The 72089-nt window shown below is 39.7% G+C and overlaps 2 protein-coding genes across 3 annotated transcripts in view; both read right to left on the reverse strand.

Moving 5' to 3' along the window:
* Nucleotides 1–19221: 19221 nt before the first annotated feature.
* Nucleotides 19222–42235, reverse strand: tollip (toll interacting protein). Of its 2 annotated transcripts, XM_061893143.1 has the most exons (6): nucleotides 42078–42235; nucleotides 31668–31817; nucleotides 22707–22889; nucleotides 22481–22633; nucleotides 19922–20006; nucleotides 19222–19857 (listed from the first exon to the last, which is right to left on the reverse strand). In XM_061893143.1, the coding sequence occupies exons 1-6, from the start codon at nucleotides 42108–42110 to the stop codon at nucleotides 19631–19633; spliced, it is 831 nt and encodes a 276-aa protein (XP_061749127.1). In that variant the 5' UTR covers nucleotides 42111–42235; the 3' UTR covers nucleotides 19222–19630. The 2 variants fall into 2 exon arrangements, with proteins under 2 accessions (XP_061749127.1, XP_061749133.1); XM_061893149.1 differs by lacking the exon at nucleotides 31668–31817 and having other exon boundaries at nucleotides 42078–42234.
* Nucleotides 42236–50473: 8238 nt separating this feature from the next.
* The window catches only part of LOC133547473 (zinc finger protein ZFP2-like), a 34852-nt gene continuing 13236 nt past the window's right edge, over nucleotides 50474–72089 (reverse strand). The window contains exons 2-3 of the mRNA XM_061893160.1: nucleotides 70256–71002; nucleotides 50474–61775 (exon numbers count right to left, since the gene is read on the reverse strand). Coding sequence (XP_061749144.1) covers nucleotides 60802–61775; nucleotides 70256–71002 — 1721 coding nt within the window. The 3' untranslated portion in view covers nucleotides 50474–60801. The remainder of the gene's footprint in view (nucleotides 61776–70255; nucleotides 71003–72089) is intronic.

The following is a 72089-nucleotide window of genomic DNA, read 5'->3' on the forward strand; positions in this document are numbered from 1 at the left end:
ACCGCCTTCCGCCCGACTAGCTGATAGGCACCAGCGACCCCAAAGGGAATAAGCGGTAGAAAAATGGATGGATGGATGGATATCTCACCCTCTGAGAAGCCTGCGTTTTAATAATATTCTCCAATGTTGTAAAAATGTGTAGAATAAATTTTACATTTCGACATTTCTGTCAACAAAGATATGTGTCAGCTTCCACGTGGTCATTTTGATAGAAATGTCTAATTATAGACACTTATATCATGTGTTGACTTCATTATATCACTTTTCATTTCTTTGCAGCTCCAGACAATTTTTTTTGTGTGTATTTTTGGTCCAATATGGCTCTTTTATCCCAGTAAATTTTTTTTTTTTTTAACACATTTACACTCGCGTGAAGTAAAACCTTTATTATGATCCGACAACCAAAACGCTACAATACACTTTATTACCCTATGCTAAATTAAATACAATCTACAGGTTCAATAGTACAATCGTGATGGAATAAAGGGGTTATTGATACAATCCTGCCATAAAAACATCAGCAATAAACACGCAAATTAAGTTTGACTGACGTTCGGTGCTATTGTATTATTTTTTTATTATTTTTTTTTTAATACGTCGTTTTTAGTCAAGCGCTTGTTGACGTTTTATTTTGGCAAAGTAGTCGCAACAAACATTGAAATGAGTTACGCGGGTCTGCTATGCACGCGCATTGACGTCAAACATTGCGGGCGAGAAAAGAAAGACATCCGCACATGTGAAGCTCCGGGAACATTAACTAAATATAGAAATGTCTTTTAAGCACAAATATTGTATAAATATAACCGCCGTAATGTAGACGATGAGCTATAAATTTTCAACAACAATATGTCACCGGAACAGGATATAATAATAAAGCATTGTGGCTGATGAGCAGCTCGCTTTGTGCAATAAATGTTGCAAAAAATAATATGTAACACAATTATTACATTATTATATATTTAACGGTGTCAAAATAAAATGGGATAGAAATTGTCTCATTTGAAGGAAATTTGCTATTATTATTCTGTTTTGTGAAATTTAGAAATACACTTTTAAGTTAATAATATTCAATAACTTTATGATGTTATATAATAACGTCCCAAAAAACATTTACGGCGGCCAGTTGTTTTTTTCTGCAAGTTTTAGATTGGAAAATATATATCTCGCTGATTTTTGAGAAATGTTTTTAGTTTTTAAGCACAACTATCGTATAAATATAACCGCCGTAATGTAGACGATGAGCTATAAATTTTCAACAACAATATGTCACCGGAACAGGATATAATAATAAAGCATTGTGGCTGATGAGCAGCTGGCTTTGTGCAATAAATGTTGCAAAAAATAATATGTAACACAATTATTACATTATTATATATTTAACGGTGTCAAAATAAAATGGGATAAAAATGGTCTCATTTGAAGGAAATTTGCTATTATTATTCTGTTTTGTGAAATTTAGAAATACACTTTTAAGTTAATAATATTCAATAACTTTATGATGTTATATAATAACGTCCCAAAAAACATTTATGGCGGCCAGTTGTTTTTTTCTGCAAGTTTTAGATTGGAAAATATATATCTCGCTGATTTTTGAGAAATGTTTTTAGTTTTTAAGCACAACTATCGTATAAATATAACCGCCGTAATGTAGACGATGAGCTATAAATTTTCAACAACAATATGTCACCGGAACAGGATATAATAATAAAGCATTGTGGCTGATGAGCAGCTCGCTTTGTGCAATAAATGTTGCAAAAAATAATATGTAACACAATTATTACATTATTATACATTTAACGGTGTCAAAATAAAATCAGATAGAAATTGTCTCATTTGAAGGAAATTTGCTATTATTATTCTGTTTTGTGAAATTTTGAAATACACTTTTAAGTTAATAATATTCAATAACTTTATGATGTTATATAATAACGTCCCAAAAAACATTTATGGCGGCTAGTTGTTTTTTTCTGCAAGTTTTAGATTGGAAAATATATATCTCGCTGATTTTTGAGGAATGTTTTTAGTTTTTAAGCACAACTATCGTATAAATATAACCGCCGTAATGTAGACGATGAGCTATAAATTTTCAACAACAATATGTCACCGGAACAGGATTTAATAATAAAGCATTGTGGCTGATGAGCAGCTCGCTTTGTGCAATAAATGTTGCGAAAAAAAATATGTAACACAATTATTACATTATTATATATTTAACGGTGTCAAAATAAAATGGGATAAAAATGGTCTCATTTGAAGGAAATTTGCTATTATTATTCTGTTTTGTGAAATTTAGAAATACACTTTTAAGTGAATAATATTCAATAACTTTATGATGTTATATAATAACGTCCAAAAAAACATTTATGGCGGCTAGTTGTTTTTTTCTGCAAGTTTTAGATTGGAAAATATATATTTCGCTGATTTTTGAGAAATGTTTTTAGTTTTTAAGCACAACTATCGTATAAATATAACCGCCGTAATGTAGACGATGAGCTATAAATTTTCAACAACAATATGTCACCGGAACAGGATATAATAATAAAGCATTGTGGCTGATGAGCAGCTGGCTTTGTGCAATAAATGTTGCGAAAAATAATATGTAACACAATTATTACATTATTATACATTTAACGGTGTCAAAATAAAATCAGATAGAAATTGTCTCATTTGAAGGAATTTCTATTATTATTAGTCTGGACGGATCCTGTTTTGGGAAATTTAGAAATACACTTAAGTTAATAATATTCAATAACTTTATGATGTTATATAATAACGTCCAAAAAAAACATTTATGGCGGCCAGTTGTTTTTTTCTGCAAGTTTTAGATTGGAAACTATATATCTCGCTGATTTTTGAGAAATGTTTTTAGTTTTTAAGCACAACTATCGTATAAATATAACCGCCGTAATGTAGACGATGAGCTATAAATTTTCAACAACAATATGTCACCGGAACAGGATTTAATAATAAAGCATTGTGGCTGATGAGCAGCTCGCTTTGTGCAATAAATGTTGCGAAAAAAAATATGTAACACAATTATTACATTATTATATATTTAACGGTGTCAAAATAAAATGGGATAAAAATGGTCTCATTTGAAGGAAATTTGCTATTATTATTCTGTTTTGTGAAATTTAGAAATACACTTTTAAGTGAATAATATTCAATAACTTTATGATGTTATATAATAACGTCCAAAAAAACATTTATGGCGGCTAGTTGTTTTTTTCTGCAAGTTTTAGATTGGAAAATATATATTTCGCTGATTTTTGAGAAATGTTTTTAGTTTTTAAGCACAACTATCGTATAAATATAACCGCCGTAATGTAGACGATGAGCTATAAATTTTCAACAACAATATGTCACCGGAACAGGATATAATAATAAAGCATTGTGGCTGATGAGCAGCTGGCTTTGTGCAATAAATGTTGCAAAAAATAATATGTAACACAATTATTACATTATTATATATTTAACGGTGTCAAAATAAAATGGGATGAAAATTGTCTCATTTGAAGGAAATTTGCTATTATTATTCTGTTTTGTGAAATTTAGAAATACACTTTTAAGTTAATAATATTCAATAACTTTATGATGTTATATAATAACGTCCAAAAAAACATTTACGGCGGCCAGTTGTTTTTTTCTGCAAGTTTTAGATTGGAAAATATATATCTCGCTGATTTTTGAGAAATGTTTTTAGTTTTTAAGCACAACTATCGTATAAATATAACCGCCGTAATGTAGACGATGAGCTATAAGTTTTCAACAACAATATGTCACCGGAACAGGATATAATAATAAAGCATTGTGGCTGATGAGCAGCTGGCTTTGTGCAATAAATGTTGCGAAAAATAATATGTAACACAATTATTACATTATTATATATTTAACGGTGTCAAAATAAAATGGGATAAAAATTGTCTCATTTGAAGGAAATTTGCTATTATTATTCTGTTTTGTGAAATTTAGAAATACACTTTTAAGTTAATAATATTCAATAACTTTATGATGTTATATAATAACGTCCCAAAAAACATTTACGGCGGCCAGTTGTTTTTTTCTGCAAGTTTTAGATTGGAAAATATATATCTCGCTGTATTTTGAGAAATGTTTTTAGTTTTTAAGCACAACTATCGTATAAATATAACCGCCGTAATGTAGACGATGAGCTATAAGTTTTCAACAACAATATGTCACCGGAACAGGATATAATAATAAAGCATTGTGGCTGATGAGCAGCTCGCTTTGTGCAATAAATGTTGCAAAAAATAATATGTAACACAATTATTACATTATTATATATTTAACGGTGTCAAAATAAAATGGGATAAAAATGGTCTCATTTGAAGGAAATTTGCTATTATTATTCTGTTTTGTGAAATTTAGAAATACACTTTTAAGTTAATAATATTCAATAACTTTATGATGTTATATAATAACGTCCAAAAAAACATTTATGGCGGCCAGTTGTTTTTTTCTGCAAGTTTTAGATTGGAAAATATATATTTAGCTGATTTTTGAGAAATGTTTTTAGTTTTTAAGCACAACTATCGTATAAATATAACCGCCGTAATGTAGACGATGAGCTATAAATTTTCAACAACAATATGTCACCGGAACAGGATATAATAATAAAGCATTGTGGCTGATGAGCTGCTCGCTTTGTGCAATAAATGTTGCGAAAAATAATATGTAACACAATTATTACATTATTATACATTTAACGGTGTCAAAATAAAATGGGATGAAAATGGTCTCATTTGAAGGAAATTTGCTATTATTATTCTGTTTTGTGAAATTTAGAAATACACTTTTAAGTGAATAATATTCAATAACTTTATGATGTTATATAATAACGTCCCAAAAAACATTTACGGCGGCCAGTTGTTTTTTTCTGCAAGTTTTAGATTGGAAAATATATATCTCGCTGATTTTTGAGAAATGTTTTTAGTTTTTAAGCACAACTATCGTATAAATATAACCGCCGTAATGTAGACGATGAGCTATAAATTTTCAACAACAATATGTCACCGGAACAGGATATAATAATAAAGCATTGTGGCTGATGAGCAGCTCGCTTTGTGCAATAAATGTTGCAAAAAATAATATGTAACACAATTATTACATTATTATATATTTAACGGTGTCAAAATAAAATGGGATAAAAATTGTCTCATTTGAAGGAAATTTGCTATTATTATTCTGTTTTGTGAAATTTAGAAATACACTTTTAAGTTAATAATATTCAATAACTTTATGATGTTATATAATAACGTCCAAAAAAACATTTATGGCGGCCAGTTGTTTTTTTCTGCAAGTTTTAGATTGGAAAATATATATCTCGCTGATTTTTGAGAAATGTTTTTAGTTTTTAAGCACAACTATTGTATAAATATAACCGCCGTAATGTAGACGATGAGCTATAAATTTTCAACAACAATATGTCACCGGGACAGGATATAATAATAAAGCATTGTGGCTGATGAGCAGCTGGCTTTGTGCAATAAATGTTGCAAAAAATAATATGTAACACAATTATTACATTATTATATATTTAACGGTGTCAAAATAAAATGGGATAAAAATGGTCTCATTTGAAGGAAATTTGCTATTATTATTCTGTTTTGTGAAATTTAGAAATACACTTTTAAGTTAATAATATTCAATAACTTTATGATGTTATATAATAACGTCCAAAAAAACATTTATGGCGGCCAGTTGTTTTTTTCTGCAAGTTTTAGATTGGAAAATATATATCTCGCTGATTTTTGAGAAATGTTTTTAGTTTTTAAGCACAACTATCGTATAAATATAACCGCCGTAATGTAGACGATGAGCTATACATTTTCAACAACAATATGTCACCGGAACAGGATATAATAATAAAGCATTGTGGCTGATGAGCAGCTCGCTTTGTGCAATAAATGTTGCGAAAAATAATATGTAACACAATTATTACATTATTATATGTTTAACGGTGTCAAAATAAAATGGGATGAAAATGGTCTCATTTGAAGGAAATTTGCTATTATTATTCTGTTTTGTGAAATTTAGAAATACACTTTTAAGTTAATAATATTCAATAACTTTATGATGTTATATAATAACGTCCAAAAAAACATTTATGGCGGCCAGTTGTTTTTTTCTGCAAGTTTTAGATTGGAAAATATATATCTCGCTGATTTTTGAGAAATGTTTTTAGTTTTTAAGCACAACTATCGTATAAATATAACCGCCGTAATGTAGACGATGAGCTATAAATTTTCAACAACAATATGTCACCGGAACAGGATATAATAATAAAGCATTGTGGCTGATGAGCAGCTGGCTTTGTGCAATAAATGTTGCAAAAAATAATATGTAACACAATTATTACATTATTATATATTTAACGGTGTCAAAATAAAATGGGATGAAAATGGTCTCATTTGAAGGAAATTTGCTATTATTATTCTGTTTTGTGAAATTTAGAAATACACTTTTAAGTGAATAATATTCAATAACTTTATGATGTTATATAATAACGTCCAAAAAAACATTTATGGCGGCCAGTTGTTTTTTTCTGCAAGTTTTAGATTGGAAAATATATATCTCGCTGATTTTTGAGAAATGTTTTTAGTTTTTAAGCACAACTATCGTATAAATATAACCGCCGTAATGTAGACGATGAGCTATAAATTTTCAACAACAATATGTCACCGGAACAGGATATAATAATAAAGCATTGTGGCTGATGAGCAGCTGGCTTTGTGCAATAAATGTTGCAAAAAATAATATGTAACACAATTATTACATTATTATATATTTAACGGTGTCAAAATAAAATGGGATGAAAATGGTCTCATTTGAAGGAAATTTGCTATTATTATTCTGTTTTGGGAAATTTAGAAATACACTTTTAAGTGAATAACATTCAATAACTTTATGATGTTATATAATAACGTCCAAAAAAACATTTATGGCGGCCAGTTGTTTTTTTCTGCAAGTTTTAGATTGGAAAATATATATTTAGCTGATTTTTGAGAAATGTTTTTAGTTTTTAAGCACAACTATCGTATAAATATAACCGCCGTAATGTAGACGATGAGCTATAAATTTTCAACAACAATATGTCACCGGAACAGGATTTAATAATAAAGCATTGTGGTTGATGAGCAGCTCGCTTTGTGCAATAAATGTTGCAAAAAATAATATGTAACACAATTATTACATTATTATACATTTAACGGTGTCAAAATAAAATCAGATAGAAATTGTCTCATTTGAAGGAATTTCTATTATTATTAGTCTGGACGGATCCTGTTTTGGGAAATTTAGAAATACACTTAAGTGAATAATATTCAATAACTTTATGATGTTATATAATAACGTCCCAAAAAACATTTACGGCGGCCAGTTGTTTTTTTCTGCAAGTTTTAGATTGGAAAATATATATCTCGCTGATTTTTGAGAAATGTTTTTAGTTTTTAAGCACAACTATCGTATAAATATAACCGCCGTAATGTAGACGATGAGCTATAAATTTTCAACAACAATATGTCACCGGAACAGGATATAATAATAAAGCATTGTGGCTGATGAGCAGCTGGCTTTGTGCAATAAATGTTGCGAAAAATAATATGTAACACAATTATTACATTATTATATATTTAACGGTGTCAAAATAAAATGGGATAAAAATGGTCTCATTTGAAGGAAATTTGCTATTATTATTCTGTTTTGTGAAATTTAGAAATACACTTTTAAGTTAATAATATTCAATAACTTTATGATGTTATATAATAACATCCAAAAAAATATTTATGGCGGCTAGTTGTTTTTTTCTGCAAGTTTTAGATTGGAAAATATATATCTCGCTGATTTTTGAGAAATGTTTTTAGTTTTTAAGCACAACTATCGTATAAATATAACCGCCGTAATGTAGACGATGAGCTATAAATTTTCAACAACAATATGTCACCGGAACAGGATATAATAATAAAGCATTGTGGCTGATGAGCAGCTGGCTTTGTGCAATAAATGTTGCAAAAAATAATATGTAACACAATTATTACATTATTATATATTTAACGGTGTCAAAATAAAATGGGATAAAAATGGTCTCATTTGAAGAAAATTTGCTATTATTATTCTGTTTTGTGAAATTTAGAAATACACTTTTAAGTTAATAATATTCAATAACTTTATGATGTTATATAATAACGTCCGAAAAAACATTTATGGCGGCTAGTTGTTTTTTTCTGCAAGTTTTGGATTGGAAAATATATATTTGGCTGATTTTTGAGAAATGTTTTATTTAAAGTGAAAGACACGTGTTGAGTATACTATAAGACGTATTTGGGGAAAAATATTTGTTATTTTTTAAATTCTCAACAGCTTTTTAGATATACATTACATTATATTTTTTTCGAAATAGACATGGCACATGCATGGTGTGTAGTTGAATACTACAAGTGTATCTTTTCTTTCTCCTATGTCCCCCCCTCCCTTGTGGAGGGGGTCCGGTCCGATGACCATGGATGAAGTACTGACTGTCCAGAGTCGAGACCCAGGATGGACCGCTCGCCTGTATCGGTTGGGGACATCTCTACGCTGCTGATCCGCTTGAGATGGTTTCCTGTGGATGGGACTCTCACTGCTGTCTTGGAGCCACTATGGATTGAACTTTCACAGTATCATGTTAGACCCGCTCGACATCCATTGCTTTCGGTCCCCTAGAGGGGGGGGTTGCCCACATCTGAGGTCCTCTCCAAGGTTTCTCATAGTCAGCATTGTCACTGGCGTCCCACTGGATGTGAATTCTCCCTGCCCACTGGGTGTGAGTTTTCCTTGCCCTTTTGTGGGTTCTTCCGAGGATGTTGTAGTCGTAATGATTTGTGCAGTCCTTTGAGACATTTGTGATTTGGGGCTATATAAATAAACATTGATTGATTGATTGAAGTCTTATTTTGGAAAGAAAATAAGGCTGGCAGTACTGTGTAAAAAAAAAAAAATAAGACTTGTACTACACATTTGTAATATTATGTTGTGGAAAAATAATACCTGTTGTATATATGACTCAACATTTTAAATATTATTTTGACTTGTAGTAATAAGACTTGTAGTATATTCAAGTAGACATTTTTTATCATTATTATTATTACCATTATTATTATTTTGTGGAAAAAATAATTGCAGTATATCCAACTACACATGTTTTATTATTATTGTTGTTTTTATTAATATTATTATTTTGTGGGGGAAAAAATCGTTGTAGTATATTGAACTAGACATTTTTATTATTATCTTGTGAAAAAAATTATAATTAAAAATAATATTTATTATTATTTATTACTATTATTATTATTATTATTATGGTAAAAAATTTGACTTGAAGTATATTCAACTAGACATTTCTAATATTATTTTGGCGGAAAAATAAGACTAAGTAGACATTTTTATTAATATGATTATTTTAATACAGGGTTTTTAGTCTATTCAACGAGACATTTGATCATTATTATCATTTTGGGAAAAAAAGACATGTAGCATGTTCAGTGAGACATTTTTATTATCATTGTTTTGGGAGAAAACAATAACACTTGTAGTATATTCAACTATACATTTTTATTATTATTAATATTTGTGGAAAAAATTATAATTTAAGTATATTTATATACATTTTTTATTATTATTTGGTGAAAAAATTAGTCTTTTATATTCAATGAGACATTACTGATATTATAATTATGGTAAAAAATAGTATTGTACGATGTTCAACTCAATATTTCTAATATTTTGGCGGAAAAATCCGACTAATTAGACATTTTTATTACTATTATTGTTTCAATATACGACTTTTAGTATATTCAAGGAGAATTTTTTATCATTATTATAATTTGGGGGAAAAAGACTTTTAGCTTGTTCATTGAGACATTTTTATTATTATTGTTTTAGGAAAAAATAATAACTTTTGGAGTATATTTAACAATACATTTTTATTATTATTATTAATATTTCTATTATTTGGGAAAGATAACACTTTTAGAATGTTCAACTAGACATTTTTAAATTATTATTATTATCGGGAAAAATAATACTTTTAATATAGTCAACTAGACATTTATTTTATTATTATTTTGGGAAAATAAGACTTGTGATGTATTCAACTATGGACATTTTTATTGTTACATTTATTTTGGGTGTAATAAAACTTGTAATGTGTCGGGTGTTTTCTAAAATGATACAATTATGAAGCTGTATTGGAAACTTAAAACTGAAAACATTTTTGAAAGCTCGGCAAAATATTTTTCTCCCAACATGAGACTTGTATTATATTCAACTACAGAGCGTGTTTTTGAGAATATCTAATTAAGCTATTGAAAAGAAAAAATGTTTTCCTTTAAAAATCTGTAAAATATAATTTGTCCACATCCAATTATATTACACGTTTTGTTTTGGGGGTGAAATAAGACTGTACTCAGTTACACTATGTATTTATTTAAATGTATTTATTTGAAATAAAAAAAACAATCTTGAAAGTCAAACTTATTTTGCGTATTTATGTTTTGATAGCAGATACTAATAACCCGGCCTTTATTCCATCACGATTGTAATATTAAATTGTGTTTTTCAGTTGGGAATGCATATAACACCATGTCCGCATTTAAATGTATTTAAAATAACAACTTTTTTCATGTAGCTCGTCTATTGTTGTCATTTACGTCAGTCAAACTTATTTTGCGTATTTATGTTTTTACTGCAAATACCAATAACCCTTTATTTCATCATGATTGTAATATAAAAGTGTTATTTTTTAAATGGGAATTTATATAAAAAGTATGCATGTACGTATTTAAATGTATTTATTCAAAAAAAAAAAAAAACGTTTCCTGCCACTCGTCTATTGAGATTACGTCAGTCAAACTTATCTTGCGTATTTATCGCTGATGTTTTGATAGCAGATACCAGTTTGCCCCTTTATTACATCGTGATTGTAGTATTAAATTGTGTTTTTCAGTTGGGAATGTATATAAAAAGTAGATGTATGTATTTAAATGTAAAAAATATTTTTTTTTCCTGCAACTGTCCTCAATGGAGATATAATTTACGTCAGTCAAACTTATTTTGCGCATTTCTGTTTTTATAGCAGATACCAATGCCCCTTTATTCTATCATGATTGTAATATTAAATTGTGTTTTTCAGTTGCGTATGTTTTAAAAAAAGTATATAACCATGTACGTATTTAAATGTGTTTAAAATAACAACTTCCGGTAACTCGTCTATTGAGATCATTTACGTCAGTCAAACTTATTTTGCGTATTTATTGCTGATGTTTTTATAGCAGATACCAATGCCCCTTTATTCTATCATGATTGTAATATTAAATTGTGTTTTTCAGTTGCGTATGTTTTAAAAAAAGTATATAACCATGTACGTGTTTAAATGTGTTTAAAATAACAACTTCCGGTAACTCGTCTATTGAGATCATTTACGTCAGTCAAACTTATTTTGCGTATTTATTGCTGATGTTTTTATAGCAGATACCAATGCCCCTTTATTCTATCATGATTGTAATATTAAATTGTGTTTTTCAGTTGGGTATGTTTTAAAAAAAGTATATAACCATGTACGTATTTAAATGTATTTAAAATAACAACTTCCGGTAACTCGTCTATTGAGATCATTTACGTCAGTCAAACTTATTTTGCGTATTTATTGCTGATGTTTTTATAGCAGATACCAATGCCCCTTTATTCTATCATGATTGTAATATTAAATTGTGTTTTTCAGTTGCGTATGTTTTAAAAAAAGTATATAACCATGTACGTATTTAAATGTGTTTAAAATAACAACTTCCGGTAACTCGTCTATTGAGATCATTTACGTCAGTCAAACTTATTTTGCATATTTATTGCTGATGTTTTTATAGCAGATACCAATGCCCCTTTATTCTATCATGATTGTAATATTAAATTGTGTTTTTCAGTTGCGTATGTTTTAAAAAAAGTATATAACCATGTACGTGTTTAAATGTGTTTAAAATAACAACTTCCGGTAACTCGTCTATTGAGATCATTTACGTCAGTCAAACTTATTTTGCGTATTTATTGCTGATGTTTTTATAGCAGATACCAATGCCCCTTTATTCTATCATGATTGTAATATTAAATTGTGTTTTTCAGTTGGGTATGTTTTAAAAAAAGTATATAACCATGTACGTATTTAAATGTATTTAAAATAACAACTTCCGGTAACTCGTCTATTGAGATCATTTACGTCAGTCAAACTTATTTTGCGTATTTATTGCTGATGTTTTTATTGCAGATACCAATGACCCTTTATTCCATCATGGTTGTAATATTAAATTGTGTTGTTTTAGAGGGAATGTATATAAAAAGTATGCATGTACGTCTTCAAATGTATTTATTTATTTAAAATAAAAACTTTTCCTGCAACTGTCGTCTATTGAGATCATTTAAGTCAGTTGAACTTATTTTGCGTAATTATGTTTTTATAACAGATGGCAATGAACCTTTATTTCATCACGATTGTAATATTAAATTGTGTTTTTCAGTTGGGAATGTATATAAAAAAATATATTTGATTGTATTCTAGAAAATAAACTTTTCCTGAAATTGTTTATTAAGGTAATTTACGTCAGTCAAAATTATTTTGCGTATTTATTTCTGTTGTTTTTATAGCAAATACCAATGACCCTTTATTCCATAATGATTGTAATATTAAAATGTGTTTTTCAGTTGAGAATGTATATCAAACGTATGCATGTACGTATTTAAATGTATTTATTTGAAATAAAAACTTTTCTTGTAACTGTCAGTCAAATTTATTTTGTGTATAGCAGATGGCAATTACCTTTTATTTCATCACGATTGTAATATTAATTTGTTTTTCAGTTGAAAATGTATATAAAAATTATATTACCATATATGGATTTAATTATTTGAGATTACATTTTTTTCCTGTAATTGTCGTCTATTGAGATCAGAGAGTCAGTCAAACTTATTTTGTGTATTTATGTTTTTATAGCAGATGCCAATGACCCTTTATTTAATCATGATTGTAATATTAAATTGTGTTTTTCAGTTGGGAATGTATATTAAAAAGTAGATGTATTTAAATGTGTTTATTTAAAATAACTTTTCCTGCAACTGTCGTTTATTGAGATCATTTATGTCAGTCAAACTTATTTTGCGTATATGTTTTGATAGCTGATACCAATAACCCTTTATTCCATCATGATTGTAATATTAAATTACATTTTTTCAGTTGGGAATATACATAAAACAATATATATTTGTATGTATTTAAATGTATATATTGAAAATAAATAATTTTCCTGTAATTGTTTATTGAGATCATTTACGCCAGTAAAACTTATTTTGCGTATTTTTGTTTTTAAAGCAGATACCAATGACCCTTTATTTAATCATGATTGTGATATTAAATCGTGTTTTTCAGTTATTAAATAGTAAACATTTAAATGTGTTTATTTAAAATAACAACTTTTCCTGTATCTGTCGTTTATTGAGATCATTTACGTCAGTCAAACTTATTTTGCGTATTTATTACTGATGTTTTGATAGCAGATACCAATGACCCTTTATTCCATCGTGATTGTAATATTAAATTGTGTTTTTCCAGTTAGGAATGTATATAAAATATTACCATGTGTGTATTTATTAAAAATAAAAACTTTTCCTGTAACTGTCTATATTGAGATCATTTACGTCAAACCTATTTTGCGTATTTATTGCTGATGTTTTGATAGCAGATACCAATGACCCTTTATTCCATCATGATTGTAATATTAAATTGTTTTTTTCAGTTGGGAATGTGCACAAAAAACTATATTTGTATGTATTTAAATGTATATATTAAAAATATTTTTTTTTCCTGTAATTGTTTATTGAGATCATTTACGTCAGTCGAACTTATTTTGCGTATTTATTTCTGATGTTTTTAATGCAGATACCAATGACCCTTTATTCCATCGTGATTGTAATATTAAATTGTGTTTTTCAGTTGGGAATATATATAAAAAGTATATGTATTTAAATGTATATATTGAAAATAAAAACGTTTCCTGTAATTATATTGAGATCATTTACGTCAGTCAAACTTTTTGGCCGTATTTATTGCTGATGTTTTTATAGCAGATACCAATGCCCCTTTATTCCATCATGACTGTAATATTAAATTGTGTTTTTCAGTTGGAAATGCATATAAAAAGTATATTACCATATACGTATCAAAATAACTTTTTTTTTCCGTGTAACTCGATCGTGTATTGAGATCATTTACGTCAGTCAAACTAGTTTTCACGTATTTGCTTTTTTTTCCCGATACCAATAACCCTTTATTTCTTCAAGATTGTAATATAAAAGTTTTTAATGGGAATGTATACACAAAGTATGCATGTGGACGTATTTAAAAGTATTAATTTAAGATAACAACTTTTCCTGCAACTATAGTCTTGAGATAACTTATTACGTCAGTCAAACTGATTTTGCGTTTTTCAGTTGGGAATGAATATAAAAAGCATATTACAAAGCACGTATTTAAATGTATTTATTAAAAATAACAACTTTTTAATGTATGGTAATAAAGTTTTGAATGTTTCACGTTTTTTTTTCTTCTCGTCTGTCAGCTGCTGAAAAAGTGCATAGTCAGCTTTTCATTCGCGGATTGTATTGCTGTTTAAAATGTTTTTTTTTTTGTAATTTATTGACGATATCACCGTCCTCTATAACTTTACTGTAAAAAAAAAAAAACATATATTCATGCGTGTCCGCCATATGCACGAACTTAATTTAACCTCCAAACATTCCGCCATGTGTGAAAGTGACGTCACATTCCATCGCTGGAATTGATATAACTTAACCTTTATAACTTTATGCAAGCAAAAATGATTTTTCCGCTTTTTATGATGTTTTTGTATCCACGTGTTTGTCATGTCCTTTTTTTTCCCTCTGGTATTAATTTAAAAATATATATTATTTTTCTAAATTACGATTTCTGGCTGGTAAAGAATTAATGAAGCTAAACTATTAAATATGCTGAAAATATTGGATGGACTTCATATTCAAAAACCAATGACTCCATATCAGATTGCTATCAGGTACCTCCAGAATATTCTGAAAATATTAGATACCCCCAAATTAAGCATTATAATTATTATAAATTCAACCAAAATATTGTACAACGGAGGAAAAGTATATTAGATGGTCCCAATATGTATAAAATAGTACTCATATGGCAATATTAAGCTTGCCCATTATTTCAGGTACAAAAATGTCTAGCATTAAAAGATTACAGTTGGTACAAAATGCGGCTGCTAGACTTTTGACAAGAACAAGAAAGTTTGATCACATTACGCCTGTACTGTATATGCCTTTATATACATATATACATACATATATACCTATACTGGCTCACCAGCACTGGCGTCCTGTGCACTTAAGATGTGACTTTAAGGTTTTACTACTTACGTATAAAATACTACACGGTCTAGCTCCATCCTATCTTGCCGATTGTATTGTACCATATGTCCCGGCAAGAAATCTGCCTTCAAAAGACTCCGGCTTATTAGTGATTCCTAGAGCCCAAAAAAAGTCTGCGGGCTATAGAGCGTTTTCCGTTCGGGCTCCAGTACTCTGGAATGCCCTCCCGGTAACAGTTCGAGATGCTACCTCAGTAGAAGCATTTAAGTCTCATCTTAAAACTCATTTGTATACTCTAGCCTTTAAATAGACCTCCTTTTTAGACCAGTTGATCTGCCGCTTCTTTTCTTTCTCCTATGTCCCCCCCTCCCTTGTGGAGGGGGTCCGGTCCGATGACCATGGATGAAGTACTGGCTGTCCAGAGTCGAGACCCAGGATGGACCGCTCGCCTGTATCGATTGGGGATCCGCCTCCGCTTGAGATGGTCTCCCGTGGACGGGACTCTCGCTGCTGTCTTGGATTCGCTTTGAACTGAACTCTCGCGGCTGTGTTGGAGCCACTATGGATTGAACTTTCACAGTATCATGTTAGACCCGCTCGACATCCATTGCTTTCGGTCCCCTAGGGGGGGGGGGTTGCCCACATCTGAGGTCCTCTCCAAGGTTTCTCATAGTCAGCATTGTCACTGGCGTCCCACTGGATGGGAATTCTTCCTGCCCACTGGGTGTGAGTTTTCCTTGCCCTTTTGTGGGTTCTTCCGAGGATGTTGTAGTCGTAATGATTTGTGCAGTCCTTTGAGACATTTGTGATTTGGGGCTATATAAATAAACATTGATTGATTGATTGATAACCTTTCTCTTCACCGCAGGCTTTGAAAAAGACATGTTTGGGGAATAATGTTATTTACGCAATGTGTGTCGTTCCGCTTTTCCTCCCTACAGCAAAACGGCGGTCGGCGGATAATAGCCGGGAAAGTACCGGGATGGCGAGCGCAAAAAAAGTGACGAGTTATCCCGCGTCAAATCAGAATATATGTAGTGTTCATTATGTGAGGCGATGCAAATTAAAGCAATAAAAAAATACAAATAACGGTTTGAATTGGTCCAGGTTATCGGGAACAATTATTACTGATGGACAGATGTCTCGGTTTGACAGCAGCCAGGCACGTAAGAAAACTCTCGTCTCCATGGCAACGTTTCTGTCGCTTTCACTCATTTGCCGCTTTTCCACTAACGCAGGGGTAGGCAACTCAGAACGTTGAAAGAGCCATTTTGGACGCTGTCAAGCGACATTCATATAAAACTCGCGGGCCGCACTAACAATAAACTTTCATATTAAGGTGGGGGCCGCAAAATAACTTCTGGCGTGTGTGAGACCCCTGACTTCAATCAATCAATCAATGTTTATTTATATAGCCCCAAATCACAAATGTCTCAAAGGACTGCACAAATTATTACGACTACAACATCCTCGGAAGAACCCACAAAAGGGCAAGGAAAACTCACACCCAGTGGGCAGGGAGAATTCACATCCAGTGGGACGCCAGTGACAATGCTGACTATGAGAAACCTTGGAGAGGACCTCAGATGTGGGCAACCCCCCCCCCCCTCTAGGGGACCGAAAGCAATGGATGTCGCGGTTTGACTGCAGCCAGGCACGTAAGAAAACTCTCGTCTCCATGGCAACGTTTCTGTCGCTTTCACTCATTGGCCGCTTTTCCACTAACGCAGGGGTAGGCAACCCAGAACGTTGAAAGAGCCATTTTGGACGCTGTCAAGCGACATTCATATAAAACTCGCGGGCCGCACTAACAATAAACTTTCATATTAAGGTGGGGGCCGCAAAATAACTTCTGGCGTGTGTGAGACCCCTGACTTCAATCAATCAATGTTTATTTATATAGCCCCAAATCACAAATGTCTCAAAGGACTGCACAAATCATTACGACTACAACATCCTCGGAAGAACCCACAAAAGGGCAAGGAAAACTCACACCCAGTGGGCAGGGAGAATTCACATCCAGTGGGACGCCAGTGACAATGCTGACTATGAGAAACCTTGGAGAGGACCTCTAGGGGACCGAAAGCAATGGATGTCGAGCGGGTCTAACATGATACTGTGGAAGTTTAATCCATAGTGGCTCCAACACAGCCGCGAGAGTTCAGTTCAAAGCGGATCCACATGAATTGATTAACGTGGACCCTGACTTAAACAAGTTGAAAAACGTACTCGGGTGTTACCATTTAGTGGTCAATTGTACCAAATATGTACTGTTCTCTGCAATCTACTAATTAAAGTTTCAATCAATGTATCAAACATTTAGCATAAACATTGGGTGTGTCTAAAATAGACTTGTGGCAAAATTATTAGGACTCTCGCTACTATATTAGATCCACTTTGCACTTGATTCTCACGGTTACGTAAGATCCACTATGGATTGGACTTTCGCAATATCATGTTAGATCCGCTCGACATCCATTGCTTTCGGTCCGGTCCCTTAAGGGGGGAGGGTTGCCCACATATTCGGTCCTCTCCAAGGTTTCTCATAGTCATCATTGTCGACGTCTCACTGGGGTGAGTTTTTCCTTGCCCTAATGTGGGCCTTACCGAGGATGTCGTTGTGGTTTCTGCAGCCCTTTGGAGCACTTGTGATTTAGGGCTATATAAATAAACATTGATTGATTGATTGAAAATATTAGATCCACCTAAAAATGAGATGTAATACGGTTGGAATATAATTACAACACTTTATGTACAAATTTATATAATATTTACATATTTATATAATATGTAACTACAAGCTCCATTCACAGACAGAGTCCCATTGCTTTTATGGGCGGTCGAGCGAGTCAAAAGCCGAAAAAAAATCATTTCAATCATCAATCAATGTTTATTTATATAGCCCCAAATCACAAATGTCTCAAAGGACTGCACAAATCATTACGACTACGACATCCTCGGAAGAACCCACAAAAGGGCAAGGAAAACTCACACCCAGCGGGCAGGGAGAATTCACATCCAGTGGGACGCCAGTGACAATGCTGACTATGAGAAACCTTGGAGAGGACCTCAGATGTGGGCAACCCCCCCCCTCTAGGGGACCGAAAGCAATGGATGTCGAGCGGGTCTAACATGATACTGTGAAAGTTCAATCCATAGTGGCTCCAAGACAGCAGTGAGAGTCCCGTCCACAGGAAACCATCTCAAGCGGATCAGCAGCGTAGAGATGTCCCCAACCGATACAGGCGAGCGGTCCATCCTGGGTCCCGACGAGCGGTCCATCCTGGGTCTCGACTCTGGACAGTCAGTACTTCATCCATGGTCATCGGACCGGACCCCCTCCACAAGGGAGGGGGGGACATAGGAGAAAGAAAAGAAGCGGCAGATCAACTGGTCTAAAAAGGAGGTCTATTTAAAGGCTAGAGTATACAAATCTTTCTTTTATTTATTTGTGGCGGCCGTAATTCTTTCGTGGTGGGCCGCCACAAATAAATATATATATATATTTTTTTCAGCTTTTGACTCGCTCATATAATATGTGACTACAAGCTCCATTCACAGACAGAGTCCCATTGCTTTTATGAGCGGTCGAGCGACTCAAAAGCCGAAAAAAAAAATATTTTATTTATTTATTTGTGGCGGCCATAATTCTTTCGTGGCGGGCCGCCACAAATAAATGAATGCGTGGGAAACCCTGTAATAAACTTTTTTGGGCAGGACATTTACCAGTTAGAACTATTTTGAGTTTGAGTGCAATCATACAACAAATTGCAGTAGACTTCATGTATATATTTTAATTTTTTTTACAAGTACATTTAAAGCTGACACTTTTGAGAATGAGGATGTTTGGTGCGGCCGGGTCCAAAGTGATCAGAAGGAAATATAAACAAGCTCACTTTTGGTCAACAACGATTAGCATCTCTAACGCGAATACGACGAGTGGCCGCTCCTGGCATCTGATTGGCCGGGAGCGAGTCATGTGACCTGGTGGTGCTTTGCATCCGTCTTTTTTTTGTTTGTTGTCTCCTTTCTTACATCATTGGACATCTGTGTCGTGATGGAAACCACCGCACGAAATAGCATCCATGACGACGGGTGGAGAGGGGGCGGGGGATAACGTGACGAAAGACGGGACGCGGCCAGGACAGAGAGCAAGACGAGGGGCGGGGCGACGACCTCGCCGTTAGAGCTCCTCGGCCATCTGCAGCAGGGAGTTGATGGCGGTGTCCTTGTTGCCCTGTTGAGCCTCCAGCACGGTGCGCACCACCTCCGGGTCCAGGTTTGGGAACATGTCCTGCAGAGCCTTGAGGTCCTCCTCGCTGCACGGTTGCACGCCCTGGACCTCGACCGATGGCACGGCACCCGGGACCGCCATGGGCAACACGCCGTGGTTGTAGACCGCCGGCACGCCTGGAGACACGAGGACAACGGTAACTTTTCCAACCCTAATGAGGCACGGGATCGAACATGTGACCTGTGATGGGCACGTAACCGACGCCCTGTTGGTAGACAGACGGCATCAGGACCACGGGCTGAGGCATCATTCCTGCCGGGAAGGACTAGACGAAAAAAAAAAGGAAATAAATCAGGGATCACCAACCTTTTTGAAATCAAGAGCTACTTCTTGGGTACTGATTAACGCAAAGGGCTACCAGTTTGATACACACTTAAATACATTGCCAGAAATAGCCAATTCGCTCAATTAACCTTTAATAAATAAATCTAGTGCGTCTGCCTCACAATACGAAGGTCCTGCAGTCCTGGGTTCAAATCCAGGCTCGGGATCTTTCTGTGTGGAGTTTGCATGTTCTCCCCGTGAATGCGTGGGTTCCCTCCGGGTACTCCGGCTTCCTCCCACCTCCAAAGACATGCACCTGGGGATAGGTTGATTGGCAACACTAAATTGGCCCTAGTGTGTGAATGTGAGTGTGAATGTTGTCTGTCTATCTGTGTTGGCCCTGCGATGAGGTGGCGACTTGTCCAGGGTGTACCCCGCCTTCCTCCCGATTGTAGCTGAGATAGGCGCCAGCGCCCCCCGCGACCCCGAAAGGGAATAAGCGGTAGAAAATGGATGGATGGATGGATCCATCCATCCATCCATCCATCATCTTCCGCTTATCCGAGATCGGGTCGCGGGGGCAGCAGCCTAAGCAGGGAAGCCCAGACTTCCCTCTCTCCAGCCACTTCGTCTAGCTCTTCCCGGGGGATCCCGAGGCGTTCCCAGGCCAGCCGGGAGACATAGTCTTCCCAACGTGTCCTGGGTCTTCCCCGTGGCCTCCTACCGGTTGGACGTGCCCTAAACACCTCCCTAGGGAGGCGTTCGGGTGGCATCCTGACCAGATGCCCAAACCACCTCATCTGGCTCCTCTCGATGTGAAGGAGCAGCGGCTTTACTTTGAGTTCCTCCCGGATGGCAGAGTTTCTCACCCTATCTCTAAGGGAGAGACCCGCCACACGGCGGAGGAAACTCATTTCGGTCACTTGTACCCGTGATCTTATCCTTTCGGTCATGACCCAAAGCTCATGACCATAGGTGAGGATGGGAACGTAGATCGACCGGTAAATTGAGAGCTTTGCCTTCCGGCTCAGCTCCTTCTTCACCACAACGGACCGGTACAACGTCCGCATTACTGAAGACGCCGCACCGATCCGCCTGTCGATCTCACGATCCACTCTTCCCTCACTCGTGAACAAGACTCCTAGGTACTTGAACTCCTCCACTTGGGGCAGGGTCTCCTCCCCAACCCGGAGATGGCACTCCACCCTTTTCCGGGCGAGAACCATGGACTCGGACTTGGAGGTGCTGATTCTCATTCCGGTCGCTTCACACTCGGCTGCGAACCGATCCAGTGAGAGCTGAAGATCCCGGTCAGATGAAGCCATCAGGACTACATCATCTATCTATATATATATATATATATATATAAAAAAATGGGTATTTCTGTCTGTCATTCCGTCATACATTTTTTTTCCTTTTACGGAAGGTTTTTTGTAGAGAATAAATGATGAAAAAAACGCGCAATTGAACGGTTTAAAAGAGGAGAAAACACAAAAAAATGAAAATTACATTTTGAAACTTAGTTTATCTTCAATTTCGACTCTTTAAAATTCAAAATTCAACTGAAAAATATGAAGAGAAAAACTAGCTAATTTGAATCTTTTTGAAAAAATTTAAAAAAGAATTTATGGAATATCATTAGTAATTTTTCCTGATTAAGATTAATTTTAGAATTTTGATGACCTGTTTTAAATAGGTTAAAATCCAATCTGCACTTTGTTAGAATATATAACAAATTGGACCAAGCTATATTTCTAACAAAGATATGTCATTATTTGTTCAAGATTTTCCAGAACAAAAATCTTAAAAGAAATTCAAAAGACTTTGAAATAAGATTTAGATTTGATTCTACAGATTTTCTAGATTTGCCAGACTATATTTTTTTAATTTTAATCATAATAAGTTTGAAGAAATATTTCACAAATATTCTTCGTCAAAAAAACAGAAGCTAAAAAGAATAATTAAATTAAAATGTATTTATTATTCTTTACATTAAAAAAAAAAAAATACTTGAACATTGATTTAAATTGTCAGGAAAGAAGAGGAATGAATTTAAAAGGTAAAAAGGTATGTGTTTAAAAATCCTAAAATCATTTTTAAGGTCGTATTTTTTCTCTAAAATTGTCTTTCTGAAAGTTATAAGAAGCAAAGTAAAAAAATAAATGAATGTATTTAAACAAGTGAAGACCAAGTCTTTAAAATATTTTCTTGGATTTTCAAATTCTATTTGAATTTTGTCTCAGAATTAAAAATGTCGAGCAAAGCGAGACCAGCTTGCTAGTAAATAAATGAAATTTAAAAAAATAGAGGCAGCTCACTGGTAAGTGCTGCTATTTGAGCTATTTTTAGAACAGGCCAGCGGGCGACTCATCTGGTCCTTACGGGCGACCTGGTGCCCGCGGGCACCGCGTTGGTGACCCCTGAAATAAATAGAAAGTGCAGCAAGATAGCTATGAGTTTAACTTGTGTACTGACAGAAAAAGACATGACCAGGTTGATCATGCCCTCCTTGTCGTCGCCCTGCCGGCCGCTGAGCGTGAACCACTCATCCACCACGCTGCCCTCCCTCAGACCCTCGGGGACGGTGACGTGCGTCCACGCGATGCGGTCGTCCATGGAGAAGGCCCTCTGTCCGGCACAACAACAAAACAAGTCAACACGGCGCCTCCTTCCGGTCCGCCCCACCCTCCTGGCCGCCCACCTCGTCAAAGATCTCCAGGTAGAAGGAGTCGACACCAGGGGGCACCGTGCACTGGATCACTTTGTTCCAGCGTGGGTTCTTGGCGCCGTTGTGAGCCGTGGGCGTCTCGTACACGGCGTAGCCCACGCGGATGCGACAATACGGATCCATCCGGGTCATCCCGTAGTTCTTTGCCAGCTTGGCCTGAAAGCAAACACAGGAAAAACTCACAATCTCACCAAGTATATACAGTATTTTCTGGACTATAGGGCGCACCGGATTATAAGGCGCACCGCCGATAAAAGGTCTATTTTTAATATTTTTTCATATAAAAGGCGCAACCCATTATAAGGCCCATTAAAGGAGTCATATTATTATTAATTTTTCTAAATGTAAAACACTTCTTTGTGGTCTACATCACATGTAATGGTGGTTCTTTGGTAAAAATGTTGCACAGATGATGTTTTACAGATCTTCAAGCCGCTTTCTGACAGTCGCCTCCGTACGTTTGCGCCGTTTTGTGGGCGGTCTTATTTACGTGGCTCACCTTCGACAGCGTTTTCTCCCCATCATCTTTGTTGTAGCGGTGTAGCGTGCAAGGACGGGAGTGGAAGAAGTGTCAAAAGATGGAGCTAACTGTTTTAATGACATTTAGACTTTACTTCAATCAATTATAAGGCGCACTGCCGATAAAAGGTCTATTTTTAATATTTTTTCATATAAAAGGCGCAACCCATTATAAGGCCCATTAAAGGAGTCATATTATTTTTTTTTTTTCTAAATGTAAAACACTTCCTTGTGGTCTACATCACATGTAATGGTGGTTCTTTGGTAAAAATGTTGCACAGATGATGTTTTACAGATCTTCAAGCCGCTTTCTGACAGTCGCCTTTGTACGTTTGCGCCGTTTTGTGGGCGGTCTTATTTACGTGGCTCACCTTCGACAGCGTTTTCTCCCCATCATCTTTGTTGTAGCGGTGTAGCGTGCAAGGACGGGAGTGGAAGAAGTGTCAAAAGACGGAGCTAACTGTTTTAATGACATTTAGACTTTACTTCAATCAATAACGGAGCAGCATCTCCTCATCCGGAAACAACAATAACGGAAACGTGTCCCGTGAAAAACCGTCCAACCGGAACTCTCTGATGACTAAAGTTCCTTGGGTGAATAATGTAAAATCACTACACTGGTATGTTTCAACGCTTTCATGGCGAGTTTACTGACAGATATAAGTAATAACTTTACACGCGGTATAGCTCGGTTGGTAGAGTGGCCGTGCCAGCAACTTGAGGGTTGCAGGTTCGATTCCCGCTTCAGCCATCCTAGTCACTGCCGTTGTGTCCTTGGGCAAGACACTTTACCCACCTGCTCCCAGTGCCACCCACACTGGTTTAAATGTAACTTAGATATTGGGTTTCACTATGTAAAGCGCTTTGAGTCACTTGAGAAAAGCGCTATATAAATATAATTCACTTCACTTCACTTCACTACTTTTGTATTAGAAATGGCAACAGCGGAGGATGAATGTCCCATAACAAGAAGAAAGAGAAAAAAAAGAAGCTTATCGACTACGGTGTTCGCACGGACTCCAAAAGCGGACGTGCGCAAATTTACAGGACTTATGCAGACCCCAAATAAGCATCAGCAGGGACCAGAAGGTAAGAAAAGTTGCTTTTGCATAATATTGAGAAAAAAAACGCCAGATAATATTTTTTACCGTATACACACACCATAATTATACTCGTATGTTGAAGCACATCAAGTGGTGCAGCTTCACAGCTTACCAAAGGCGTATTAAAACATTTTGATAGATTTTTGAACGCCATGTGTAATGTTCTATATTTTTAATGGAACATATAAAATGTTGGTGTTGTTTACTTGAGTCATATTGCCATCATAGTGCAGTCTATAAGTATATCTTATGCTTGACTGCCATCTACTGGCCACACTTATCATTACACAATGTACCAAATAAAATTGCTTTGAGCTCGTTAAGCAAAACCAGAATTATTCTGTACATTAGGTGCACTGGGTTTCACTGTCGAGTTTTGAGAAAAAAGGATTTTAAGTGCGCCTTATAGTCCGGAAAATATTTCTAATTTCTAGTCCAAATATCTAAACAAACTTAATACAAGTCACATTTCCCTGGATAGTCATTTTCAGTGAGACATAAGACTTGTTTTTAGGCAATAGGTCTTCTGAAGAAAAAAATACTACTTTGTTACAAAACACAACACTTCACAATACTAGTAAGTATAGCTAATAATAAGTTTTAACTTGCTAATTTCAAGATGTGTGAATTAGTGAATTATATTTATATAGCGCTTTTCTCAAGTGACTCAAAGCGCTTTACATAGTGACACCCAGTATCTAAGTTACATTTAAACCAGTGTGGGTGGCACTGGGAGCAGGTGGGTAAAGTGTCTTGCCCAAGGACACAACGGCAGTAACTAGGATGGCACAAGCGGGAATCGAACCTGCAACTCTCAAGTTGCTGGCACGGCCACTCTACCAACCGAGCAATGCCTAAGTTATTAAAGCTTAAATATAATGTCTTATTTCAAGAAAGACATTTTGACTCGTTCCTTAGGCAGATTTGTTTTGCTCATCACAAGCAAAAATAACCCGTATTAGTCTTTTTTTTATTCTTTTGAAGAGCGGCATTTCTCTCCAGAGTGGACGACTTTACTGACCAATTACAGCAGAGGGGGCGGAGCTTCAAGACAACTGGCAAGCATAAAATGATGACCCCGCACATTGCTCTTGAACATCTAGTTGAGGCGTTTCCAAAAGTGCGGCCCGGGGGGCCATTTGTGCCATAAATGACTTTCTAGGAGAAAAAAATGTTGACACTATTTCTCTAGTAGTGGCTGGAGCAGGGGTCAGCAACCTTTTTCAAACCAAGAGCTACTTCTTGGGTACTGATTAATGCAAAGGGCTACCAGTTTGATACACACTTAAATAAATTGCCAGAAATAGCCAATTTGCTCAATTTACCTTTAAATCTATGTTATTAGGGTCCGCCCTGCAATGGCAAAGGACTCCATGTCCTTTGCCATGCAAGGACCCTATTGAATCTGCTGCGTTTTATTCTTTCTTTATTATTCTTATTATTCCGCCGCCTCTTTGAACCTTAATTTGACCCACTGACCATGCTCCAAAACTCACCAAATTTCACACACTCATCAGAACTGGCGAAAATTGCCATCTAATAAAAAAACCAAACCCCAAAAATGAAAAATGCGCGCTAGCGCCCCCTACGAAAAAAAAAAAACAGACTGCTTGTAACTTCCGTTAGGAATGTCGTAAAGACATGGAACAAAAACCTATATGTAGGTCTGACTTAGACCTAGATTCCCCATTAGAAAGTCCTATATCTAAAATCAACAGAAATTTTGCAAAACCCTTTCAAAGCAAAATTTTCGCAAAAAATGCTAATTTTGCCTCTTTGAGCTGTAATTTGACCCCCTTAAAATGCTTCAAAACTCACCAAACTTGGCAGACACATCAGGACTGGCAGAAATTGTGATCTAATGAAAAAAAAAATTTCTAAAACTCAAAATTGCGCTCTACAAAATTTTTGGAATGAAACACAGAAAAAACTGCTTCTAGGAAGAAAACACAGACAAAACTGCTTGTAACTTCCGGTAGGAATGTCGGAAAGACATGAAACAAAAACTTCTATGTAGGTCTTACTTAGACCTACATTTTAATAATTGACAGCTAGCAGAAAAAATCAACAGGAAGTTGGCAATTACCCCTTCAAAATAAAAGTTTTCGTGAAAACCCGTCACCTTTTTCAAATCGAAACTCCTCCCAGTGCGTTTGTCGTTTCGGCCAACGGCGGACCCGACCAACGCTGCTTGCAGCTTTAATTATTATTATTATTACTTCTATGACATCACCCAACTAGTTAAACTATATGAATTAGTATCAATAAGAGGAATACATTGAATTGTGTGTGTGTGTGTGTGTGTGTGTTCACACAAACAATCCTGTATGGAATTTGAGTAATACTAATTTTCTGCAAATGTAAAAACAAATATGAATTCTGACTAAAAAATTGGTGCCGATGGAAACTAAGAAAAGGGATTTGGGTCCACTATCTGGAGTACAGGGCAGGCGAGTGGGGGATCTTATGTTGGTGGATAACTCCTCTGGCAGGGGGCTCCCCTCGTCTCTTTTAATGCACAGCATAGGACACATTTTGAAGAAACTACAATATAAAACAGGTTTTCAGTTATTTCACCGTTTTTTGTTTTGTACACAACTCCGCATGTTCATTCATTCATAGTTTTGATGCCTTCAGTGACAATCTACAATGTAAATAATCATGAAAATAAAGAAAACACATTGAATGAGAAGGTGTGTCCAAACTTTTTGCCTGTATTGTACATTTAAGTAAAACATTAAAACTGTGTTTGCTCATATGTCATTCTGACAATGTAATTGCATTTGTGCGAAAATAATTTGAATCATGGGGGCAAATAATTTACTGAGATTGAACGGGATTGTTGACGGCGTGGCGCGGTTGGGAGAGTGGCCGTGCCAGCAACCTGAGGGTTCTTGGTTCAATTCCCACCTTCTACCAACCTCGTCACGCCTGTTGTGTCCTTGAGCAAGACACTTCACCCTTGCTCCTGATGGTTCGTGGTTAGGGCCTTGCATGGCAGCTCTCGCCATCAGTGTGTGAATGTGTGTGTGTATGGGTGAATGTGGAAATAGTGTCAAAGCGCTTTGACTACCTTGAAGGTAGAAAAGCGCTATACAAGTACAACCCATTTACATAATAAGGGTGGTCCTCAGGTCCTGTTGATCAGGGGCAGAAGTTCCACAGCCACAGATCCACTATTAACCACTAATATCACAGTCAAAATGAAAGCTTGTTCCCATAGGCACCATAAACTGTTAATAATGTCTAGACAAAAGTGTATATTATATATACTATTATATTTATAGTATTTATATAGGTGTGTGTGTGTGTGTGATGGATATGTGTGTATTTTGGGTATATGCATGTGTGTATGTATGTGATTATGTGTGTATATGTATGTATGTATATATATATATATATAAATTGTATATATGTGTGTGTACATATGTATATATGTAAGTGTGTGTGAATTTAAATGTATTTTATATAGACAATATATAGCAGCAACCACTGAATTGAATTATATTATTGTATTATATATTGTATATATATATATATTGTATATGTATAGGGGTGGGACCTAATAAGTTGACTTCTTCCCACTCCCTTTTGAGCCAATCTTGACATCTACAAAAGATTAGTCGCATGTAATGTTTTCAATGTAGGTGTAAAAATATCCATCCATCCATTTTTCTACCGCTTATTCCCTTTCGAGGTCGCGGGGGGCGCTGGCGCCTATCTCAGCTACAGCCGGGCGGAAGGCGGGGTACACCCTGGACAAGTCGCCACCTCATCGCAGGGTGTAAAAATAATGTATCTATATATTTCTTTTGTATTTTATGTCATTCCATTGTTTTGTTTGCATGGCTCAAAATAAACCATTCATTCATTATTAATAATTAATGATATTTATCTTTGTGGAAACACTGATCATCTTGATGATTTCTCACAATAAATATATATAGAAACAGATATATATCTCGCACCGTACCAGGCGCCAATGTAGTTCTTGTAAAGTGTAAAAGAAGGAGTATGGAAGCTGGAAAACTAAGCACTTCAATGTGGTATTGGACAGAAAGGAGGACTTCCATTTGAAAATGTGGACGTTATCATCACTACTGTCTGATTGCAACCAATGCAAGTCATCACAATCAGGTAATACACACACTTATATTCTTGTCTTCATGAAAGAAAGGAATCTATACATGTTGTGTTATCAGTAAACACCTTTAACTTGTTAACAAAAACGTTTCATAAATAAATAAATATAAATGATTGTAGAGGTTGCCCTCTAGTGGGTTCTTCAGACCACCACACACTGCCAAGACAGCCCGGAATTCTGGGTATTGCACTGTTTTATTTTCCTCTAAATGGTGCAAAGTGTCTTTTCTGCGTCTGTGTCTCTCAGCAACACCTCCACCTCAACAACCACTCGTCTCGTCACAGCTGCTGCTAATAAAGGTGACAGGTTATATTCTTATTTTACTGTTATATTTGTATTCCCATTGTTGCTTTTTAGTTTTTATTCTTATTGTAATATTTCTCTATTTTGTTTCCATTTAAACCCCCATTATTTACTTTTTACTTTTATTTAAATTGATCTCAACTCTGTACACTGCTGCTGGAATTTTAATTTTCCTGAAGGAACTCTCCTGAAGGAATCAATAAAGTACTATCTACCTATCTATCTATCTATCTAGGTGATTAGATGACAAGGCCCACCTGGGCCATCTAAATAATAATAATGGATTAGAATTTATATAGCGCTTTTCTATTATTAGATCCTCGAAGTGCTCACAGTGGCCGTGCGCAACCCGAGGGGCCCTGGTTCAAATCCCACCTAGTACCAACCTCGTCACGTCCGTTGTGTCCTGAGCAAGACACTTCACCCTTGCTCCTGATGGGTACTGTTTGGCGCCTTGCATGGCAGCTCCCTCCATCAGTGTGTGAATGTGTGTGTGAATGGGTAAATGTGGAAGTAGTGTCAAAGCGCTTTGAGTACCTTGAAGGTAGAAAAGCGCTATACAAGTACAACCCATTTATTTTATTTATTTATATATATATATATAAAAAACGGTATTTCTGTCTGTCATTCCGTCGTACATTTTTTTCCTTCTACAGAAGGTTTTTTGTAGAGAATAAATGATGAAAAAAACCACTTAATTTAACGGTTTAAAAGAGGAGAAAACAAGCAAAAAAATGATAATTTAATTTTGAAACAGTTTATCTTCAATATCGACTCTTTAAAATTCAAAATTCAACTGAAAGAAAGATGAGAAAAACTAGCTAATTTGAATCTTTTTGAAAAAATAAAATTTATGGAATATCATTAGTAATCTTTCCTGATTAAGATTATTTTTTAGAATTTTGATGACATGTTTTAAATAGGTTAAAATCCAATCTGAAATTGGACCAAGCTATATTTCTAACAAAAACAAATCATTATTTCTTCTAGATTTTCCAGAACAATTTTTTTGAAAAGAAATTCAAAAGACTTTGAAATAAGATTTAAATTTGATTCTACAGATTTTCTAGATTTGCCAGAATAATTTTTCTGAATTGTAATCCTAATAAATTTGAAGAAATATTTCACAAATATTCTTTGTCGAAAAAACAGAAGCTAAAATGAAGAATTAAATCAAAATGTATTTATTATTCTTTACAATAAAAAAAAAATAATTTACTTGAACATTGATTTAAATTGTCAGGAAAGAAGAGGAATGAATTTAAAAGGTAAAAAGGTATATGTGTTTAAAAATCCTAAAATCATTTTCAAGGTTGTATTTTTTCTCTAAAACTGTCTTTCTGAGAGTTATAAGAAGCAAAGTAAAAAAATAAATGTATTTAAACAAGTGAAGACCAAGACTTTCAAATATTTTCTTGGATTTTCAAATTCTATCTGAGTTTTGTCTCTCTTAGAATTAAAAATGTCGAGTACAGTGAGACCAGCTTGCTAGTAAATAAATACAATTTAAAAAATAGAGGCAGCTCACTGGTAAGTGCTGCTATTTGAGCTGTTTTTAGAACATGCCAGCGGGCGACTCATCTGGTCCTTACGGGCGACCGCGGGCACCACGTTGGTGACCCCCTAGGCTAGAGTGTCCGCCCTGAGATCGGTAGGTTGTGAGTTCAAACCCCGGCGAGTGATACCAAAGACTATAAAAATGGGACCCACTACCTCCCTGCTTGGCACTCAGCATCAAGGGTTGGAATTGGGGTTAAATCACCAAAATAATTCCCGAGCGTGGCCACCATTGCTGCTCACTGCTCCCCTCACCTCCCAGGGGGTGACCAAGGGAATGAGTCAAATGCAGAGGACAGATTTCCCCACACCTAGTGTGTGTGTGACAATCATTGCTACTTTAACTTAACTTAGTTGATTGGTTGGTCAATTAGACAACAACAACTGTCACAGGTGTCACTACATGTCGGTGCAGATCCAGGTAAAGGTGCAAATTAGGGATGTGACCCAGCTGCTTACCACGGGACTGGAGCTAAATATTGGGTTAGTGCAGAGCAGGAGTGCCCACACTTTTTCTGCAGGCGAGCTACTTTTCAATTGACCAAGTCAAAGGGATCTACCTCATTCATATTTATATATAATTTATATTTATTTCTTTATCAAAGAGACATTTTTTGTTAACAAGTTAAATGTGTTTAATAATAATACAAGCATGTTTAACACACATAGATTCCTTTCTTTCATGAAGACAAGAATATAAGTTGGTGTATGACCTGATTCTGATGACTTGCATCGATTGGAATCAGACAGCGGTGCTGATAACGTCGACATTTTTGAATGGAGGAGAAAAAAAGTTGTCCTCTCTGTCCAATACCACATGAAAGTGGTTGCTTTTTAGCATCTTATTTGTCCAGCTTCAATACTCCTTTTCATACACTTTACAAGAAACACATTGGCAGCAAACTCCGTTGCTTGCTAACTAAAGCACGCCAGCTTTCTGAGACTCTTATTTTGTTAGCGCAGACCAGATGAAGCATGGCTTTTATTGTGAAGACAGGAACTGTGCGGTCGGTCTTTAGAGTTTTAACAGCAGGTACGCTGAGAGTCTGTTGTAATAAAAAGTGTTTCTCGCCCTCCTCTCTGTCATTTTTTTCCAGCGTCATCTCACAAGACCTTCAGGTGCCGTGAATGTCAACCAAGTGACGAAAATTATGTCTTGGTAAAGATTAATGAACGCCAATTTTTAGGTCTATTTTTTTAATGCCTGGCTGGAGATCGACTGACACCCTCCACGATCGACAAGTAGCTCGCGATCGACGTAATGTAAACCCCTGGTGCAGAAGTTGGGCTTTGGCCGGGGCGCCGTACCTGCACCACGGTGATGCTGAGGCGGCCCACGGTGCCAATGGTGCCGCCGTACTGCAGCTGGTGGGCAGCCTGCGCGTCCATCTGCACCTGCTGCTGCTGCTGCGTGGGCGCGATGCGCAGGAAGTCCTGCGGGAGCTCCCCCACATACACCTGCAGGAACACACCTTTACTAACAATGTGACGTTTGCTTCATTGATTGAGACTTTTTTTTAGTAGATTGCACAGTTCAGTACATATTCCGTACAATTGACCACTAAATGGTAACACCCCAATAAGTTTTTCGACTTGTTTAAAGGCCTGCTGAAAGCCACTACTACCGACCACGCAGTCTGATAGTTTATCAGACTGCTCGCCAAAAGTGTCGATACGGTTTTACCACCTTTGCTTCAAACTTAGAAAAACATGACAAACATTCAGATCGGCCCAATGAGTTTAAAGAGTGACATTTAATGTAGTTAACATAGATGTTCAAACAGCTGGTTGGCTTGTTGCCAATTATTAGAGCAGTCCAAACCGCCCGCGTAGTGTAAACTAATGCAAAGGAATTGATTGAATTTCGTAACAAATTCTCACTACCGTATTTCCTTGAATTGCCGCCGGGGCGCTAATTAATTTAAAACCTCTTCTCACTCCGGCGTTTACCAAAGGTATGCGGTAAAAGTAAGCATGCGCTAATTATTTTAAAACCTCTTCTCACTCCGGCGTTTACCAAAGGCATGCGGTAAAAGTAAGCATGCGCTAATTATTTTAAAACCTCTTCTCACTCCGGCGTTTACCAAAGGCATGCGGTAAAGGCAAGCATGCGCTAATTATTTTAAAACCTCTTTTCACTCCGGTGCTTACCAAAGGCATGCGGTAAATTTAGGCCTGCGCTAAACGTCCGCATTACTGAAGACGCCGCACCGATCCACCTGTCGATCTCACGATCCACTCTTCCCTCACTCGTGAACAAGACTCCTAGGTACTTGAACTCCTCCACTTGGGGCAGGGTCTCCTCCCCAACCCGGAGATGGCACTCCACCCTTTTCCGGGCGAGAACCATGGACTCGGACTTGGAGGTGCTGATTCTCATTCCGGTCGCTTCACACTCGGCTGCGAACCGAACCAGTGAGAGCTGAAGATCCCGGTCAGATGAAGCCATCAGGACCACATCATCTGCAAAAAGCAGAGACCTAATCCTGCGGTTACCAAACCGGAACCCCTCAACGCCTTGACTGCGCCTAGAAATTCTGTCCATAAAAGTTATGAACAGAATCGGTGACAAAGGACAGCCTTGGCGGAGTCCAACCCTCACTGGAAATGTGTTCGACTTACTGCCGGCAATGCGGACCAAGCTCTGGCACTGATCATACAGGGAGTGGACCGCCACAATAAGACAGTCCGATACCCCATACTCTCTGAGCACTCCCCACAGGACTTCCCGAGGGACACGGTCGAATGCCTTCTCCAAGTCCACAAAGCACATGTAGATTGCCCGCGTAGTGTAAACTAATGCAAAGGAATTGATTGAATTTCGTAACAAATTCTCACTACCGTATTTCCTTGAATTGCCGCCGGGGCGCTAATTAATTTAAAACCTCTTCTCACTCCGGCGTTTACCAAAGGTATGCGGTAAAAGTAAGCATGCGCTAATTATTTTAAAAGCTCTTCTCACTCCGGCGTTTACCAAAGGCATGCGGTAAAGGCAAGCATGCGCTAATTATTTTAAAACCTCTTTTCACTCCGGCGCTTACCAAAGGCATGCGGTAAATTTAGGCCTGCGCTTATAAATTTGAGTGTGATGTAAGGATACCATCATGAAAAGCACATTTAATAAAAAAAAAACATTATCATGGTCTTAACTTTACTTATAAATGAAGTCCATGCGCAGCCCCTTCTGATCAAAAGCATCGATAACTTGTTTATAGAAGTCTTCCTTATCTTTCTTCAGTTTTAAAAGTCTCTCGGTCTTGATGGAGATCTTCTTTTATTACCTCCTGCTTCGATTGAAAGTCCAGTTTAGAAAACGGTTTTATTTTAGATATGTAATCCTCCATGTTAAAAGTGCAAGCGAGAGGAAAAAATCAACGATCGCTGCTCACTCTTGCTGCTTGTTGTCACTTCTTCTGCGGCCCAGTTGTCGCAAGAAGGATCATTAGCGCCCTCTACCACCAGGAGGCAGGAGTCATTTAATGACTCACATTTGACACACGCAGCTACGGTATATTAATAAAACATAGCTGTTATTTTTTGCATATTCGATAGCTTGGACCTTAAATCCTACTGAATAGCTTCAATACGGCCTTTTAAGTTTACTAAATTGCAATTTTTAATTTCCCGCAAAGTTTCTTGTTGAAAACGTCGCAGAACGATGACACTTATGTTGACGCCTGCTTGTGACGTTATTGGTTGGAGCGGACATTTTATCCCAGCACCACTCACGGCTAAAAGTCGTCTGTTTTAATCGCATAATTACACAGTATTTTGGACATCTGTGTTGCTGAATCTTTTGCAGTTTGTCCAATTAATAATGGAGACTATAAAGAAGAATGCTGTTGGTGGAAAGCGATGGATTGCAGCCGGTGTTTCTTTGTTTGTTGTGAAGCTTTACTATGGAACAGAGCGGTCAAGCGAACATGTTTTCTACCACATTTCGACCGGCAGGTTTCGGTGAGAAAATTGTGGTAATAAGTCGGCTCTTACCGGAGACATCAGCGGAGCATGTGTCGTTCTTCCTGCATCTGCTGTCAAATAGGCAGCTGCGACTTTCTTGGCTCCTACATGGCTTCCATCAGAGACACTGGCGGTCACCAAACCCCTCCGACTTTCAGGTATGACTTTATAATCTCACTAAAACACTAGTAACACAATAATCAGATAAGGGATTTTCCAGAATGCCATCCATTTTCTACCGCTTATTCCCTTTTGGGGTCGCGGGGGGCGCTGGCGCCTATCTCAGCTACAATCGAGCGGAAGGCGGGGTACACCCTGGACAAGTCGCCACCTCATCGCAGGGCCAACACAGATAGACAGACAACATTCACACACTAGGGCCAATTTAGTGTTGCCAATCAACCTATCCCCAGGTGCATGTCTTTGGAGGTGGGAGGAAGCCGGAGTACCCGGAGAGAATTATCCTAGTAAATGTGTCTAATGACATCTGAATCGCTACCACCGCCGTCGCCTTTTTTCTTTTTTTTCTAGTGCTTCACTCTAACTTTCATCACCCACGAATCTTTCATCCTCGCTCAAATTAATAGGGAAATAGTCGCTTTCTCGGTCCGTATCGCTCTTGCTGCTGGTGGCTATGATTATAAACAATGTGAGGATGTGAGGAGCCCTACAACCTGTGACGTCACGCACACATCGTCTGCTACTTCCTGTAAAGGCAAGGCTTTTTTATTAGCGACCAAAAGTCGCAAACTTTATCGTAGATGTTCTCTACTAAATCCTTTCAGCAAAAATATGGCAATATCTCGAAATGATCAAGTATGACACATAGAATGGACCTGCTATCCCCGTTTAAATAAGAAAATCTCATTTCAGTAGGCCTTTAAGTCGAGGTCCACGTTAATCAATTCATGGTTACAAGACACATGTATATTGCTGAGAACGTGAATGATTAAAAACTAAGTTACTTGCTCTCAACACAGCCTCATCCTTCAAACACGAACATGACATGGCACCGGGAGTAAACTCGATTTGACGACATGGATTAAAAACCAGCGGAAAGTTTGAAACTAACGGGGAATGTCGACGAGAAATGGCGCATCTACAAACAGCAGTTTCACCTGTACATTGCGGCTATGGGACACTGGACTAAGCCGGAGGCGAGAAAAGTAGTGCTGCCGCTAACGATAGCGGGGCCACAGGCAGAGGTGGGTAGGGTAGCCAGATATTTTACTCAAGTAAGAGTACTGTTACTTTAGGGATGTAATACTCAAGTAAAAATAAGGAGTAGTCACCCAAATATTTCCTAAGTAAAAGTAAAAAGTATGTTGTGAAAAAACTACTCAAGTACTGAGTAACTGATGAGTAACCTGTTTGTTTAATGATGACGGCAACAAGTAATGTACAAAAACATAAAAATAGCAATGAACAAATTCAGAGCCAGGAATATCTCTTAAGCGACTAAAACAATAATATATATTAAATAATATATATTTGGTTTTACACTGTATTGAAAAAAAAAATGAAAATGAATTTTACCTTTGCAACCTTATTATACTATTGGCTAAGTTTTATATTAATAAATGTATGTTTCTCAATACCCGACCTGTCTCTTGTGCCTTTAAAAAAGATTTAAAACTCTACATTAAACACTCACTACCTCTAACAACCAAATAGCTGTGAAAACGATGATGCTGTGTCCCAAATTTAAATTTACTGAAATTGAGTGAGCCTATGGCTTTGCACTTTTTTTTATTATATATATACATATATATATATATATATATATATATATATATATATATTGTATTCTATTTAAGTTACTTTGAATTTACAACCCCCTGGCGCTGTTTTGTACTGTTTTTTGTACTTATTTTGATTGTTTCTCATCTGTTTGTAAATGTTGAAATTTATAAATAAAGGTTTAAAAAAAATACAAATAAAAAACAGTAAAAAGGAGCAAGTGTTTTTTTTATCATGAAGTTTTATTTTTTTACAGGTAAAGAACTATTAGAACATTTAACAATAAGTCAAAACCTGGGTTAACATTTATTCAAAAAAATATAGATACATACGATGTATTCAGAGGTGGGTAGAGTAGCCAGATATTGTACTCAAGTAAGAGTACTGTTACTTTAGAGATGTGTTACTCAGTAAAAGTAAGGAGTAGTCATCCAAATATTTGCTTGAGTAAAAGTAAAAAGTATGTTGTGAAAAAACTACTCAAGTACTGAGTAACTGATGAGTAACCTGTTTGTTTAATGATGACGGCAACAAGTAATGCACAAAAACATAAAAATAGCAATGAACAAACTCACAGCCAGGAATATCTCTTATGAGACAAAAACAATAATACATATTAAATAATATATATTTGGTTTTACACTGTATTGAAAAAAAATTTTTAAAATGAATTTTTACTTTGCAACCTCTTTATACTTTTGGCTAAGTTTTATATTCATAAATGTAAGTTTCTCAATACCCGACCTGTCTCTTGTGCCTTTAAAAAATATTTAGAACTCTAAATTAAAACACTCTACCTCTAAGAACCAAAAAGCTGTGAAAACCATGATGCTGTGTTCCAAATTGTATTTTATATATATTTTGCATTCTATTTTAGTTACTTTGAATTTACAACCCCCTGGCGCTGTTTTGTATGGTTTTTATACTGTTTTGTACCCTTTTTGTACTTACTTTGATTATTATTTTCAATTGTTTTTAAATGTTAAAATTTATAATTAAAGGTTTATTAAAAAAAAAGGTGTGCAGTTAATCATGTGACCGCCTGGCTCTGTTTTATTGGTCAAATGGAGTCAAACGTCACCAGGGACTGCATTCGATTGGTGAAACGGAGTCAACTGTCACCAGTGACTACATTTGATTGGTGAAACGGAGCCAAGCGTCACCAGTGATTGCATTTGATTAGTGAAACGGAGTCAAACGTCACCAGGGACTGCATTCGATTGGTGAAACGGAGTCAACTGTCACCAGTGACTACATTTGATTGGTGAAATGGAGTCAAACGTCACCAGGGACTGCATTCGATTGGTGAAACGGAGTCAACTGTCACCAGTGACTACATTTGATTGGTGAAACGGAGCCAAACGTCACCAGTGATTGCATTTGATTAGTGAAACGGAGTCAAACGTCACCAGGGACTGCATTCGATTGGTGAAACGGAGTCAACTGTCACCAGTGACTACATTTGATTGGTGAAATGGAGTCAAACGTCACCAGGGACTGCATTCGATTGGTGAAACGGAGTCAACTGTCACCAGTGACTACATTTGATTGGTGAAACGGAGCCAAACGTCACCAGTGACTGCATTTGATTGGTGAAACGGAGTCAAACGTCACCAGTGATTGCATTTGATTAGTGAAACGGAGTCAACTGTCACCAATGACTGCATTTGACTGGTGAAACGCAGGCATGTGATATATCCTTCTTTGAAGGTCTGTCTGACAAAACAAAACAAAGCATGCATTAAGAGATCGATAAAGATCAGTAGCGAATAGCGAGCTGAATGTAGATAAATGAAGCGGAGTAAAAGTAGCGTTTCTTCTCTATAAATATACTCAAGTAAAAGTAAAAGTATGTTGCATTAAAACTACTCTTTGAAGTACAATTTATCCCAAAGGGTTCCTCAAGTAGATGTAACGGAGTAAATGTAGCGCGTTACTACCCACCTCTGGCCACAGGTCATAGAAGTATATAACACGTTTGTGTTGGACACTCCTGGCGATCATGGAAAGTCGGATGTAGTGCTTAGCAAATTTGACGCCCACTGTTCTCCGAGAGCTGAGCCAGAAGGCAAAGCTCTCGGTCTACCGAGCTATCTACAGTCCTACTCTCACCTATGGTCGCGAAATGTGGGTTGTGACCGAAAGAGTAGGATCGTGGATTCAAGCGGCCGAAATGAGTTCTCAAAAGGGTGGCTGGCATCTCCCTTAGAGATAGGGTGAGAAGTTCAGTCACCCGAGAGAGACTCGGAGTAGAGCCGCTGCTCCTTCGCTTGGAAAAGAGCCAGCTTAGGTGGTTCGGGCATCTCGTGCGGATGCCTCACGAGCGTCCCCCTAGGGAAGTCCTCGTTGCACGTCCCACTGGGAGGAGACCCCGCGGCAGGCCCTGGACCAGATGCGGGGATTACAAACCCTGTTTCCATATGAGTTGGGATATTGTGTTAGATGTAAATATAAACAGAATACAATGATTTGCAAATCCTTTTCAACCCATATTCAGTTGAATATGCTACAAAGACAACATATTTGATGTTCAAACTGAAACATTTTTTTTGTTGCAAATAATCATTAACTTTAGAATTTGATGCCAGCAACACGTGACAAAGAAGTTGGGAAAGGTGGCAATAAATACTGATAACGTTGAGGAATGCTCATCCAACACTTATTTGGAACATCCCACAGGTGTGCAGGCTAATTGGGAACAGGTGGGTGCCATGATTGGGTATAAAAACAGCTTCCCAAAAAAGGATGGGACGAGGTACAACCCTTTGTCCACAACTGCGTGAGCAAATAGTCAAACAGTTTAAGAACAACGTTTCTCAAAGTGCAATTGCAAGAAATGTAGGGATTTCAACATCTACGCTCCATAATATCATCAAAAGGTTCAGAGAATCTGGAGAAATCACTTCACATAAGCAGCATGGCCGGAAACCAACATTGAATGACCCCTCATACGGTACTGTATCAAAAACCGACATCAATCTCTAAAGGATATCACCACATGGGCTCAGGAACACTTCAGAAAACCACTGTCACTAAATACAGTTTGTTTCTACATCTATAAGTGCAAGTTAAAGCTCTACTATGCAAAGCGAAAGCCATTTATCTGACTCGTTGGTGACGCATTGTGGATGCGCGTTGTCACCCCAGGGATGCACGAGGACCAAGAAAGGCAGGAGTTGCAGGTAAGACTTGATTTAATAAAAAAATAAAATAACACTGGTACAGAACTGACAAAAGAAAAGGCGTGCAGAAAGCAGGAGTAGCTAATGCTAACGAGCATCGAGTTCAAGTGTCCCAAAATAGACGTGCCGAGTGCACACAAAGCTAAGGCGAGACTTAGTAATAGTAGATACAAAGAAGAGGAACCAACGTGTGTGTTGCATGGAGCAAACAAACTATGCAGACAGAACTGAGGTTGAAAGCAGGCTTAAATACACAAGCTATCAATCAAACTCAGGTGCGCGTAAAAACAAGAGCAGGTGGGACAAATGTAAAACCAAGGTAACCAAACAAAACAAGGAAGTGCACAAACCAGGGATCGGAAGAGTCCAAAAATAATCGAGAAACATAAAAAAACTCAAAACCCAAAACCATATATGTTCCGGGTGGCGGAACATAACATTATCAACAACATCCAGAAACGCCACTTGCTTCTCTGGGCCTGAGATCATCTAAGGTGGACTGATGCAAAGTGGAAAAGTGTCCTGTGGTCTGAGGAGTCCACATTTTAAATTGTTTTTGGAAATATTCGACATCGTGTCATCCGGACCAAAGGGGAAGTGAACCATCCAGACCATGGGTGTCAAACTCCGGCCCACGGGTCAAATTTGGCCCGCCGTGTAATTTAACTTGGCCCTTGAGGAAATATCAAATTAACATTAGCGATGGCCCGCCGCTGTAACACCGCATTCACCGCTAATACGCTTACTTGCCAACCCTCACGATTTTCCCAACAGACTCCCGAAGTTCAGTGTCCCTCCCGAATTTCATCCGGGACAACAATATTTGGGGTGGACTTTAAAGGCACTGCCTTTGGCGTTCTCTACAACCTGTCTCCACGTCCGCTTTTCCTCCATACAAACAGCGTGCCGGCCCAGTCACATAATATATGCGGCTTATACACACACACACAAGTGAATGCAAGGCATACTTGGTCAACAGCCATACAGGTCACACTGAGGGTGGCCGTATAAACAACTTTAATACTGTTACAAATATGCGCCACACTGTGAACCCACACCAAACAAGAATGACACCGTAACACAACATAAACACAACAGAACAAATACCCAGAATGCCTTGCAGCACTAACTCTTCCGGGACGCTACAATATACACCCCCCACTATCAACAAACCCCGTCCACTTCAACCCCACTGCCGAAAAGAGGCATTCAATTTGTATTTAAATTGTATTTGATATGCCATTGATATTTTTTTATTTGTATTATTATTTGAAACTCGATTTTGCATGTCACTATAAAGTTATATAAGCCTTGCTTGTTCAATATTCAGTGCAAAACTTGTTTGGGTCCCTATTAAAAGGTTAATTTGTTCAACCTCGGCCCGCGGCTTTGTTCGGTTTTAAATTTTGGCCCACTCTGTATTTGAGTTTGACACCCCTGATCCAGACTGTTATCGACGCAAAGTTCAAAAGCCAGCATGTGTGATGGTATGGGGGTGCATTAGTGCCCAAGGCATGGGTAACTTACACATCTGTGAAGGCACCATTAATGCTGAAAGGTACATTACTTTATCAATCAATCAATCAATGTTTACTTATATAGCCCTAAATCACTAGTGTCTCAAAGGGCTGCACAAACCACTACGACATCCTCGGTAGGCCCACATAAGGGCAAGGAAAACTCACACCCAGTGGGACATCGGTGACAATAATGACTATGAGAACATGATACTGTGATACTGATGATACTGATGACTATGAGAACATATGAGAACATGATACTGAGAAAGATCAATCCATAATGGATCCAACACAGTCGCGAGAGTCCAGTCCAAAGCGGATCCAACACAGCAGCGAGAGTCCCGTTCACAGCGGAGCCAGCAGGAAACCATCCCAAGCGGAGGCTGATCAGCAGCGCAGAGATGTCCCCAGCCGATACACAGGCGAGCAGTACATGGCCACCGGATCGGACCGGACTCCCTCCACAAGGGAGAGTGGGACATAGAAGAAAAAATTACATCCAACACTATTTCCTAACTCATATGAAAACGGGGTTTGTACATCACCTCTCTGGCCTGGGAACGCTTCGGGATCCCTGAGGGAGAAGTTGCTCTGTAGAGGGAAGTCTGGGGGTCTCTGCTGGAGCCGTTGTCCCCGCGACTCGATTCCGGATAAGTGGTTGAAGACTGATTGATGGATGGATATTGAGCAAAAAGGTCCCTTTTTTTATCCACCAAGAAAATTGCACTTGTTATCTGTCAGAATATACTTTTTTAAAAGGTATTTTTGGGTTCATTGAGGTTAGCTAATTTGACCTGTTTTGGAATGTCTTCCATCCATCCATTTTTTACCGCTTTTTCCCTTTTGGGGTCGCGGGGGGCGCTGGCGCTTATCTCAGCTACAATCGGGCGGAAGGCGGTGTACACCCTGGACAAGTCGCCACCTCATCGCAGGGCCAACACAGATAGACAGACAACATTCACACACTAGGGACCATTTCTTGACAAGCAAAATTGTCTTGTTCTATTGGCAGATCATTTTGCTTAGTTCAAATAAAATCCATCCAACCGTCCATTTTCTACCGATTGTCTCTTTTGGGGTCGCTGGAGCCCACCTCCGCTGCATTCGGGCTGGACAAGTCGCCACCTCATCGCAGGGCTTCAAATAAAATACCTCTCATTTTTGTGTTTTTTCTTGTTTTTGAACACTGACTTTTTGCAGTGTAACCTTTGGCGTTAGCAGTTAGCATGTTAGCCACACCCCGCACGATGTAAACATGAACCATATAAAACGGCTTAAAAAGTGGCAAATAGGCGAAAAGACAAGACTCGACTTACCTGTCCCCGCTGGGTGCTGATAGTGGTCGCCATGTCGACGTGTTCACGCTCCAAATGTCTTAAATCTGAAATTTGGCTGACATTCGTGTCAAGTAAATATTGCTTCTCTTCCGGGATTAGAATGTAACCGGAAGTTGACTCAGACCAGAAGTGCGTCTCCGTCTCCTGTCCGTACTCACACAAGTTACAAATCCGGTTTTTTTTTTAAATGTAAAATTAAAGTTATTCTCCGAAATTGCGAGCCCTTAATTAAATACACATATATTATTGTTTATACTCAGAGTTGTGTTTCATTTACGATATAGCAGGTACTATAATTATAGAATAATTATTTCACACGTTGCACCGTGTGGGAAAAAAAAGACGCTTAAAAAGTTTAGTAGTTAAAAGCCTACTGAAATGAGATTTTCTTATTCAAACGGAGATAGCAGGTCCATTCTATGTGTCATATTTGATCATTTCGCGATACTGCCATATTTTTGCTGAAAGGATTTAGTAGAGAACATCGATGATAAAGTAGGCAACTTTCGGTGTTAAGAGAAATGCCTTGCCTCTACCGGAAGTCCCAGGCGATGACGTCGCAAGTGTGGGGGCTCCTCACATATTCACATTATTTTTAATGGGAGTCTCCAACAAAAAGTGCTATTCGGACCGAGAAAACTACAATTTCCTAATTAATTTGAGCGAGGATGAAAGATTTGTGTTTGAGGATATTGATAGCAACGGACTAGAAAAAAAAAAAAGATTAAAAAAAAACGCGATTGCATTGGGACGGATTCCGATGTTTTTAGAGACATTTACTAGGATAATTCTGGGAAATCCCTTATCTTTCTATCGTGTTGCTAGTGTTTTAGTGAGTTAAATCAATCAATCATCCATCCATCCATTTCCTACCGCTTATTCCCTACCGGGGTCGCGGGGGGCGCTGGCGCCTATCTCAGCTACAATCAGGCAGAAGGCGGGGTACACCCTGGACAAATCGCCAGCTCATCACAGGGCCAACACAGATAGACAGACAACATTCACACTCACATTCACACACTAGGGCCAATTTAGTGTTGCCAATCAACCTATCCCCAGGTGCATGTCTTTGGAAGTGGGAGGAAGCCGGAGTACCCGGAGGGAACCCACACATTCAGGGGGAGAACATGCAAACTCCACACAGAAAGAACCCGAGCCTGGATTTAAACCCAGGACTGCAGGACCTTCGTATTGTGAGGCAGACGCACTAACCCCTCTGCCACCGTGAAGCCCTTCAATCAATCGATGTTTATTTATATAGCCCCAAATCACAAATGTCTCAAAGGACTGCACAAATCATTACGACTACAACATCCTCGGAAGAACCCACAAAATAGTACCTGATAGTTGGAAGGGTGTCTCCACGGGTGTGTTGACGCACAGTGTCTCAGGGGAGTCGACGGCAGCTATGGACGGCACGAGCTCAGCTTTTCTCCACAATTTTCTCACCGAAACCTGCTAGTTGACATTTGGTAGGGATCCATGTAGGCTTGACCTGATCCATAGGAAAGTTTCACCTCCAGGAATTTTAAACAAGGAATCACCGTGTGTTTATGTGGCTAAAGGCTAAAGCTTCCCAACTCCATCTTTCTACTGTGACTTCTCCGATATTAATTGAACAAATTGCAAAAGATTCAGCAACACAGATGTCCAAAATACTGTGTAATTATGCCGTTAAAGCAGACGACTTTTAGCTGTGTGTGTGTGCAACGCTCATATTTCCTTAAAACCTGTGACGTTTTGTGTACACGTCATCATTACACGACGTTTTCAAGACGAAACTCCTGGGAAATTTAAAATTGTAACTTAGTCAACTAAAAAGGCCGTATTGGCATGTGTTGCAATGTTAATATTTCATCATTGATATATAAACTATCAGACTGCGTGGTCGGTAGTAGTGGGTTTCAGTAGGCCTTTAAGTCCCAATTAGTATTTTAAAGCTGACTGTTCTCCGTCCTTAGAAGATAAATCAATAACTTAATAGGGTTGTAAAAAATACAATTCGGGAAAACATTCTTAATATTCCCCTCTCTTATTATGTATTGTAATTACAAACACCGTTTCCATATGAGTTGGGAAATTGTGTTAAATGTAAATATAAACGGAATCCAATGATTTGCAAATCCTTTTCAACCCATATTCAATTGAATGCACTACAAAGACAATATGTTTGATGTTCAAACTCACACATTTTTTTTTTTTTTGCAAATAATAATTAACTTAAAATTTCATGGCTGCAACACGTGCCAAAGTAGTTGGGAAAGGGCATGTTCACCACTGTGTTACATCACTTATTGTTTTAACAACACTCAATAAACGTTTGGGAACTGAGGAAACTAATTGTTGAAGCTTTGAAGATGGAATTCTTTCCCATTCTTGTCTTATGTAGAGCTTCAGTCGTTCAAAAGTCCGGGGTCTCCGCTGTTGTATTTTACGCTTCATAATGCGCCACACATTTTCCATGGGAGACAGGTCTGGACTGCAGGCGGGCCAGGAAAGTACCCGCACTCTTTTTTTTTTTACGAAGCCACACTGTTGTAACACGTGCTGAATGTGGCTTGGCATTGTCCTGCTGAAATAAGCAGGGGCGTCCATGAAAAAGACGGCGCTCAGATGGCAGCATATGTTGTTCCAAAACCTGTATGTACCTTTCAGCATTAATGGTGCCTTCACAGATGTGTAAGTTACCCATGCCTTGGGCACTAATACACCCCCATACCATCACAGATGCTGGCTTTTGAACTTGGCGTTGATAACAGTCTGGATGGTTCGCTTCCCCTTTGGTCCGGATGACACGATGTCGAATATTTCCCAAAACAACAGCATAACTCTGTTTTATATATATATATACAGTATATATATATAAATAAAACAGAGTTAGAGCTTTTAAGTAAAAGTACTTCAGATACAATTAAAAGGCAAGACCCAAAATCTTTTCAAATCGTCATAAAGGTAAATAAATACCATTAATATGAATCTGACAAAAACTTTATTAATATGAATACTTTTTCTCTTGTTTTTATCTTAACCAACCACTTGTGCATTTATCAGAGCGCACAAAGTTGAAGTTCCATCCATCCATTTACTACCGCTTGTCCTTAAAAACTAAATTCCATAGGCATCACGAGAGGCGTACATTTCAAGCACGTGACTGGTTCGAAAGGGGGCGGAGCAATGTCAGAGTCCATCTGAAAAATAGTTGTTCTCTTTACCTAGTTGAATAAACAGCGACATCTGGCGGCAGCCACTGGATATACAACCAGAAATGGATTTGAAGCGACGGTTTTTTCTGTTGTTTTTTTTTACAATATCATGTTTTGCAATACTGCGACAGAACTGAAAATGTTTCGTATGAAAATACCTGTCATTTCATTTACTTTTTACAACTTCCTTTGGGTGGTAGCCAATATATCATGTTTTCACCATCGGGAGTACAACACGTGATCAGGAAATGTTCTTATTCATTATCGTCCAGGTTACCATGACAACAGGCGTTGTTTCCCTGTTAAACATGAAGGCGAAACAAGTGCAGGATGAACTGTAATCATGTTGTGGTCACATCAACTAATGTCATAATAATTCTCCTTCAATTAGCTCATTGTATTCTTTTATTTCCTTATTTCATGTTCAAAGACTACACAGGACCACCCTAGTTGGCCCGAGAGCTGTCCTATCTAGTCTACAGAGAAAACTAGAGCTGTCCTATCCAGTTTTTGAGTCAGTTTGGATGAGAGATGTTTCAAGCAGACGACTGAAGACTCCAATAGGACAGCGCTAGTGGCTTTCAGTGCTGTTCTAGAGTGAATCCCTGGAGCTGTCCTATCTAGTTCAGAGTGAGCACTAGAGCTGTCCTATCTAGTCTTTGAGTCTACTTAGATGGGAGACGCTTCAAGCAGGAAACCAAAGACGATAATGGGACCACTCTAGGTGGCCTGAGAGCTGTCTTATCTAGTCTACAGAGAACACTAGAGCTGTCCTATCCAGTTTTTGAGTCAGGTTGGATGACATACGTTTCAAGCTGATGACTAGAGCCTCCAATGGGACAGCGCTGGTGGCCTCCAGAGCTGTACTAGAGTGAGCACTACAGCTGTCCTATCTTGTTCAGAGTGAGCACTAGAGCTGTCCTATCTAGTCCTTGAGTCTACTTAGATGGGAGACGCTTCAAGTAGCAAACCAAAGACAATAATGGGACCACTGTAGTTGGCATGAGCACTGTCCTATCTAGTCTACAGAGAACACTAGAGCTGTCCTATCCAGTTTTTGAGTCAGGTTGGATGAGAGATGTTTCAAGCAGACGAGTTGAGACTCCAATACGACAGCGCTAGTGGCTTCCAGAGCTGTCTAGAGTGATTACTGGAGCTGTCCTATCTTGTTCAGAGTGAGCACTAGAGCTGTCCTATCTTGTTCAGAGTGAGCACTAGAGCTGTCCTATCTAGTCTTGAGTCTACTTAGATGGGAGACGCTTCAAGCAGCAAACCAAAGACGATAATGGGACCACTGTAGTTGGCATGAGCGCTGTCCTATCTAGTCTACAGAGAACACTAGAGCTGTCCTATCCAGTTTTTGAGTCAGGTTGGATGACATACGTTTCAAGCTGACGACTAGAGCCTCCAATGGGACTGCGCTGGTGGCCTCCAGAGCTGTACTAGAGTGAGCACTACAGCTGTCCTATCTTGTTCAGAGTGAGCACTAGAGCTGTCCTATCTAGTCCTTGAGTCTACTTAGATGGGAGACGCTTCAAGTAGCAAACCAAAGACGATAATGGGACCACTCTAGTTGGCATGAGCGCTGTCCTATCTAGTCTACAGAGAACACTAGAGCTGTCCTATCCAGTTTTTGAGTCAGGTTGGATCAGAGATGTTTCAAGCAGACGAGTTGAGACTCCAATACGACAGCGCTAGTGGCTTCCAGAGCTGTCTAGAGTGATTACTGGAGCTGTCCTATCTTGTTCAGAGTGAGCACTAGAGCTGTCCTATCTAGTCTTGAGTCTACTTAGATGGGAGACGCTTCAAGCAGGAAACCAAAGACGATAATGGGACCACTGTAGTTGGCATGAGCGCTGTCCTATCTAGTCTACAGAGAACACTAGAGCTGTCCTATCCAGTTTTTGAGTCAGGTTGGATGAGAGATGTTTCAAGCAGACGAGTTGAGACTCCAATAGGACAGCGCTGGTGGCCTCCAGAGCTGTACTAGAGTGAGCACTACAGCTGTCCTATCTTGTTCAGAGTGAGCACTAGAGCTGTCCTATCTAGTCCTTGAGTCTACTTAGATGGGAGACGCTTCAAGTAGCAAACCAAAGACGATAATGGGACCACTCTAGTTGGCATGAGCGCTGTCCTATTTAGTCTACAGAGAAAACTAGAGCTGTCCTATCCAGTTTTTGAGTCAGTTTGGATGAGAGATGTTTCAAGCAGACGACTGAAGACTCCAATAGGACAGCGCTAGTGGCTTTCAGTGCTGTTCTAGAGTGAATCTCTGGAGCTGTCCTATCTAGTTCAGAGTGAGCACTAGAGCTGTCCTATCTAGTCTTGAGTCTACTTAGATGGGAGACCCTTCAAGCAGCAAACCAAAGACGATAATGGGACCACTGTAGTTGGCATGAGCGCTGTCCTATCTAGTCTACAGAGACACTAGAGCTGTCCTATCCAGTTTTTGAGTCAGGTTGGATGACATACGTTTCAAGCTGACGACTAGAGCCTCCAATGGGACAGCGCTGGTGGCCTCCAGAGCTGTACTAGAGTGAGCACTACAGCTGTCCTATCTTGTTCAGAGTGAGCACTAGAGCTGTCCTATCTAGTCTTGAGTCTACTTAGATGGGAGACGCTTCAAGCAGGAAACCAAAGACGATAATGGGACCACTCTAGTTGGCATGAGCGCTGTCCCATCTAGTCTACAGAGAACACTAGAGCTGTCCTATCCAGTTTTTGAGTCAGGTTGGATGACATACGTTTCAAGCTGACGACTAGAGCCTCCAATGGGACAGCGCTGGTGGCCTCCAGAGCTGTACTAGAGTGAGCACTACAGCTGTCCTATCTTGTTCAGAGTGAGCACTAGAGCTGTCCTATCTAGTCCTTGAGTCTACTTAGATGGGAGACGCTTCAAGTAGCAAACCAAAGACGATAATGGGACCACTGTAGTTGGCATGAGCGCTGTCCTATCTAGTCTACAGAGAACACTAGAGCTGTCCTATCCAGTTTTTGAGTCAGGTTGGATGAGAGATGTTTCAAGCAGACGAGTTGAGACTCCAATACGACAGCGCTAGTGGCTTCCAGAGCTGTCTAGAGTGATTACTGGAGCTGTCCTATCTAGTCTTTGAGTCTGCTTGGATGGGAGACTCTTCAAACAGGCAACCAAAGACTTCAATAGGACAGCGCTAGCGGCCTGTAGAGGTGTCCTATCTATAGCGTGACCACTACAGCCATCCTATCTAGTCTAGCGTGAGTAGTAGAGTTGTCTTATCTACTATTTTACTTTGTTCTGATGACTATAGACTATAGTAGGACAGCACTAGTGTCTAGTCTAAAGTGACGACTGGTGCTGTCCTATCTAGTTCAGAGTGAGCACTAGAGCTGTCCCATCTAGTCCTTGAAACTGCTCGGATGGGAGACGCCTGAAGCAGGCGACCAAAGACTGCAATATCACAGCATTAGTGGCCTGTAGAGTTGTCCTATTTATAGAGTGACCCCTAGAGCTGTCCTATCCAGTCTAGCGTGAGCAGTAAAGCTGTCTTATCTACTCTTTTACTCTCGTGCGGAAGCGACGCCACAAACAAGATCAGCTGCGTGGCTCGCGCACCTGCACACGATTAACGTATCTCTTCTTGCTGTATAAAAGGGGAGAAGGAGGAGAGAATGGGGCTGGTGATGGTGCGGAGCGAGAGCAACCTATACGAGGAAGGAACAAGAGAGAGATGACAACACGAGCAGCAGCGCGTGCAACCCAGAAGAAAGCGAGAGGCAGACGCAGACAACGGGAAGGCTGAAAAGCAACACGCAAAAGACTTTTGTTTATTGAAAAATAAAAGAAGTCTACACCTGCTCCAAAGGCATGTCCTTCCTTGGTGGTCCCTGGAACCCGCAAGACGACGGCTTGATTCTTTCACAGCAGCACTTACCAGTGAGCTGCCTCAATTTTTTAAATTTTATTTATTTACTAGCAAGCTGGTCTCGATTTGCTCGACATTTTTAATTCTGAGAGAGACACAACTCAAATAGAATTTGAAAATCCAAGAAAATATTTTAAAGACTTGGTCTTCACTTTTTTTAAATAAATTCATTAATTTTTTTACTTTGCTTATAATAACTTTCAGAAAGACAATTTTAGAGAAAAATACAACCTTAAAAATGATTTTAGGATTTTTAAACGAATACCTTTTTACCTTTTAAATTCCTTCCTGTTCTTTGCTGACAATTTAAATCAATGTTCAAGTAAATTTTTTTTTTTTATTGTAAAGAATAATAAATACATTTTGATTTAATTCTTCATTTTAGCTTCTGTTTTTTCGACGAAGAATACTTGTGAAATATTTCTTCAAACTTATTATGAGTAAAATAAAAAAAAAATATTCCGGCAAATGTACAAAAGTCTGTAAAATATAATTGAAATCTTATTTCAAGTTTAAAAAAAATTTGTTCTGGAAAATCTAGAAGAAATAATGATTTGTCTTTGTTAGAAATATAGCTTGGTCCAATTTGTTATATATTCTAACAAAGTTCAGATTAGATTTTAACCTATTTAAAACATGTCATCAAAATTCTAAAATTAATCTTAATCAGGAAAAATTACTAATGATGTTCCATAAATTATTTTTTAAATTTCTTCCAAAAGATTCAAACTAGCTAGTTTTTTCTTCCTTTTTTCGGTTGAATTTTGAATTTTAAAGAATCGAAATCGAAGATTTCCTATGTTTAAAATTTTTATTTTCATTTTTTTCCTGTTTTCTCCTCTTTTAAACCATTCAAATAAGTTTTTTTTTCATTATTTATTCTCTACAAAAATCCTTCCGTAAAAGGAAAAAAAAATGTACGACGGAATGACGGACAGAAATACCCATTTTTTTTTAATATATACAAATTTATATATTAAAGGTAAATTGAGCAAATTGGCTATTTCTGGCAATGTATTTAAGTGTGTATCAAACTGGTAGCCCTTCGCATTAATCAGTACCCAAGAAGTAGCTCTTGGTTTCAAAAAGGTTGGTGACCCCTGGACTAGACTATAATAGTACAGCGCTAGTGTCTAGACTAAAGTGATCACTAGAGCTGTCCTATCTAGTCCTCGAGTCTGCTCGGATGGAAGACGCTTCAAGCAGGAGCCCAAAGCTTGCGAAAACATTAACGTTACTTGGCTTAAAAAAATTCACAAGAGACAACAACTTGTTTCTCGTGTAGTTTTTCGTTTATTCGTTTTTTCATGAATGGAAAAAAAGACCATTTCAACCGTTAACTCCATTGCTGTACCAAAAAAGTACCGCGGTATTAATGAATTAAAAGGTACGAAAGTTTTGGAATAATACCGGTACTTTTTATTTTTAAATCCACTCATGCTGCCGCGGTGCATGATTGTGTTAAAACGTGCACACTGAGCGCATCCGAGCAGAAAAAGTGTTGAAAGGAATAATGACTTAAAACTGCAATTATACTGGTTATTAAAAAGGGTGCACTGAAGTATTTGGGCTTCGAAACTATTGATAAAAGTGACGCTTTAAACACGGAGGCGCCGCGTTGCACGCTCTGCTTTAAAACATGCCTCGCCAAATGTGTCGATACGGTTTTACCACCTTTGCTTCAAACTTAGAAAAACATGACAAACATTCAGATCGGCCCAATGAGTTTAAAGAGTGACATTTAATGTAGTTAACATAGAGTCGAGACCCAGGATGGACCGCTCGTCGGGACCCAGGATGGACCGCTCGCCTGTATCGGTTGGGGACATCTCTACGCTGCTGATCCGCTTGAGATGGTTTCCTGTGGACGGGACTCTCACTGCTGTCTTGGAGCCACTATGGATTGAACTTTCACAGTATCATGTTAGACCCGCTCGACATCCATTGCTTTCGGTCCCCTAGAGGGGGGGGGTTGCCCACATCTGAGGTCCTCTCCAAGGTTTCTCATAGTCAGCATTGTCACTGGCGTCCCACTGAATGTGAATTCTCCCTGCCCACTGGGTGTGAGTTTTCCTTGCCCTTTTGTGGGTTCTTCCGAGGATGTTGTAGTCGTAATGATTTGTGCAGTCCTTTGAGACATTTGTGATTTGGGGCTATATAAATAAACATTGATTGATTGATTGATTGAGATGTTCAAACAGCTGGTTGGCTTGTTGCCAATTATTAGAGCAGTCCAAACCGCCCATCCATCATCATCTTCCGCTTATCCGAGGTCGGGTCGCGGGGGCAACAGCCTAAGCAGGGAAACCCAGACTTTCCTCTCCCCAGCCACTTCGTCTAGCTCTTCCCGGGGGATCCTGAGGCGTTCCCAGGCCAGCCGGGAGACATAGTCTTCCCAACGTGTCCTGGGTCTTCCCCGTGGCCTCCTACCGGTTGGACGTGCCCTAAACACCTCCCTAGGGAGGCGTTCGGGTGGCATCCTGACCAGATGCCCGAACCACCTCATCTGGCTCCTCTCCATGTGGAGGAGCAGCGGCTTTACTCTGAGTTCCTCCCGGATGGCAGAGCTTCTCACCCTATCTCTAAGGGAGAGCAGGAAACTCATTTGGGCCGCTTGTACCCGTGATCTTATCCTTTCGGTCATGACCCAAAGCTCATGACCATAGGTGAGGATGGGAACGTAGATCGACCGGTAAATTGAGAGCTTTGCCTTCCGGCTCAGCTCCCTCTTCACCACAACGGATCGGTACAACGTCCGCATTACTGAAGACGCCGCACCGATCCGCCTGTCGATCTCACGATCCACTCTTCCCCCACTTGTGAACAAGACTCCTAGGTATTTGAACTCCTCCACTTGGGGCAGGGTCTCCTCCCCAACCCGGAGATGGCACTCCACCCTTTTCCGGGCGAGAACCATGGACTCAGACTTGGAGGTGCTGATTCTCATTCCGGTCGCTTCACACTCGGCTGCGAACCGATCCAGTGAGAGCTGAAGATCCCGGTCAGATGAAGCCATCAGGACCACATCATCTGCAAAAAGCAGAGACCTAATCCTGCGGTCACCAAACCGGATCCCCTCAACGCCTTGGCTGCGCCTAGAAATTCTGTCCATAAAAGTTATGAACAGAATCGGTGCCAAAGGACAGCCTTGGCGGAGTCCAACCCTCACTGGAAATGTGTTCCACTTACTGCCGGCAATGCGGACCAAGCTCTGGCACTGATCGTACAGGGAGCGGACCGCCACAATAAGACAGTCCGGTACCCCATACTCTCTGAGCACTCCCCACAGGACTTCCCGAGGGACACGGTCGAATGCCTTCTCCAAGTCCACAAAGCACATGTAGACCGCCCGCGTAGTGTAAACTAATGCAAAGGAATTGATTGAATTTCGTAACAAATTCTCACTACCGTATTTCCTTGAATTGCCGCCGGGGCGCTAATTAATTTAAAAGCTCTTCTCACTCCGGCGTTTACCAAAGGCATGCGGTAAAGGCAAGCATGCGCTAATTATTTTAAAACCTCTTTTCACTCCGGCGTTTACCAAAGGCATGCGGTAAAGGCAAGCATGCGCTAATTATTTTAAAACCTCTTTTCACTCCGGCGCTTACCAAAGGCATGCGGTAAATTTAGGCCTGCGCTTATAAATTTGAGTGTGATGTAAGGATACCATCATGAAAAGCACATTTAATAAAAAAAAAACATTATCATGGTGTTAACTTTACTTATAAATGAAGTCCATGCGCAGCTCCTTCTGATCAAAAGCATCGATAACTTGTTTATAGAAGTCTTCCTTATCTTTCTTCAGTTTTAAAAGTCTCTCGGTCTTGATGGAGATCTTCTTTTATTACCTCCTGCTTCGATTGAAAGTCCAGTTTAGAAAACGGTTTTATTTTAGATATGTAATCCCCCGTGTTAAAAGTGCAAGCGAGAGGAAAAAATCAACGATCGCTGCTCACTCTTGCTGCTTGTTGTCACTTCTTCTGCGGCCGAGTTGTCGCAAGAAGGATCACTAGCGCCCTCTACCACCAGGAGGCGGGAGTCATTTAATGACTCATATTTGACACACGCAGCTACGGTATATTAATAAAACATAGCGGTTCTTTTTAGCATATCCGATAGCTTGGACCTTAAATCCTACGGAATAGCTCTTAATCTTCTTCCCTTTATGCGATTTCGAATTATTGAAATCAGCCTCCTCCATTTTGAAAATGATGACAGGTGAAGTGTCACTCGTGACGTCTCAAGTTTGACAAGGCGGTAATACTAAGCATGCGCTAATTATTTTGCGAGGCGAGTTTGACCCGGCAGTAATTCAAGGCAGGCGCATACTATATGCCCGGCGGCAATTCAAGGAAATACGGTATGTGCAAATGTGACTACCGCTTAGGTGCAGGGATGTAGAAAATGGTGTCCGAATTCAGAGGGGAGATTACAAAGCTCTACCACCCTTGTTGCTTCATTTGGAAGGTGTAGTGGTCGTGGTTGAGGGAGAACATTGGGACAGGAACCAAGTCTGTGAGTCTGCTCTGAGGAGAGACGTTTTAGTAGGCCACCAAAGACTATGATAGGACAGCAGGAGTGGCCACTAGATGTGTCCTATTTATAGGGGAAATACTAGAACTGTCCCATCTCGTCTAGGGTGAGAACTAGAGCTGTGGTATCATGTCTTTGAATCTGCTCCAATGGGAGACGTTTCAAGCAGGCGACCAAAGACTATGATAGGACAGCACTAATGGCCGCTAGAGGTGTCCTATCTATAGAGCGAACACTAGAGCTGTCCTATTTAGTCTAGAGTGAGCACTCGAGCTGTCCCATCTCGTCTCGAGCGAGAACTAGAGGTGTCGTATCTTGTCTTTGAGTCTGCTCCAATGAGAGACGTTTCAAGCAGGCCACCAAAGACTATGATAGGACAGCACTAATGGCCGCTAGATGTGTCCTATCTATAGAGTGAGCACTAGAGCTGTCCTATCTCGTCTAGATTGAGAACTAGAGCTGTCGTATCTAGTCTTTGAGTCTGCTCTAATGAGAGACGTTTCAAGCAGGCGACCAAAGACTATGATAGGACAGCACGAGTGGCCGCTAGATGTGTCCTATCTATAGAGTGAGCACTAGAGATGTCCCATCTCGTCTGGATTGAGAACTAGAGCTGTCGTATCTTGTCTTTGAGTCTGCTCCAATGAGAGACGTTTCAAGCAGGGCACCAAAGACTATGATAGGACAGCACGAGTGGGCGCTAGATGTGTCTTATCTATAGAGTGAGCACTAGAGCTGTCCTATCTCGCCTAGATTGAGAACTAGAGCTGTCGTATCTAGTCTTTGAGTCTGCTCTAATGAGAGACGTTTCAAGCAGGCGACCAAAGACTATGATAGGACAGCACGAGTGGCCGCTAGATGTGTCTTATCTATAGAGTGAGCACTAGAGCTGTCCTATCTCGTCTAGATTGAGAACTACAGCTTTCGTATCTAGTCTTTGAGTCTGCTCTAATGAGAGACGTTTCAAGCAGGCCACCAAAGACTATGATAGGACAGCACTAGTGGCCGCTAGAGGTGTCCTATCTATAGAGCGAGCACTAGAGCTGTCCCATCTAGTATAGAGTGAGAACTAGAGCTGTTGTGTCATAGTCTTTGAGTCTGCTCTAATTAGAGACGTTTCAAGCAGGCCACCAAAGACTATGATAGGACAGCACTAGTGGCCGCAAGAGGTGTCCTATCTATAGAGTGAGCACTAAAGCTGTCCTATTTTGCCTAGTGTGAGCACTCGAGCTGTCCCATCTCGTCTCGAGCGAGAACTAGAGGTGTCGTATCTTGTCTTTGAGTCTGCTCCAATGAGAGACGTTTCAAGCAGGCGACCAAAGACTATGATAGGACAGCACTAGTGGCCGCTAGAGGTGTCCTATCTATAGAGTGAGCACTAGAGCTGTCCCATCTCGTCTAGATTGAGAACTAGAGCTGTCGTATGTAGTCTTTGAGTCTGTTCCAATGAGAGACGTTTCAAGCAGGCCACCATAGACCATGATAGGACAGCACTAGTGGCCGCTAGAGGTGTCCTATCTATAGAGTGAGCACTAAAGCTGTCCTATTTAGTCTAGAGTGAGCACTCGAGCTGTCCCATCTCGTCTCGAGTGAGAACTAGAGCTGTCGTATCTTGTCTTTGAATCTGCTCCAATGAGAGACGTTTAAAGCAGGCCACCAAAGACTATGATAGGACAGCACGAATGGCCGCTAGAGGTGTCCTATCTATAGAGCGAACACTAGAGCTGTCCCATCTCGTCTAGAGTGAGAACTAGAGCTGTCGTATCTAGTCTTTGAGTCTGCTCTAATGAGAGACGTTTCAAGCAGGCCACCAAAGACTATGATAGGACAGCACTAATGGCCGCTAGAGGTGTCCTATCTATAGAGCGAACACTAGAGCTGTCCCATCTCGTCTAGAGTGAGAACTAGAGCTGTCGTATCTTGTCTTTGAGTCTGCTCTAATGAGAGACGTTTCAAGCAGGCCACCAAAGACTATGATAGGACAGCACTAGTGGCCGCTAGAGGTGTCCTATCTATAGAGCGAGCACTAGAGCTGTTCCATCTAGTATGGAGTGAGAACTAGAGCTGTTGTGTCATAGTCTTTGAGTCTGCTCTAATTAGAGACGTTTCAAGCAGGCCACCAAAGACTATGATAGGACAGCACTAGTGGCCGCAAGAGGTGTCCTATCTATAGAGTGAGCACTAAAGCTGTCCTATTTTGCCTAGTGTGAGCACTCGAGCTGTCCCATCTCGTCTCGAGCGAGAACTAGAGGTGTCGTATCTTGTCTTTGAATCTGCTCCAATGAGAGACGTTTAAAGCAGGCTACCAAAGACTATGATAGGACAGCACGAGTGGGCGCTAGATTTGTCTAACTATAGAGTGAGCACTAGAGCTGTCCTATCTCGTCTAGATTGAGAACTAGAGCTGTCGTATCTAGTCTTTGAGTCTGCTCTAATGAGAGACGTTTCAAGCAGGCCACCAAAGACTATGATAGGACAGCACTAGTGGCCGCTAGAGGTGTCCTATCTATAGAGTGAGCACTAAAGCTGTCCTATTTAGTCTAGAGTGAGCACTCGAGCTGTCCCATCTCGTCTCGAGTGAGAACTAGAGCTGTCGTATCTTGTCTTTGAATTTGCTCCAATGAGAGACGTTTAAAGCAGGCCACCAAAGACTATGATAGGACAGCACTAATGGCCGCTAGAGGTGTCCTATCTATAGAGCGAACACTAGAGCTGTCCCATCTCGTCTAGAGTGAGAACTAGAGCTGTCGTATCTAGTCTTTGAGTCTGCTCTAATGAGAGACGTTTCAAGCAGGCCACCAAAGACTATGATAGGACAGCACTAGTGGCCGCTAGAGGTGTCCTATGTATAGAGCGAACACTAGAGCTGTCCCATCTCGTCTAGAGTGAGAACTAGAGCTGTCGTATCTTGTCTTTGAGTCTGCTCTAATGAGAGACGTTTCAAGCAGGCCACCAAAGACTATGATAGGACAGCACTAATGGCCGCTAGAGGTGTCCTATCTATAGAGCGAGCACTAGAGCTATCCCATCTCGCCTTGAGTGAGAACTAGAGCTGTCGTATTTAGTCTTTGAGTCTGCTCTAATGAGAGACGTTTCAAGCAGGCCACCAAAGACTATGATAGGACAGTACTAGTGGCCACTAGAGGTGTCCTATCTATAGAGTGCGCACTAAAGCTGTCCTATTTAGTCTAAGGTGAGCACTCGAGCTGTCCCATCTCGTCTCGAGCGAGAACCAGAGGTGTCGTATCTTGTCTTTGAGTCTGTTCCAATGAGAGACGTTTCAAGCAGGCCACCAAAGACTATGATAGGACAGCACTAGTGGCCGCTAGAGGTGTCCTATCTATAGAGCGAACACTAGAGCTGTCCCATCTCGTCTAGAGTGAGAACTAGAGCTGTCGTATATAGTTTTTGAGTCTGCTCTAATGAAAGATGTTTCAAGCAGGCCACCAAAGACGACAATAGGAGAACGCTAGTGGCCACCATATGTGTCTGATGTGGTCTAAAATGAACACTACAGCTGTCCTATCTAGTCTTCAAGTAGGCTCTGATAAGAGACATTTCAAGTAGGCGACCAAAGACGAGAGTAAGACAGCCCTAGTGGCCACTATATGTGTCCTATTTGGTCTAAAATGAACACTAGAAATGTCCTATCCAGTTTAGAGTAAGCACTAAAGCTGTCCTATCTCGTCTATAATGAGAACTAGAGCTGTCGTATCTAGTCTTTGAGTCTGCTCTAATGAGAGACGTTTCAAGCAGGGCACCAAAGACTATGATAGGACAGCAGTAGTGGCCGCTAGAGGTGTCCTATCTATAGAGTGAGCACTAGAGCTGTCCCATCTCGTCTGGATTGAGAACTAGAGCTGTCGTATCTAGTCTTTGAGTCTGCTCTAATGAGAGACGTTTCAAGCAGGCCACCAAAAACTATGATAGGACAGCACTAGTGGCCACTAGAGGTGTCCTATCTATAGAGCGAGCACTAGAGCTGTCCCATCTAGTATGGAGTGAGAACTAGAGCTGTTGTGTCATAGTCTTTGAGTCTGCTCTAATTAGAGACGTTTCAAGCAGGCCACCAAAGACTATGATAGGACAGCACTAGTGGCCGCAAGAGGTGTCCTATCTATAGAGTGAGCACTAAAGCTGTCCTATTTTGCCTAGTGTGAGCACTCGAGCTGTCCCATCTCGTCTCGAGCGAGAACTAGAGCTGTCGTATCTTGTCTTTGAATCTGCTCCAATGAGAGACGTTTAAAGCAGGCTACCAAAGACTATGATAGGACAGCACGAGTGGGCGCTAGATTTGTCTAACTATAGAGTGAGCACTAGAGCTGTCCTATCTCGTCTAGATTGAGAACTAGAGCTGTCGTATCTAGTCTTTGAGTCTGCTCTAATGAGAGACGTTTCAAGCAGGCCACCAAAGACTATGATAGGACAGCACTAGTGGCCGCTAGAGGTGTCCTATCTATAGAGCGAGCACTAGAGCTGTCCCATCTCGTCTAGAGTGAGAACTAGAGCTGTCGTATCTTGTCTTTGAGTCTGCTCTAATGAGAGACGTTTCAAGCAGGCCACCAAAAACTATGATAGGACAGCACTAGTGGCCACTAGAGGTGTCCTATCTATAGAGTGAGCACTAAAGCTGTCCTATTTAGTCTAGAGTGAGCACTCGAGCTGTCCCATCTCGTCTCGAGTGAGAACTAGAGCTGTCGTATCTTGTCTTTGAATTTGCTCCAATGAGAGACGTTTAAAGCAGGCCACCAAAGACTATGATAGGACAGCACTAATGGCCGCTAGAGGTGTCCTATCTATAGAGCGAACACTAGAGCTGTCCCATCTCGTCTAGAGTGAGAACTAGAGCTGTCGTATCTAGTCTTTGAGTCTGCTCTAATGAGAGACGTTTCAAGCAGGCCACCAAAGACTATGATAGGACAGCACTAGTGGCCGCAAGAGGTGTCCTATCTATAGAGTGAGCACTAAAGCTGTCCTATTTTGCCTAGTGTGAGCACTCGAGCTGTCCCATCTCGTCTCGAGCGAGAACTAGAGGTGTCGTATCTTGTCTTTGAATCTGCTCCAATGAGAGACGTTTAAAGCAGGCTACCAAAGACTATGATAGGACAGCACGAGTGGGCGCTAGATTTGTCTAACTATAGAGTGAGCACTAGAGCTGTCCTATCTCGTCTAGATTGAGAACTAGAGCTGTCGTATCTAGTCTTTGAGTCTGCTCTAATGAGAGACGTTTCAAGCAGGCCACCAAAGACTATGATAGGACAGCACTAGTGGCCGCTAGAGGTGTCCTATCTATAGAGCGAGCACTAGAGCTGTCCCATCTCGTCTAGAGTGAGAACTAGAGCTGTCGTATCTAGTCTTTGAGTCTGCTCTAATGAGAGACGTTTCAAGCAGGCCACCAAAAACTATGATAGGACAGCACTAGTGGCCACTAGAGGTGTCCTATCTATAGAGTGAGCACTAAAGCTGTCCTATTTAGTCTAGAGTGAGCACTCGAGCTGTCCCATCTCGTCTCGAGTGAGAACTAGAGCTGTCGTATCTTCTCTTTGAATTTGCTCCAATGAGAGACGTTTAAAGCAGGCCACCAAAGACTATGATAGGACAGCACTAATGGCCGCTAGAGGTGTCCTATCTATAGAGCGAGCACTAGAGCTATCCCATCTCGCCTTGAGTGAGAACTAGAGCTGTCGTATTTAGTCTTTGAGTCTGCTCTAATGAGAGACGTTTCAAGCAGGCCACCAAAGACTATGATAGGACAGCACTAGTGGCCACTAGAGGTGTCCTATGTATAGAGCGAACACTAGAGCTGTCCCATCTCGTCTAGAGTGTGAACTAGAGCTGTCGTATCTTGTCTTTGAGTCTGCTCTAATGAGAGACGTTTCAAGCAGGCCACCAAAGACGACAATAGGAGAACGCTAGTGGCCACCATATGTGTCTTATTTGGTCTAAAATGAACACTACAGCTGTCCTATCTAGTCTTCGAATAGGCTCTGATGAGAGACATTTCAAGCAGGCGACCAAAGACGATAGTAAGACAGCGCTAGTGGCCACTATATGTGTCCTATTTGGTATAAAATGAACACTAGAAATGTCCTTTTCAGTCTAGGGCAAGCACTAGAGCTGTCCTATCTCGGCTATAATGAGAACTAGAGCTGTCGTATCTAGTCTTTGAGTCTTCTCTAATGAGAGACGTTTCAAGCAGGCGACCAAAAACGACCTTAGGACAGCACTCCTGGCCACTATATTTGTCCTATTTGGTCTAAAATGAACACTGCAGCTGTCCTATGTAGTCTAGTGTGAGCACTGGAGCTGTCCCATCTAGTCTTGAGTGAGCACTGTAGCTGTACTATCTAGTCCTTAATTGTGCTCTGATGAGTGACATTTCAAGCAAGCTACGGGACTATTAAGAGCAGTGTCCTATCTAGTCTCGAATGAGCACTAGCGCTGTCCTATCTAGTCTAGAGTGAACACTATAGCAGCCGACCAAATCAAGTTTAGAGTGAGCACTACAGTGAGCGCTAGAGCTGTCGTATCTATTCTGGTGTGAGAACTAGAGCGGTCGTATCTAGTCTAGAGTGACAACTAGAGCTGTCTTACCTACTTTAGAGTGAGCATTAGAGCTGTCCTATCTAGTCTTGAGTGAGTAGTAGAGCTGTCGCATTTAGTTTTTGAGTCTGCTCTGATGAGACACGTTTCAAACAGGCTACCAAAGACTGCAATAGGACAGCGCTAGTGGCATGTAGAGGTGTCCTATCTGTTGAGTGACCACTAGCACTGTCCTATCTAGTCTGGTGTGAGCAGTACAGTTGTCTTATCTAATGTTTTACTCTGTTTTCATGAAGTACATTTCAAGCAGGCTACTCAAGACAGGACAGCGCTAGTGGGCACTTGAGCTGTCCTAGTGGACTATAGCTGTCCTATCTCGTCTAGAGGGAGCACTAGAACTGTCCTATGTAGTCTTTGGCCATGACACACAAAGCCTACTCGGACGAAAGACATTTCAAGCAGGCTTCTTCAGGTCATGTTCAAAGAATGAATAGGACAGCTATAGTGGGGAAAAACGCTGTCCTAGCTAGTCGATTCAACACACGCGTGTTTGCTCAGCCGCTTCCTGTCACAGAATTTTTGATCACAGACCTTACAACTGACCGATTTGTTTCCGGTGTGTGTCCTGGCGTGTCGAACCAGGGCTGAGCGGAAACTAAACCTTGCGCCGCAGACTGAACATGAGAACGGTTTCTCTCCCGTGTGTGTGCCTGCGTGTTCCATTAAGTAAGCCTTCACAGAGAACTTTTTGCCGCACACCGAGCAGGAAAAGGGCTTCTCCCCCGTGTGTGTCCGTGTGTGTCGAGTAAACGCCGAGCGGTCCCCGAAGCGCGTCGCGCAAACCACGCAGGAAAAGGGTTTTTCTCCCGTGTGCGTTCGCGTGTGCGTGACCAAATGTTCCTTCAGGGAGAACATTTTAGCGCAATACGCGCATCCGAAGGGCTTCTCCCCGGTGTGCGTTTTGGTGTGTATCACCAGGCTGACTTTTCGAGAGAATCTTTCGCCGCAAAGCGAGCAGGAAAACGGTTTTTCCCCCGTGTGTCGCCGCATGTGAGTCGTCAAATTTGATTTGTGAGAGAAGGTTTGAGCGCAGACCGAACACGAAAACGGCTTCTCGCCGGTGTGCGTTCTCGTGTGCGACATCAAATGTTCATTTCGAGGGAATCTTTTCCCGCAAAAAGAACAACCGAAGGGTTTTTCCTCCGTGTGACACCTCATGTGTCTTTTTAAGTGCCGCTTGTCACCAAACCTTTTGTCACATTGAGGACATTTGAAGTGTTTGTTGTCAGTAGGACACGTCTTTTCACCTTTAGAGTCTCCACCGTCTTCACGCTTCACCGTCACACAAGTCCCGGGAAACTTGCTGGTGTCAGCATCCTCCTGAGTCCGCGCTTGCTCCTCCTCTTCCTCTTTCATGTTGGGGGGCTGTGGCTCCTCCTCCTCCACCCTGGAGCTCCAATCCTGCTGCTCCGGAGGAAGATCTTCCTCGCCGATGTCTGCAGGACACAAGATTATTTTTTATTGCAGTTTTACAAATAGAAATAGGACTCGAAAATGGCAATGTTAAAGGCCTACTAAAACCCACTACTACCGACCACGCAGTCTGATAGTTTATATATCAATGATGAAATATTAACATTGCAACACATGCCAATACGGAATTTTTAGTTTACTAAATTGCAATTTTAAATTTCCCGCAGTGTCGTGTTAAAAACGTTGCGGTAAGATGACGCGTGCGTCTGACGTCTCGGGTTGTAGCGGACATTATTTTCCAGCCCGATCCAAGCTAAAAGTAGTCTGCTTTATTCGCATAATTACACAGTATTCTGGACATCTGTGTTGCTGAATCTTTTGCAATTTCTTCAATTAATAATGGAGAAGTCAAAGTAGAAAGATGGAGGTGGGAAGCTTTTAGCCTTTAGCCACACAAACATACGGTGATTCCTTTTTTAAAATTCCCGAAGGTGAAGCTTTATTATGGATCAGAGCGGTCAAGCGAACATGGATCCCGACTACATGTCTACCGGCAGTTTTCGGTGAGAAAATTGTGGTAACAAGTCGCCTCTTACCGGAGACATCAGCGGAGCTTCCGTCCTGCTGCAGCTGCCGTGACTTCCCTCAGAGACCCTGGCGTCAACACACCCGTGGCCACACCCCTCCGACTTTCAGGTACTATTTAATCTCACTAAAACATTAGCAACACAATAGGCAGATAAGGGATTTTCCAGAATTATCCTAGTAAATGTGTCTAATAAAATCTGTATCGCTCCCACTGCAATCGCCTATTTTTTTTTTCCTAGTCCTTCACTCTAAATTTCCTCATCCACAAATCTTTCATCCTCGCTCAAATTAATGGTGAAATTGTCGCTTTCTCGATCCGAATAGCTCTAACTGCTGCTGGCTATGACTGTAAACAATGTGAGGATGTGAGGATCCCTACAACCCGTGACGTTACGCGCACATCGTCTGCTACTTCCGGTAAAGGCAAGGCTTTTTTATTAGCGACCAAAACTTGCGAACTTTATCGTCGATGTTCTCTACTAAATCCTTTGAGCAAAAATATGGCAATATCGCAAAATGATCAAGTGTGACACATTGAATGGACCTGCTATCCCTGTTTAAATCTAATTTCAGTAGGCTTCAAATAACAAGCCACTATTTGCCAAGAAACACATTTTCAGCTTTTTATGGTCTTTTGGATGGCCTTCATCAGGTCGGGTGTTGTTGATATACTCTAGTTCCGGGCTATAAAACGATATCTATAGATGTCGCAAAGGACACATATCAATAAAACATGCGTTTGATAAGAAGATCGTTGTTTTTTACCTTCATTGGAATAAACTGCAAAATTGCAAAGCAAGGTTGGTTGCATTAACAAAGGAACTTTCTCTCTGGTAACAGAGCAAGCAGGAATTGATCAATCAATCAATCAATCAATGTTTATTTATATAGCCCCAAATCACAAATGTCTCAGAGGACTGCACAAATCATTACGACTACAACATCCTCGGAAGAACCCACAAAAGGGCAAGGAAAACTCACACCCAGTGGGCAGGGAGAATTCACATCCAGTGGGACGCCAGCGACAATGCTGACTATGAGAAACCTTGGAGAGGACCTCAGATGTGGGCAACCCCCCCCCTCTAGGGGACCGAAAGCAATGGATGTCGAGCGGGTCTAACATGATACTGTGAAAGTTCAATCCATAGTGGCTCCAAGACAGCAGTGAGAGTCCCGTCCACAGGAAACCATCTCAAGCGGATCAGCAGCATAGAGATGTCCCCAACCGATACAGGCGAGCGGTCCATCCTGGGTCCCGACGAGCGGTCCATCCTGGGTCTCGACTCTGGACAGTCAGTACTTCATCCCTGGTCATCGGACCGGACCCCCTCCACAAGGGAGGGGGGGACATAGGAGAAAGAAAAGAAGCGGCAGATCAACTGGTCTAAAAAGGAGGTCTATTTAAAGGCTAGAGTATACAGATGAGTTTTAAGATGAGACTTAAATGCTTCTACTGAGGTAGCATCTCGAACTGTTCCCGGGAGGGCATTCCAGAGTACTGGAGCCCGAACGGAAAACGCTCTATAGCCCGCAGACTTTTTTTGAGCTCTAGGAATCACTAATAAGCCGGAGTCTTTTGAACGCAGATTTCTTGCCGGGACATATGGTACAATACAATCGGCAAGATAGGATGGAGCTAGACCGTGTAGTATTTTATACGTAAGTAGTAAAACCTTAAAGTCACATCTTAAGTGCACAGGAAGCCAGTGCAGGTGAGCCAGAATTGATCACTGATCAGTGAGAGTGACGCAGCCAATCAGGTAACAGTATCAACCATTATGGTTTTGTTGCTTAATTTTCTGGTCTCGTGGATTATTCCTAACATGGAGTAAGAAGAGAAAGTAAAAATGAGTGCTGAGAGCGAACAAATTGTGGATCAAACAGGAGAAGTCACCTCAAAAGTTTTTTTTTTTCCCCCCAAAAGGACCGTAGTCAGACCAATGTGGTCAGTAAATGATGCAAAGGGCTCATCCCCACCCAGACCGGTAATACCACACCACTTCAGCCGTGCTCACCCTTTAGAGCACAGCCGTAACTTCCTGGCACTAAACCTGCAGAAAACACTTCTTTTCAGGTTCCTCTATGTTTATATTTTCACACTTTACACTATTTTCTTACACGTTTTAAGTCATTCTTACATATTCCCTATTTTAGCACCTTAACGAGGTTATTGAAAGTGTTTAATGTGGTTTTAGAATTGTGTTTACATTGAGGGTTACTTCCATGCTTGTGTTGACATGTGATATCTGAGGGATTATAATCAGAGGAAGGTTACGTTTTAAATAAAAATGTTTACATTGAACATATTTTTTGCGGGTCCTTATTTTCGACGTGTCATTAAAAAATAGCAATATTTATCGATATTGACCAATACAAAACACGGAAACTCAAAAAGGGCCACCTTTCTCTTGGGAGCTTTTTAGCCCGTAAATAACATTAGTTTTGTCATAAATGAGTTATTTCAGTGACCATTGGTGTGGTTTTCTTTCCTTCACAGAAACATATCAACAATAGGCCCTTTTTCCACCGCAGGATTTTTTTCCGGAACTACACCATAAATAAAGTCCCCCCTGTGTTTCCACCAAAACTTAACCGAGTAGTTATAGTTCTTCAGGAACCTTTTGGAGTTCCTTCCTGCCAGGTGGGATTTTTAGAACCTTTTCGGGGGCGAACTGTGCTGTCGAACGCTGATTGGTTGAACAAAGTTGGGGGCGTTCCTAAACCTTATTTTTACCACTTATTTCTTATTCCTTGTCTATTTTTAAAACAACAAACTTGAAAACGGAGAAAACTTACAGGAACTTTTGAGGGGGCATTTTTGTGCTGAAGATCGCTGATGAGTGGAACTATCTTGGAAGTGTTTTTACTCAGTTGTAGTCTATAAACTATATGCAGTTGATAGTTGTTACAAACATAATTTCAATATGCAAAACTACGAGAAGTGGATGGACTCTTTTAAACGTATTTATAGAGGAATACGAAGCTGGACCTCAGCTGCTTACTACTCTGACTTCATTGGATATATGTGAAAAAAAGCAAATTGTCAGGCTTGCTCCTGACAGTTTGTTTGTGTTTTAGTTTTTCCTGTGTGTGTGTCGTATTTCCTGTCTTTAGTTCCTGTCAGCGCTCTTATTTTGTCTGTTTCCTGTCTTTCTCCCTGAGTGCTGTGTCCCCTCAGCTGCGGCTGATTGGCACCTGGCCGCACCTGGTGTCAATCAGCCCGCTCCTATTTGGACCTGTCTTCCCATCCAGTCAGTGCTGGATTATTGTCGATGTCACTTCCGTATTGTCGCTCCTGTCGTGTCGTGTCATTGTAGCGTAGCGGTAAGCTATATTTTGGTATCTGTTTGTAGCTTACTGTCTTTTGTTCCCTGCTTCTGTTTTGTTTTCATTCTACAAGTAAGGACTTCTGTTTTCCTGCTCGCTACCCGCTCCTAAGGTTTTTGTAGCTCCCATGCTAGCACTTTTAGTTTTGTTATCCGCCTCGTGCGCGCTTTTTGTTGTACCTCTTTTGTTCTTGTTCTAGTATTTTAGTTAAAACATGTTTACCTGCAAAATGCCTGCCTTCTTCTCTGCTTCTTGGGGTTCATCACCAACTAACTCTGACACAAATAACATCAAATATTAACTATTTACTTGAGTATATTTAGTAAAAGCAATCAGTGACAAGAAGTGACCCGAGTGAAAAGAATGCTAATACTATCAAGCTGAAGTGACGTGTTTGTGTTGTCTGCGTGAGATGAACACGGACATTTATTATTTATATATTGTTATTTACAGCTGAAATGGGCCAAAAGGATTTGCCTGATCCCTTATGAGTTCATCATTTACCTAGAGGACGACTTTCTGACAGTTGGACATTGCGGACAAAAGCCAGACTTTATATGAAAAGTTGGGTACACTATATATTGTTTTGTACAGTACATACTTGCTTTGTATTTGTATCCCCGCTTCCGCCATCCTAGTCAATGCCGTTGTGTCCTTGGGCAAGGCATTTTACCCACCTGCTCCCAGTGCCACCCACACTGGTTTAATTGTAACTTAGATATTGGGTTTCAGTATGTAAAGCGCTTTGAGTCAATAGAGGAAAAAGCGCTATATAAATATAATTCACTTATTTCATTTACTTACTTTTTAGTAAAAGAACTGTGACCTAATGTCTGTTTATTTACATGGTATCCGTGTAGGAATACAGAACAGGCCAAAAGTTAGGACAGCCCTTCTAATTTCAATGTGTTTTCTATATTTTCATGACTATTTACATTGTAGATCAGGCCTGGGCAATTATTTCGAGTCGGGGGCCACATTTCGAAAAAAAAAATGTGTCTGGGGGGCCGGTATATTTATTTTTAGGAACATTAATACAAAACCTCACAATAATATCCGATTGGATGTTAAATACGTTATGACAGACCGCCTTAAAAAACGCAATGGAATTTTAAATTTTTCTATGAACGATAAAACACTGAATATTGAAAAAATATGAATGTCACACCCGCATTCGATCGACATATAAGTGAAACGCAACAAAAATGCAACAAACAGTGAAATATGAATGCGAAGGGTACAAAATAAACTCACCTACAATCTGATACATCTGATATTTGCTGAATTACCCCCAGGGTTCAATAAAGTACTTTCTATTGTATTTTATATGTCACCAAGCTTTAGAACTTTGTTGTGAAAATCTTCTTCCGCGTCTGAGGAAACGCTTCCCGCCCACACTGCTTGGTGTCTCGTCTGAGCTGCTGTGACGTAGATGACCATAGTAACTAATTAGATGATCATGGTAACTAATTGGATTACCATAGTAACTGGTGTATCATCCATAAGCGCAGATTCCGAACAACTGAAATACTTTGTATAGTTGAAGACTTACGGTCATTAGAAAACATGACTGCACATCATGAAGGCAGCTACACTTTCCATTTTAAAGATCTAAAAAAAATATTTGGGGAATGTCCGGCGGACCAGATTGAAAAGCATGTGGCCCCCGGGCTTTAATTTTGCCCAGGTCTGTTGTAGATTGTCACTGAAGGCATCAAAACTATGACACCTGTGAAGTGAAAAACCCTTTCAGGTGACTACCTCTTGAAAACCATCCAGAGAATGCCAAGAGTGGGCAAAACAGTAATCAGAGCAAAGAATGGCTATTTTGAAGGAACTAGAATGTAAAACATGTTATTTTAACATTGTTTACCTTTTTAAGTATTTATTTATAATTTGATGCCTTCAGTGACAATTTACGATGTGAAAGTAAAGAAGAAGATAACGAGATGATGTGTCCAAACTTTTGGCCTGTGCTGCATACTAAACCACTCCTTCATACGTCCTCAGCCTGATTTGTATAAACCACCCTGAACTGTGATATGCGGTGGAAACACAAACCACAAACTTCTCCAGGAACCTTTAGGTGCAGGATCGAGAGGTTCCTGAACTTTTGGTGAAAAAGGGCCTAATTTCCTCCACATATGTAGCATACATGCCAACCCTTCCGAATTTTCTGGGAGACTCACGAATTTCAGTGCCTCTCCCGAAAATCTCCCGGGACAACCATTCTCCCGAATTTCTCCCGATTTCCAGCCAGACAACAATTTAGGGAGGGTAGCCTTAACGGCACCACCTTTAGCGTCCTCTCTCACCTGAAAAGGAGACTATTATATATGTCTCCGTTATCCATAGGTTTATCTATAACCCATAAAGTAGGCAGGCACGGAGCTATTTCTCAGCGTGTTTATTCCAGCCAGCACGTTAATACACTGACACGCAACATCCGGATTCCCATCATGCAGTGCTTAAAAACCACGGCATGTAGTAATGTCCAAAAACATAACAGAGACGAAAAAGAAAAACGAATAAGAGACCAAAATTTACAGCCGGACAACAATATTGGGGGCGTGTCTTAAAGGCACTGCCTTCAGCGTTCTCCCTCACCTGAAAAGGAGACTATTATATATGTCTCAATTATCAATAGGTGTATCTATAAACCATAACACGGTGGCCGAATGAATATAGTCACTCGTGAACGGTCAGAGAAGCACAAGGCGGTGGAAACGCAGCACCGGTCACAGCCCAGTATTATGGGACACCTTGCTAAATGGAGACAAGAGGGTGTAACATATGCCGAGACAAAGATGGCTATGCTGATAGCTGCAAGAAACATCCCGTTCTCACTTGCGGATGTTTTCAACAGAGATCGCTCGCCAGTACTTAAATGGCAGAACAAAGGCTATTCAAATAGTGAAAGGTAAGTGTTATTTTTTTTTTAGGTAAGCAGCAAGTCATTACTGTATACTGTACTATATATATATATATATATATATATATATATATATATATATATATATATATATATATATATGTATACATACATACATATATATACATACATATATATATATATACATACATAAGTATACATACATACATACCGTATATACATACATACTGTATATGTATATATATACATACATACATACCGTAAATACATACATACTGTATATATATATACATACACATATATACTGTATATATACATATATATATATATACAAACATACATACATATATACATATATATATTGTATATATACATATATATATACAAACATACATACATATATAGATATATATATATATATGTATATATATATACATACATATATATACATACATATATATATATATATATATACATAAGTATACATACATACATACCGTATATACATACATACTGTATATGTATATATATATATATACATACCGTAAATACATACATACTGTATATATATATACATACACATATATATACTGTATATATACATATATATATATACAAACATACATACATATATACATATATATACTGTATATATACATATATATACAAACATACATACATATATACATATATATACTGTATATATACATATATATATATATACAAACATACATACATATATAGATATATATACATAGATATATATCTATATATATACATATATATGCAGTATATATATATATATATATATATATATATATATATATATATATATATATATATATATATATATATATATATATATATATATATATATATATATACATATGATATATACATATAGATATATATAAGAAATACTTGAATTTTAGTGAATTCCAGCTCTAAATATACTCCTTCCCCCTTAACCCCGCCCAATCTCCCGAATTCGGAGGTCTTAAGGTTGACAAGTATGATCTGTAGGTGTCATGTGACATGAGTGGTGTAGCAGATGCACACCTCAACGGAAAAAGGCGCCGCACACTCTACGGCAGCACGTGGCGGCTCTAACACACGTGTTCTCGTCACAGTTTGGCATGAAGGTCGGGTTCCTTAGATATTCGTATCCACAAAAACTAGATCCAAGATGTGAGCGGAGGTTCCAAAAAAACTGATGAACTGTCCCAGGCAAAGAGGCGCAATCTGCTAAGGAACTCCAGGTTACGGCACACACTTGTGGGCGTTCGGTGTGGTCTATTCATGGTCTCTTCAACACTGTATAAAGGCTTAATGGTTCTACCGGGTTTGTCGGGGGTCGAGGAGTAAACAGGAGCTGTTGCCCAATGTAGGATACGATTTGTCAAACATTTCCATGCCTGGTCGGGACTCACTTAGCACTGCTGCTCCTCGCAGCACATTTATGTTTGTAGAGCTGGTACTGCCGAGTGAATCGTTCCTCGCACAGAGTGCAGCCGAATGGTTTGTCGCCGGTGTGTCTTCTCATGTGCGTATTCAAATTGCCCTTCTGCGAGAATCTCTCCCCGCAAACTGAACACGCGAAAGGCTTCTCGCCCGTGTGCGTCCTCATGTGCGTCATCAGGTTGCCCTTCTGGGAAAATCTCTCGTAACAAACCGAACACATAAATGGTTTCTCACCCGTGTGCGTTCTCATGTGCCGAGCCAACGCCGAGCTATCGCCGAAGTCCGTGCTGCAGACCGAGCAGGAAAACGGTTTCTCTCCAGTGTGCGTTCTTGTGTGCGATATCAGCTGGCCCTTCGTGGAGAATCTCTTATCGCAGAAAGAGCAGCGGAAGGGCTTTTCCCCCGTGTGTGTTCTCGTGTGCGTTATCAAATGGGCCTTTTCTGAGAAACGTTTGTCGCAAAACGGGCAGCAGAGTGGTTTCTCACCAGTGTGCGTTCTTGTGTGAGCCATCAAATGTGTCTTTTGGGGAAACGTTTTCGTGCAAAACGAGCAGTTGAATATTTGTTCTCCTTTGTACGAGGATGTAAAGTGTTTGTTGTCAGCTGTAAAGTCTTCATCATCAGTGTCTGGTGATTGCGACCTTGTGTCGTCGCTATCTGACAGCGGAACTAAGAGGCTGTCAGCTTGGGATCCTCTCGTCTCCTCACTTGGGCTGTGATCAAGCTGTGACCACCGAGTTTCTTCTTCGTCATCTTCGCTCTTCACAATCCCTGGAAACTTGCTGACGTCAGCGTCCTGCTGACCGATGCTGTGCTCCTCCTCTTCTTCCTTAATGTGGGGTGGCTGTGACTCTTCCTCTTTAATGTTTGGCAGCTCTAGCTTCTCCTCTTCTTTAATGCAGGGGGGCCCTGGCTCCAACTCTTCCTCTTTAAAGTGCTGCTTGACCCCAGGGCTCCACCGAAGAGCTTCCTCGCTGATGTCTGCAGGACACAAGGACACAAAGGCGGTTGAAAAGAAATAGTACAAACACGAACACAAATACGACTCATTGTCTAATGGACAGACAGATGGTGCTACAAGCTAAGATCGACGTGCATGGCCCAAAAAATGTCCTGGTTTAATTCGAATTGTTAATAAAACAGTCCTCTTCATCAGTTTAACATCATCAGGCCTTGAATTTTAACTTTTTAAGGTCAAGGCGAGTGTTGCCTTAAAGGAGGGCTCATATTTTAGGGCACCAAGGCAAGTTAGAAGGGCAGCAACAAGACAAACATTATATATATACTGTGTGTATATATATATATATATATATATATATATATACATACACAGTGGGGCAAAAGGTATTTAGTCAGCCACCGATTGTGTAAGTTCTCCCACTTAAAATGATGACAGAGTTCTGTAATTTTCATCATAGGTACACTTCAACTGCGAGAGACAGAATGTGAAAAAAAAATCCAGGATTTCACATTGTAGGAATTTTAAAGAAAATTTGTTTGTAAATTATGGTGGAAAATAAGTATTTGGTCACTTCAAACAAGGAAGATCTCTGGCTCTCACAGACCTGTAACTTCTTCTTTAAGAAGCTCTTCTGTCCTCCACTCGTTACCTGTATTAATGGAACCTGTTTGAACTCATTATCTGTATGAAAGACACCTGTCCACAGCCTCAAACAGTCAGACTCTAAACTCCACTAAGGCCAAGACCAAAGAGCTGTCGAAGGACACCAGGAAAAGAATTGTAGACCTGCACCAGACTGGGAAGAGTGAATCTACAATAGGCAAGCAACTTGGTGTGAAAAATTCAACTGTGGGAGCAATCGAAGACATACAAGACCACTGATAATCTCCCTCGATCTGGGGTCAAAATGATCACGAGTACGGTAAGCAAAAATCCCAGAACCACACGGGGGGACCTGGTGAGTGACCTGCAGAAAGCTGGGACCAAAGTAACAAAGGTTACCATCAGTAACACACTACGCCGACAGGGAATCAAATCCTGCAGTGCCAGATGTGTCCCCCTGCTTAAGCCAGTGCATGTCCAGGCCCGTCTGAAGTTTGCCAGAGA

Source organism: Nerophis ophidion, linkage group LG02 (assembly GCF_033978795.1).
Source record: "Nerophis ophidion isolate RoL-2023_Sa linkage group LG02, RoL_Noph_v1.0, whole genome shotgun sequence".
NCBI classification, from domain to species: Eukaryota; Metazoa; Chordata; class Actinopteri; order Syngnathiformes; family Syngnathidae; genus Nerophis; species Nerophis ophidion.

What these genes read in the sequence shown, in the direction of transcription:
- tollip (XM_061893143.1), bottom strand. Translation starts at nt 42,110, where the DNA reads ATGGCGACCACTATCAGCACCCAGCGGGGACAG. An exon ending in TCAGCACCCAGCGGGGACAG is followed by an intron (nt 31,818 to 42,077) that starts GTAAGTCGAGTC and finishes GTGTTCCTGCAG; the next exon opens with GTGTATGTGGGGGAGCTCCC. An exon ending in CGGTTACGTGCCCATCACAG is followed by an intron (nt 19,858 to 19,921) that starts GTCACATGTTCG and finishes TCGTGTCTCCAG; the next exon opens with GCGTGCCGGCGGTCTACAAC.